The following is a 72,089-nucleotide window of genomic DNA, read 5'->3' on the forward strand; positions in this document are numbered from 1 at the left end:
GCCTTAGCACTGATGTAAGTTTTTAATAAAACAAGTATATTTGCATACTTTCATGCTTAGAGAATATGCATAGACAATACCAGAAAAAAATGGCCTTTTGAATATTGGCTAGTGATTTCAAATGCCCTGAGCTCATTAGTATAGTCTATATCTTGTCTGGGATTGATTGACCAATACAAATAGTAGAGAATAGGCAAAGTAAATACACTGTGATTAATTAGCAAATATATGTGGTGTTTCTGAAAAAAACCCTGACATTTTCATAGAAGACTTTGGGATTGTAAACATTATTAAACTGTGAGGCCTGCTTACGTGAGGGAATTTATTCTGAAATGAGATTATTTGATATAACTGTATTCTTTTAACTGGCACAAGTAGCCATATCCCAATGAACACTGGCTTTTACTGCATTGCAAAATATTACTTCCCTAAGAAATAGGTATAGGCTTTCCTCTAAAGAAGGTGCTGAGCAATGCGGACTAGTGCTCCTCTGCACAGCTGCTAGGCTGTTTTGTAGACTTGGTGCCATGGTGAGTGGTGAGAGATCTGGAGAAGCCAGCTTGTAGACACCATATTTTATACCTGGGAGTCAGACTCTTAAAACCCTCTGCTTATATCTATGGGTTATCTCCCAGAGGTAGCCAGCACCATTTTCACACTCTTAGCAGGTCACTATGCATAAAATCATCTTCTGTGTTGCTATGCTAGCGCAAACTGTGTTGCAGAGCTGGACTAACCAGTAGCATCTGTAGGCATTCAGGTTGACCAAAAGATCAGAGATATAAACTTGCACGTTTAACATCAGCTATGTGTTGATGGAGGGAGAGACAGGCCTACTGAAGCCAGGATGATGGTTGCATTTATACTTTTGCAGGCTGATTCTGAAAACATTCTCAATCCGTGTGAGGAAACAGCAAGAGATTGATCTGAAAAGGTTTAGAGGTACCAAGCAAAATATGCAGTGCTGTTATTTAGCGTAATGGTCTTTCTTACTGCTCTGGGAAGGGAGATGGCAGTCATGTCTTAAACCATGGCAGAATCCTTCCAGGGAACTCTTCTGTATCTAGAAATTTGTTTTATGATTCAGGATCATGCCTAAAATTTGCCATGTCATGTGGTCCTTTGCAACGAACTTTTGTAAAGTAAACAGTGTTTGTGCGTTGTAAACTGTTGCATGATTTGGTGTCTAATTCTGATTCTGTTGTGATAGGGCAGTGATGTAATACCTAATTTCACAGTAGTTTGCTGAGCTTGAAAAAGTGATTGTAGATGTACAAGACATCGGCAACGAACAGTACACAGTGAAATGCACATAAAGATAAGATGAAGAACTTTATGGTGATAGGAAGTTAAGATAGCACAAGTATTGCTACAGGAACTACAAAGGAGTGAATGTAGTGTCATTTAATTGATCTGGACATGGGATACAGTCATGACAGCTGTTTGATGATGATTGATTTCTTCATTAGGAGTGGTTGTAATTTGTTTTCACTCCCCTCTAAAAAGTATTCATGGTTAACAGCCTATGCAAGATGTCCTGAGCTCCAGATGGATGTTGACCAATGGCCACAGAAAGAGGTATGGCAAGCGACCCCACCTGTGGACAGGACACTGATAAAGCTAAGCACAGGAGTTCTGCAGGCCCAGAGCACAATTCCTCTATGGATACTCTTGCAGGCATACAGTAGGTCGTACATGGCCAGGGCACACTGGCTAATGGGTTGGGGACATTTTCAAACTTGGGGACATTGGGCCTGGGCTCTAGGGGTTATGTCTTAAATGGCACTGAGCAATCAGGCATTTCTTTGGAATAATCTTTCCCCAAATGACCAAGGTTGGATAATATGATGCCATGGCCAGTAACTGTAATCTCTGTAAGTTTCCAGCATTCACAGCCTGCTGATTGTCATCATTCCACCAACTGTGAAACACCTCCTGAACAAGGACCTATTGTAAAGATAGTGTGGTTGCTTATTAGTCAGCAAATAATGTCATTCTGAATTTTGAAAGCAATGGCTCTTCTTACCCTGCAGATGGATTCATCAAACAGTTCTAAGGAACTGCTTGTCTGCAAAGCATCGTGTTCTGCAAGACTGTGGCAAGTGATGTGCAGCTGGTTGTGGAGCTAACATCACCTACACAGTATTTGCAATTAAAACTGTGTGTTAAAGATGCATGGTCACCTACAGAAGTTCTGAAAGGTGATATGGGCCTGATGGATGACAGATTTGGAAATCAGTGATCAAAGATTGCCATACTCCTGAACCTCTGGGGGTTATAGAGGAGCAAAGATAAAATATAAATGAGTATTAATGTCTGGGGACAGCTTAATGATACAAGACAAAATTTAAATGATGTCATTAATTCCTAAGTATGGAACAACATTCTTTCTGAGAGAGATTGTTTTGATTATAATTGGACATGTTTAAAAAAAGAAGTCCATAAATGTCTTTCTTTGGCTGATGCAAAGTGCATATCTCAGTTTTATCCACTAGAAATAGTATAACACTTGAATGTCTTACTGTGAAGAAATATTGCCTGCACTTCCAGACAAGAGCTATGACTTAAGATCCTTACATGCCTCACATTATATCCAATAGTTTATTTCAAAGGAGAGCTGTAACTATGCATATATGCCCATCCTATTCTGCATTAGTATTAGTCGTAGGCTATAGTAACTTTAGTTATATTTAAATATCATTAGTGGTCTACAATGGGAATATTTTGTGAATATTTGTCAATATTTGTCCCAGAAATAAATATTGAAGAGGAATATCATAAGATTAAAAATTTGTGTGATAGTGTTCATTATTTGCTAGTTATTTCATCTCATGAACAGAACTTTTTAATTTGTATTCAATGTAAGACAAATTGTATTGTCTTTGTATTGACAATTGTATTGTATTTGTCTTTGAGTAGGCAAGCAAAAAGTTGATGTATCTCAGCTATATTATGAAGTACCTGTTTGTTTTTTCCAGTGTGAACAGCATGAGCTGTTACAACATTCTTTTGAGATTAGTTCTATTCTAGCAAGGTTCCTGTTCCTTTTCCAATAACTAATCATGCTCCCATCAAAGTATCAGTCCCTGAGGGAGAGTGAAGGAGGGGAGCAGCACATATGTTGTTTGGCAGGAGACAGAGAGGCTATTTTTTATTTATAATGAAAGTGATAGAACAACCTGGTTTAAATGTATGAAGCAGCAAAATGGAAAATTTCAACAGTTTTTTCAGCAAGGAAATTATTTTTTCCTACACATGTCTAGTTCAGTAGTATTTTCTGGTTCTCTATGATGATTCACAGTCCAGTGAAATCAGAAAAACACCTCAGAATGCAATTAAAAAATATGTTCTGATTATTACTGTAGTCTTATGAAGCCACAGAGCCTGAGCCTATGACCTGTATTTAGATCTCAGTACAGAAAAATTTTCAGTGTTGGCATTTGAAAAGGCCATGGCAATTAAATGAGATAGAAGCAAAATACTCTGCTGCCTGATATACTTCTCCAGAAGGTTTATATCCATAGGGATTTCAAGACAGAGATTAAAGACAAAGTCATCTTCAAATGAAGTATGGTAATGTCACCCTATCTCCTTGTTTGTGTTGGTCGTGATCCCAGATCATAGTTATTTTTCAAAATAGTACACAAGTCGATCATTTTCATACATTTTAAGGAGGCTTTGCGTTCCCCAGCAAACTATGTAACCACAATCTCTTTGTGACTAAAGGATTTACACTTGGTGCTAAAAAGAGTAGAGCTCCCCACAATTACCTATTTCCATGCTGCCCCTCACGCTTGAACCAGCCTGCAAAATACAGCTGGATGGTGCTAAACACCAGGCAATATGGAGCTGCTCATTGCATCAGATGTTGAAAGGTATCAGGGGAGTGGGTGTCAAGCAGGCTCTTGCTGCTGTCTGTCATTGCAGACAGGAGAAGGATATGTCACAAACCTTAAAAACAGAAAAAGCATGATGTGGTACATCATTATATAGTATGATGAGGTATTCTGCTGAATCCAGAGGACTAGAAATTGTGCTTTCCTCCTTCCCGGTGCAAATGGAGGTCTGGCTTTTTTTTTGTTTGCATTTTTTTTTTCCTCCATCCAAACTTATATTTGAGCTCAGGAGAGGGATTTTTTGATGTTGCTTTTGTTGAAAGGGAGCTGTATGAGGAGCATGGACCTCCTGATAAGTAAAGTAAAGCAGGGAATACTTACGGCCAAAGTAGAACTTCCTTGTCAGCTGGGATTTGGGGGTGGGAGGGAAGAATAATAGGAAAGCACAGATCAACTCCCTTTCAAAGTGAAAGTACTTGTTATAATCTGATCTAGTTAGTAAATAATGATACTGCATTACGAGAGGTCAGTGAAGCTGCTCAGGAGCACCCTGAATCTGGCTCTCAGAGCTATAGTGGTTTAGCAAAAATATATATACAGTAAAGCTCACCCAGGGAAAGAAGGCCAAGCTTCCTAATACATCTTCACTTAACCTTGGCTCTTTGCCCTTACCAGAGACTCTCAGGAGATGACTGCCCTGATCTTCAGTGTAGTTCAGTGTGTCTATTCTCCATGGAACCAGTAATTTTATCTTTTTTTGCACTGTAGTTACAAGTCATATCCCTACTCCTGACTACTGCCTTCTCCCTGAAAATATTTTCTCCTAGGCTCTTTTGTCAGGTTTCAAAATGCCTTTTTCCCTCCCTTTCTCTCATCCCTTCCCCCATATATCTTCATGGCTATAAAGCCTTTCTGAACCTTTCTTCAGAAATGTCTTATTTCCTACAGCCTCTACACTGTACTTTAGAGCAGTAGCATATCTGTTTATTACTGGGGCATTATAGTAAGGAAGGATTATCATTTATATTGGCTGTGTCAAGGACCTATTAGAATTCCCTGACTTTAAGCCTCTAGAGATTTCTAAACCTGCTGGTTATGTGACAGGAATGTTTTAAGGACTTTGGAAAGTGCAGAGTACAAACAAAACCAGGAATAGAATATGTAAACCAGGAAAAACAGAATCAAGTCACTCTTAGAGAGAAAAAAAAGGGAAAAAAAAGCAGATGCAGAGAGGTATGTTTAAAGAACAGAGTCTGTTAAGAGTTTGGATTAAATCAGTCTCAGCTCTGCAGGCATTTGCAATAGGCATTGGAAGCTCATATTCACAGCTGCAAGCTAAAACTAGATTCCCTCTGGTCAAAGTATAGTGAGAACAAATAGTTCTTATCCTATACTTTTAAAAGCCGAATGGTGCCAGACCTCTTCAGGCTTCCCTTAATGTGAAACAAATTCATGGTATATTTACTTTTCTAAAATGTTGTGACTCTACTGTGTTTTTAGCTCAGCTTCAACAGTTGCTCTGAACTAACTCTCCATTTCTGCTTCCTGATCTCTCTGGCATAATTATTCTGTGGCAGTCCCTGCAGTGAAGAAGCATGCCTTCACCTCCCTTGCTTAGCAGCACAATTGTTCAACCCTCTCCTCACAAGTCATCGTGAACTATGCAGAGATGAAGACATTGTGACAAAATGGTCATGATACGCTCTTACACTCAGGGGCACAGATTCAGCAGTGTGAAAGAGACCTCAGGGTATCGTCTTATTCACTGCATGGTCCTGAGGTAGAATCAACTATACACAAACCATCTCTAGAAAGATATTTATCTAAACTGTTCATAAAGGCACTCAGAGATGTCTCTTCACAACGACCTAACGTGATTTGTTCCAGTCCCTCACTGTGTAAGTGTGTCTTCTGTGTAAGAATGTTTTTTTCATTATAGATGTTAGGAATACAATCTTTGCAGCTGCTTTTTGCATATTTGAATATTTTCAGCAGGTTTTCCCTCAACCTTCCCTTCTCTAGGCTAGCCAACCCACTTGATTCATTTTGTTCTTGTAGGCTCTATTTTCATGCCCCCTGACTATTCTAATTTCTCTTCTCTGTACTTTCTGCAATTAGTGCACATCCTCTTGAAATGCAGAGCTCAAAACTGATCACACTGTTCCAGCTGAAGCTTTATTAAAGCTGAGTAAAGTGGAAGAATTGCTTCAAGTAGCTTATGATGCCTCACAGTATGGTTTTTACCTTTCTCATAACAACATGATGTTATTGAATTATGCTCTGCTGTGACCCACTATAACCCCCCTATCTCCCCCTGAAGAACTGCTGTCAAGGCTTGTATTTGTACAGCTGATTACTCTTTCCTGTCTGCTGCATTTTGTAGTTCTCCCTTCTTTTTACTTTAGGTGGTACCTTCACTTTGTCAGGATTGCTCTGAATACTAATCCTGTCTTCCAGTGTATATGCATTCCCTCCTGCTCTGTGTCAGGTGCAAATTCAGTAAGCATGCTCTCTATTCTGCCACCTAAGCCATTAGTGATAATATGAAGAGTGCCAACTGATGTATCCTCACATTTTGACAGTGTTTACTAACAGCTACTCTCAGAGAGTAGCTGCCTACTCACACAAGTTCCATCTACTCCACATTTCCTCGTCTTACTTATGGGAATATTGCTAGAGAAGCTATGTCAAAAGCCCCACTGTGACACCTATTGCTGTCCTCAGATGTTATGCTGGTGCAGAAGGATATTATACCTTGAATCTGGGTTCTCCGAGTTAAAATTGTGCTATGTGGGGTTTTTTTTGTACTGCATATTGATCTCTACCTGCTGCTTTTTCCACAGTAAGAGTGATAGCGAAATGAATAAATTATACTAATGGAACTGCTCATTTTTTGAGGGAAAAAAACAGCAGGTAGGATTCAATTTGCAGATTAAGACTGCAAAGGAGAAATCTACATATGCGGTAGGTGTCTAATCTCCTGTTATAATCCTCAGGCATCTAGCCAAGACAGTCAGTTAAGTCTAGAAGGCTACTCAGTCTGCCCAAAGTAAACACTATGTCTAGTCAGTTCAATTGCTCCTTAGACTCAGTTCTCTTGACAGATCTCCACTGAATGCAGTGGGAAGTTAGACACCTGGTTTAAATCTAGGTGTCTTGATCTGTGAGCCAAATTCTACCTACTAAGTTGCAGACTATCACACAGGATAGTATACAGTATTCAGTATTCAGAATATTTTAGCCATGTTTTGATGCACATTTTTAAGAGTTAAGAAAACCAGTGAGAAGGATAACAATTACAGTGCAAATAGGAGAAATGCTGCAACACTGGTATTTGTTATTACTAATCTCAGTAACCACTACTGTTAATGGGTAGTGACCTATCATGTGAAAGGGATATTGAATCTTTTTAACACTGACCTATAAGATCATCTAAAATTACTAATGCTGCTTATATTTATAATGATTAGACTTTATTCCTATGAAGAGGCAGAGAATCAGGGAGGAAAACAAAGTAATAAGAACAGAAGGAAAAGCAAACACCAGCAACATTTACAGTTACCACTTGTTTCCCTAAAATTGATTTCTATTTAAAATTTCTTACCATCTGTGATGAGGTAGGTTTGGATACTGGTATGAGAGATCACAAAACAGGGAAGAATTTGTGGTGCAGATTAGTTCCAACTGATGAAGTTTTGCCTGGAGAACAGCTCACCAAAAAAGTTGCTGTTTTATATATATTCACAATCTTCTATTATTTTTTCTTGCTCACAGGTAGAGAAAAAGACCAGGAATGAGGATTCATGAGAATCCAACTGAAATAAGGAGACACTAAATAAGAAAGAAGAGTAGCTCTGTGGGCTGAAAAATTATGAAGCCTATTTGGTTTAGTTTTGGTTTTGTTTTGTTTTAAAATGCTTCTCTCTCTTCAGGACTTTTCTGTGTCTATAATGTGGTTGCAACCTATTCTTCAGTGAAGGCACCACTTTAACTCTTCTCCTATACCTGTCACTTATTCTCACCTGTAAGTACTTAAATGACATTTGAGTATGAAGCTGACACTGGGTCACACAATTTGTTCTTCAAAAACCTTGGCCATTAACTGAATATCTGAACTTTGCCCCTGCTTTACTTGCCCCAGTTACACAAACATGGATGCCATAAGGTAGACTCTGTTGACTGAATATGTTTCAGGCTTGTGATATCAGCCGCCTTTGTCCCTGAACAAAGTCAACTTATGTTAAGTGCAAGAAGGAACAAGAGTTCGAAGTCATGATATTTCATATGAAATGACAACAGGGTTACAGTAATGCTGTTGCTAACACGTGTCACTGCCCTAGCAGCCAAGTCTGCAGAGGCTGCCTGCATACTGACCCCACAGCCTGGTCTCACTCTAACCACCCAAATTTCTAGTTCAGCCCAGTGGCAACAAACTAGGGACAATTGTTATGAACCATACCTTTCTATTTGCTGAGTGGATTCACCAAGGCATTTGGCACCTCTTTGATGTCCATCTAATTTCCTCAACATCCCACAGCTGGCAGCAGGATACCTTCAGTTTAAAGCTGTTTTTTTTAAAAAACTTTCTGTCCCAAACATCTGCTCATTCCAGGAGGCTGGGGAGTGTCAGAACATGGTGGGCAAGATCTGGGGTTACATCAGCCACTTCTGTGAGCATGCTGGCAGCTTCAGGATGTCATAAGAGAAGTGGAGTACAGTGATTTGGGCTTTTCATATTTTGCAGGGTTTTAGCACCATTCCTGGCCCTTTCTGCTATCCAGTGCTATCCCCTGGCGTTATCCAGGACACCCACATTCTTTATTCTCCTGAGCTGACACAGGTGCTGCTTGTGATGTCTGGAATCACCTTTACAGGGTGAAGTGAGCACAACTCCTACAAGCCTGGATTAGTTAGACAAAATTGTAAGCCCTCACATGACTTAATTGCAGGCCACCAATTCTTGGATTGCTGCTAGTATAAAGTTTTCTTTCACTCATTTTTGCCCATTTTCCAGCCTGCCAGATCTCACAAAGGGGATGGGGACAACTGGGAACCACAGGTTTGCATCTACTGAAAAGCAGTCTCCCTTGCTGAGCACAAAGCTTGCACATGAGACTGCTTTTTCATGCTTCCCCACTGCACCTCCTCACCTCCCAGTGCCTGTACTTAAAGGGACACAGCCAAATGCAGTGGCCCTTCTTCCCAGTCACATAGCCTCCACACACCCCACATCACACAGCCTTCTGCAGCCATGCAGCAAAACATGCCGGAGGCATCCCCTGTCCCACACTCCTGGGCAGCACGGTGTCTCACATGGGAACTGAAGACCCAAGGTATCCTTTGAAATTGGGATGAGCGGTGGGCCTGAAAAGAGCTTCCCTGGCCAAATGGACCTACACGAAGGGTCTCAGATATGCACCACACTCATCCTGCCAGGTGTGCGTGACGCCTTTGCTCCCTAATGCAGCGGATACACCGGCAATCTTCTGTCCCACATGTGCCGGTCTACAGAAACCCTATTCAAACAGCGCTCCGAAGAAACCCTATTTCGGGAATATTGTGGGGGACGTGCCCGTTAACCTAAGCTGGGAAAACGAGGAGGAGGGCTCTGCCTCGCGGACTCCTTCGCCGCCGGGGCTGCGGCGCGGCCGGCCTGAGCGCGGGGCGTGAGCTCCCCCCAAAGGCGCAGCCGGGCTCCGGCCCTCTCCGCGCAGGAGGCGGCGGAGCCGCGGGCTCAGCCCGCCGCAGCCTCCCGCTAGGCTCCACCCCAGCTCGGCGGCGTGTGGGAGCAGAGCCTGTAATGCCCTGTGCCTCCGCTGCGGCCAGGCATGTCGCTGACCTGGCATCATTTTGTATTTATGCCCTTTTATTTGATTGTATTCTTAATGTCTCAGCAGTTCAAGGTCATTCATGCAGCTATTTTGTCTGGCAGCGTTGGCACTGTGGTGGTTTAAATGCTCTTGTATATATGAATCTGTAAATGTAGATTTGTGTGTGCCTGTGTGTGTTTCTCTCATATCTTGTTATAAGACTATAATATAAACCATTTCCCACAAAGCTGTGTTTTATCCAAGTCATGCCTAGAATCACTAGCTTTTTTCAGTCCTAGAATAAACAGTCTCACCCCACCATGTGTGCGTGTATGTGTGTGCACATACACATCTACCTATCTATCTATCTGTCTATCTATCTATCTATCAATCATACAGTTTAAAGAAACAAAATTCACAAAGTAGTCATTAATGAGTTTCCAGCATCAGGAAACAAACTAGATTGCCCACATGCCCCAAATTCTACAGTGCCTGCAGATAGAAAGCCAGAATTAGAACATTATTAGGTCTGTGAAACAAGATGCAAGAGAGGAAAAAAGGTCTTCAGTTATAGAGGGAGAAGTACTTCCCTCTGAACCAGTCTTCAAACTGGAGAGGGTAAAGGGAGAGAGGTGGGCTACCAACTACCAGCTACCCACTGCAGAACAAGAGACAGAGAAACAACATGGGTGAAATTAGGAGGCACAGAAATGGGTTCTCCCAGTATAGGGACTCCTGTACTTCATTGTGAACTAAATATGGGAGACAGTAGTAGAATCCTTCCCTGAAGTTGTAATATTTGAACGTATATAATTCATACAAAACTAGAGTCAATTTTAAGTCTGCACAGGGGGAAGGGACATTAGCAACTGCATCTCAGAAGCACAATTGCTCCCATGTGCTAGAGGTGCAGGGTGTGTGGAAAAGAGCAGAGCAGGAAAAAGGGGTGATGGAAACTTAAATGACCATAAGTCTGAATTTTCCTCAGTTAATGACAGCTGACTTGTGAACACTGAAGACTGCCAACATCCTGAGGAGGTGCATCACAGAGCTGGATACTTCCTCCTTTCCCCCCTCCTTGTTTTCCCCATCACCCTCAGGTGCAAGGCTTTGCAGTGCTGGCCTGTGTCTGTTCCCACTGGAGCCACGGATGCTCCCATTTGGTGTGAATGAAAGTAGAGTTAAGCCAACGCTGACCACCTTTGAAAAAAATTCCACTCAGAATTCATTTAGTGCTGATTTAATTAAGTATTAATTATGGGATCTCTTTAGCTAAAGAAAATCCCTTACTGTCATTTCAGCAAAGTATAGAATATGGTGTCTTTGCTCTCCCAAGCATCTTCTGCTGTCTTTCGTCATCTGCTGAATTTTTTTCCCACATTACAGTCTGTAGGGAAGAATTAAATTTTTTAATATAATTCCAAAGATAAGGAGTGGCACAATTTCTAAACACTCTACAAGAATTTTATTGAAGTGCCAATAATGGTCTTTGTCAATATCCTAAAGGTATCAAAACAAGAGTCAGGAAAATCTGCAATTTCAAAAATATAAGGCCCATAAAAAGTCCACATGAAAGGTAAATGTAGATTTGTAGACATGTGGCTTCATATCAGATCAACCTGATACCTCTTATACAAAGAGTAAAAAAACTTTATGACTTTATGCCTTGAATATTTATTTGTTTCTAACAGATGACCCTTGATGCAGTCACAGAGAGCTGTATTTGAACAGTCAGCTGAGGGACTTAGGTGGACTTAGGTGCCTACTATGATATGTCACTTCAGAAAAATGACGAGTTATTCAGGCCACCTGCTTGCCAGCATTGCCAAATTTTGCCTGGCTGTGCAACTAGTGACAAGACATAGAGCTTTCCAAGAGCCATGGAGAAGGTCTAGGGGAGGTGTTTTCTCCTCTCCAGCTATCAGGCTCTCCAGGAGTGGCAGAAGGCTGTGAGGCTGAAGGGAGATGTCTCCAAAACAGGGTGTTGTTTTGTGCATTTATATATACACACGAATATAACAAAAAGATCAAGAGTTCCTACTTTTAATAGCACCAGACTCCTCCTTAATAAAGCCATGGGACTGTTTATCCTTATGAATGTTTGACTTCTGCAAAAATATATTTATTTCATTTTCAAGGAGCAAAGCAAGCAGTCAGCAAACCATTGCAGTACTTAATATCATTCGTGTGAATTTTGCCAATCTAATTTCTAGTATACTCAGACACTTGGGACATTCTCAACCCTCAGAGTTTCAGACAGAAGCCTCTCTGGCAGCAGAGGTTATCCCTGCCTTTGCTAGGGGACTACTCAGGTAGCTTGCATCTGCATAACATCGTTTGGCACACAGAAAACTGACGTCTAAAGAGGAGCTTAATTTTTTTGCAAGTGCCAGAGCAAGCTTAGCTTATTCATACTGCACTGCATTTGGTTATGAGTGCTTCAGTGACTGCACTACCTGCCTTTTGTGCAATGGCCCATGGGACAGCATACTCACCCCAAATGGTGGAGACTTTCAGACCTTCCCCCACTCAAGCAAGGGGTTTACCCCTGGCTTTTACAGTGCTGGGGATTGATGCTTTCAAAGTAGGGTACCTTCTGATTCTCCTCCTGAATCTCAGTCATTCTGGAGGCAGAATAAGGGTCAGCAAGACAAAGTCTCCAGTGCTTAGGGCAGAGAGCTGGGGGAGAGGAACCCCGTCACACCACTTATTGCTGCTCCCTGGATAAATCCTGTGTTTTATACAGTGATTGTCTACCCTATCCAACATCAGTGCTAACCTCAGCTAGTTTTTATATCTGGAAATGGAGCACCTTCTGGAAAGCCTTGCACAAATGGAAGATTATGAAGTCTTGAGATCCGTGTAGAGCTTGGAATAGCAATTGTGCATCTGAATGAAAACAGCTCTAAAGATTAGCACTTTAATTCTTCCAAAAAAAAAAAAAACAGATGTAGATTACTTATGAAAATATATAGAGATTACTTGGGAATACGATTAACTGGTTTTAATTTTTTGTTTTCATGGTATGTACTGTTGCCACTTGGGTTTGATAAGCACCTAAAGGAAGGATTAATTCTGACTCAGACAAATCATAGATGATCTTTGTCTTTTCATAGATATTATTCTGGTTTGTGAGATCCTTGAACTCTGATCTTTTGTACCTTGATATATGTAAAGCACCTTCTTCATAACTTAGAGCCCCAAAAGACCCTTTTCAGTGCATTAACCTGCTTACTAACATAGTTTGCAGACTAGCGATGCACATGACAAGTTATTTCCAATAGACACCAAATGCTTCATTATAAGGGTTTCCTTACAAACAAAGGATATCAGCAGAGCTCTGATGTTTCTGTCTGGTCTCCATCCATTCAAGGTCTCCATCTATTTAAGGTCTCCATCAGTCTAGCTGCAATGTAACAAGAACACCACTGCTGGGATGGGGAGCTTTCAAAAGTAAGCCAGGTTGGTCTCGGGAACATAATCAAGAGAAACGAGGACAGTGGGATGGTGAGAGTCAGAAGTCTCTATCACATCTTGCCTTGAGCAAACTAGAGAACAGTCACAGCTGAGCCAGTCTTTCTGTGGGTGAAGAAGGGGGCTGAAGGATGAGTCACAGTGGGAAAAAAAAGAAGAAAGATGTCCCATTGAGATCTCGGGGAGAGGCTGCTTTAGCAAAGAAAAAGCCCCACAACATTATCTGGACGACTAGCCTTCTCCCTCTAGGTTGTTCAGAAGCAACTCAATTTAAGAAGCACTTACAGAGTAGTCAGACTTGAAAAACAGAGATTAAGTACCCAAAGTGGTGTCAGGCAGCCTTTTTATTTCCACATGCCATTCAGATTCTTTCTCACCATGAGCCCAAACCTGCAGTCTTTATCCAAAGCCTCATTTTCTTTTGCTTCAGTATGTCTCCTGAATTTTAACACATAAGTAACACTGTGTGCTTCATGCAGCACTTAGTTGCCTAAAATATTGATATGTAAGTATCAAAGTATGGATTTAAGAACATCTGGACATTTTGATTTGGAGAACAGCTCCTCCTTTTTTTTAGATGTTAATATGCAGATTGCCTGACAAAGCCAAAACAAAAACTGAGGAGAATTCAAAAATGTAATTCATTGTTTAATGTCCAGTCTTAGCTATTTACAAGTATGTTTTGCTATGTCACTCTTAATTTCTATTGTATTCCTTCTGCGTATTTATTTGACTCAACAGTTATGTTAGATAATGTTGAATTCGCCTCAACATTTATGCCTGGCAACAGACTTTGAGATCACAAGGTGATGATTTCATTAGAGGAATCAAGCAAAAGTGGAAGGAATGTGGGGTGTGAGAGAAAAAAAAAAAGCTTTTGTTAAAACACAGATATCTTCTGTGAGACCCATTTTAGCAATTACAGCTCTTGCACTGTAATAGCAAAAGGATGTGGAAATAAATGCCAGCCAAGTTCTTCCCTCACTATAGATATTTTCTTTTTTTCTAAATTGGCTCAGGCCTGAAAGTTTCTCTTCAAGTTCCTCCTCTCTTCTCACCAAAAAGAGAGAAGAGCTGCACCGGAGCACTCTCATGGACAATGCTCATCAGCCTGTTCTTGGCCAGCCGACAGCCGCTTACTGCCTAGCAAGAGTGCCAAGGGGCATATCATCAGGCAAGCCTTGTGTCACGGCTCTGCGGCTGCCTCTGGAGCCTGGCAGCTTGCGCCAGCTAGGGAGCTGGCCCCACAGGCCCTGCGACAGCATGGCATGGGGGGAGTGACACTGAATATAGCAGCTACCCTTAAAACATTCCCAGTTCCTTAGATAACTGCATAGCATAGCTTGTGTGCAGTAGTCTCTATACCAAAGCTTAGAGGTCATGCATATTTGAGGTATAGTTATTTGGTTATCAAAGGTATTGTTGATGGTTCAGATAATGACCAGAATTTTCTATATATAATTAAAAGTAGGAGGTGGTGCTTTGGGCGATAATGGGATTTTTAGATGCTGAAGGTTGAAGGATAACAGAAAAGGGACACACATATGATCTTTCATATTAAGTAGTCTGGGGATAATGCCCAGCTCACACTCCCATCTCTCGCCCTTTGATGTTCAAACCATTCATCAGATATGAAAAGAATGACTGACAGTGATGAAACAATGAGTGATGTCTAATGAGCTCACTGGGGCTCTTCAGTCATGGTTTTGACATTTTAATCTTAGCTTCCTCAGCTTCTAACAATTTGATTCACCCTTTTCTGTTTGTCCGCAGCTCTGTGTTCTTCTTGAAAACTGGCCATCTTTGTAAGTCATTCTCCAAAAGGCAAAGACAGTCCATCCCATGTATTACAAATCTACTTCTAACCAGTGTCTGTGTGTGTATTTGACCCCTTTAGCTTTCTTTCTCTGAATGCCATCCTGCTCCAGGATTCAACTCACAAGGCCAGCTGTGTACATCATTCAACTGTCTTCAGCTCCCATATTCTTCATGAGGAAGCAGTGGCAAAGGAATTTGGCTTGGCCTGACTAGCCACAATAACTCCTGTGTAAACCACCGGGCTGCAGTCCTCCCTGGAAGACCTTGGGGACTCCTTGTGCACGCACAGGGGAATCCCTGCGATGTCCATGTGAGACACCAAGCTGCTATATATGGCAGTTGCTGCAGACAGGCTGGATGGCACAGAACAAATGGACCAACCGCTGGGCTTGGATGGGACTTCTAGTCCTCACCAGCCCCCCTCCAACAGTGCTCTGCTGTGGAGCTACTCCAGCCCATCCTACAGAATAACTGTGGGATTACACGTGCTGTTGTCACTGAGGATTAGAAACTGTGCTGAATACGAATTCCTACCCAGCAAAGATGCTCCCAACATCTGCATGACTTCTCTACAAAGAATGGCTTGTCCACATTTATGTGAATGACCTATTGCAAACTGACTGAATACACTGCCATGTAAGGAGACAAGAACTGTAGTATGTTGTGTTGTTTCCTTCTGGTCATAAAAGGCTGTTCTAAAACATCATGTCTAGGAGGAGGGCCAGAGTTTCTACACAAATAGCATTCCACATCTTCAGATCCTTTGTTATTTTAAAATCCTTTCACAACTATCAATCACTTTAATTCATTCAGCTCATCAGAGTATTTCTTTCTGTAATGGTCCTATAGGGGAAAGCAGCTCATGGTCTGCCTTGCTTCTCACAGAGAAGTGCTGGCTGCCCCATCCTGCAGGGCCCAGAAGCGCTGCCTCATTCCTTTCTGACAGCCTGGCTCTGGGCCAGCTTCCTACCAAGGTAATGTCTGGGCACACACTAACCCTGCCACAACGTCCTACACCCTTGTGTTCACACAAAAGGAACCCAGGCATATGGCCCAGACAAGAGTTATGGCAATCCCAGGCTGTATGATGAGTGGACTGGGACCCCAGGTAGCAGCAAATCATTAGGTTAATCCAAACACGGCCTTTGCGGTCCAGCAGATAATACTGTGATTGAAACCCTGCCTTAAACTTCCTATGGGAGAGTAGGCATGTCCGCTGATTTCCCAGTGTCTCAGATTCCCTATCTTTAAAAGGCAAAAATGATACTCACTTAACAGGCTGAGAGCTATAGATGAAAATAAGTTCTAGGTTTGATTATTATTTTGATGTTTCTGGTTCTGTACATCAATAGGTCTACCCAAGTTAAGAAAAGACTCCATTTAGTATATGTCATTTTAATCTTTGATTAGTTTCTAGTGCCTAAATAATGGCTTTTGTGACAGATGTAGTGTGTCACATTTCCAGGCTTTTAGAGAGGAATAATGAGTCCTGTGACCTTTCACTTTTCAAAAGTCACTCAGCCAATGGACTGTGATGTCGTCCACTGCAAATAAGCATTTCAGCTGGCTAGGGTAGGGTTATCCCAGTGTACATTACATATGCAGTTCACTTTCAATGATTTATTTGTAATTTCTTCTAAACCACCATTAAAGTTATCCAGCACTTGGCTGATAGATCAGTAACAGATAACCCTTACTGACAACACAGTTCATTTTGAAGGCCAATATAACTAAGAAACTTAGAATAAATTGATAGGTTAAGAGGTCATATGTGGGAACCAGTGTCCATCCTCTGTCCAAATGCCAACTTCCAGAGTGCAGTGCTGTCATCCAGCTGATCTTCCTCTCTTTTTCCTTGCTGGCCTTGGCCTTAAAGTAAAACCACCTCTCTGTAGTCAGAGCTGAGCCTGAAAAAAAAAGAAACTCACAAAAATATCCTTTCAGAAAAAAGAAAGATTTCTTAAAAACAAGTCCTCCTGCTTTTGCTTTTGTCACAGACAGCACTTCGGTACTGGCACCATCCAGAGCCCCAGGATATTTTATGCTCCAGCACTTAAATGCAATCCAGCTTGATTAGTCCTGCCCTTACTGTTATCGTACACTGGGATCGTTGCCCTCACCTAGGGTACTTCTTGGGAGCCTTCTCTGAAAGCAACATCCCTGTCCCTCCACTGTTGTGGCAGGTGCATCCCTAGGAGTTGCACTCTTCACAGTGGCAAGAGAGGATGTAGCGGTAAGTAGCAGTGAGCCTCATTCCACCTGAGCAACGCAACCGCATTGCTTTCAGCTTGGAGGTCTGAGGTCGGCAGCAGTGGCAGGTGGAACGGAAAGGCTGTTTCAGGACCGTGCTGAAAGAAACCATTGGCTCCGAGCGCGATGTCTGGCTGCAGCGTCCTTCACAGCGAGCCAGCAACACCATCTACGAATGAACAGAGACAGATTAGGAAACACGCCACCCTGGCTATGAGCATGCAGCTAACTGCAGATGTGTGCCTCCTTTCAGCGCGGCTGATCTTACTTCACTTATGGCATCTCCCCACCACGGTGTCAGTACCCAGCCCTGCATGGTAGGCTGGCCTCAGACACAGGTCTAGGGAGCTCAGAGGCAGTGCGGACTGGCAGGAGGCAATGGGGAGGCTCCTCCTGGAGTTGTAGACATCTTTATTGATAAGGAGTATGGGGCCTGATTTTCTGAAAGCTGACCTTGAGGCTCAAAGCAATTGCAGCCCTGTTTTCCAGACACAGTGACTGCAACTGTGACTTGCTGACCCCAGATACGTGGCAGTCAAGCCCTTAAATCATCAGCCAGACTGATACTTCTGTTGGATATTATCCAACGTTTTGAGTTTATATAGTAGTGACCAGCTGAACTGGTCCTTGGGGCCAGTGAATCCCTCAAATGCTTAGATATGTGAACATATAAAGTAGAAATACAAAGAAAATGCTCAGATTATTGCTTCTAAGGAAGTAAGTTTCTAGCTCCTTCTTTTTTAAATATCACCTTGAATACTTATTTGTAATTATATATAATTACACTTGTATAAAATGTGCCATGCATAGTATAAAGCAGTGAAAATGTAAATCAGTAAGAACTTGCCAAATATGAAAGTTCACCAGAGAGATTTTACAAAGATAGTACAGGCTGCATCATTCTTCTCCTCCTGAGTTCACCCAACGAGCTGTGACCAGAGTAAAATAACTTACACAACAGGAGGAACTAAGGAACTCCCATGGGGTATAATTTGCTTCCCTTCCCAACAATCTCATGTTGGGCAGTGGAGATGGCTAGAGTTTCCTTAGCTCTATAGAAAACATGGAAAGGAAACTCGTCAGACCATGTGGTTAGAAACACCTCTTAAGACCTTCTAGAGATGAGTGTTTAGCAGGCTTAAATAAAGTGTTATACACCTTCATGGGGAATGAAATATTGTTTAAGTTCAGATCAGCCAATTTTGCTTAACCAACACAAATTCTAAAAGCAACTTATTGTATCATCCAAACAAGGTAAAAATATCACAGAAGTGAGAAAGCAGAGAGTAAAAATGTGGTAACTCTGATCCTGTAAACAAAGAGTAAAATTACATGTTAACTGTCTTGCACACACATCTCATGGTCAACTACAAATATGATGGCAAATATTTTACAGCATTAAACGCTTCTGAGATTCTTTCACTACACATGCTTAACTGGCTGAAAATCACCAAGTCTTGCAGGTAGGTATACCAAATGTTTAATTTTCAGAAGCACTCTTCTTTAGGCAGAATCATGAAGAGATGAGAGAGACAGAGAGAGAGGATATTCTTGGTATCAAGTGGAAAATAACAGCATTGCCTATGTCCTTGGGAAAGGTACTGATTGCCCATAAAGAACAGTACTTTGTACAGTGCTTAAAAATGACTCATGCAAGTCATGCATGCTAAATGGATTGCTTGGAATTGTATTAGAATATTAGCAAATACACTTCCAGTTAACGTAGAGCACAAGGAAGATGTCTTCATGAGTTAATCATCAGGGTTTGGTACTATCTTCTTCCTCAGTTTAAGAGATGGCTTCCTGTGGCTCCCCAGTAAATTTGGCATCCTTCATGACTCATAGCATAAATTTATTGTCCCCTTCCTGTGATGCTGCCTATTCATAAGCCAATTTACTTCAGCTGTTAGTAGTAATGTGGTGAGAAGGGAATTTTGGTGTATAGTTCAGCCACATCCCAGCTTTTCAAGCATCAGCTATGTCAAGCTACTTTATACCAGCATGTTTAGTATGTACAAGAACACTGAAAGGGGCAATTATTTCAGTTACTAACACCCAGCTACTAACAGAAAAAGAGCCACTTGCATCCCCTGGATAAACAAAACTCTTTTCTCACAGTGGTAGACACGCAGTTGGTGAAGAGTTACATCAGTATCTAATTCTGTGTGTATGGAAAGTGAAAGATGGGATGTTAGGACATTTAAAATAGTTAGTTCCATTCACAGCATCTTGACAGCTTTCATTAGACCCCCAGCTTCGATGTGTTCACCAAACTGCTATACTCTTTTTCAAAGACTATTCCCAACTCTTTGGCTGGAGAGAAGGCTGAGGAGCAATCGAATAGCAGCTTGCAATGGCTCAAAGGGGAGTCACAAAGGCAGTGGAGCCAAACTTGGCTCAGCAGTGGCAGACAAGGGCAACAACCACAAGTTGCCATTTGGGGAGTTCAGATGACCTCCAGAAGTCCCTTCCAACCAATATTTCTATGATTCTGTGATTTCAGCCCAATGTGACATCATATTTTGCTGTGTGATGAAGGTGACATGTAATGGTTAATGCTTCTGGAGCTGGAACAATTAGTCACTTCTAGTACTCTTATCCTAAGACCCTTTGATGTCACACATCTGCTCCTGTGTCTGCAGGTACTGTCAAAAACACCTCCAGCCCCACTCCCCCCCAGAAAACAAGGAAGAGGATTGAGGGCTGCTGAAGAGTTGCAACAGTGTAATTAGAAGGCAAAATTATCTAATGTTCTTGTATTTATGCGTAGCAATAGACTTCTTACTAACAGCAAGCTTTCTTCTGCAAAACAGTCAATATTTTTTCAATACACAACTGAGTTTATAATTGCCTAGTAAGCCTTGTCTTTAAAAATGAGTTTCATTCTTTGAGGACTCAAATTATCTCAAATTGTGCTGGCTACTTATTTTTTTTGTAAGAGGACAGTTAGTATTAATCTCATGTAAAATTACACAGAGTTTTATGCCCTATTTTTAGATTAGAGTGTAAATTTTTACAAGTGGCATTGCACCACGGGTATCAAGTCAATCTTGCAGGATTAAAATATTCAGACTTCTTATTTGGATGGCTTTCTAAACTTCTGTACTAACCTGAAGTCCTCAGCGTAGCTTAACCTCCTTCTCATAAATCCAGAACACCACCAGCAGATTTTGGCAGGTGTGCAAATGAGCTGGAAATAGCATGTACTTTCAAAGCTTTGCTTTGCCATTTAATCAATCGCACCAGCTGTTTATTGCATCGTATACTATAGCAGAATAGAGATTATCGCCTAAATAATTAGTAATGATATGATGGCATAGCACAGTAATACAGTAAGTGTATATATAGTAAAAATGTGTGGGTATTTTATAACCTGATATCTATGCCTTGTAGCTCCCCTCCTCCCCCACACATATAAGCCTGTGCATGTCACCTTGTGATCCTATTCCCGGAAGTACAGTACAATGCAGTGTTGGAACAGTGGGGAATTCTTGCTCCCCAGTGCAGTGGTGTTTGACCAGATAAGAAAATATGTGTTCTTACTTGAAGACAGCAGTCTCATAGGTATCTGAATGGCCAGGAAAGAGAGCATTTCTTATAACAGGTGAGACTTAGACAACATTTGACTCTAATCACTCAAGCCATATTCCAGAAATTTAGAAGCTGTGAACTGGTTTGTTATTATTATTGTAGTCCTCTTTCTTGCACTCATCAGCAACTGGCAGGGGCCTGAAAGCAGATGTACTGAAATACATGAGAACAGACTTCCACAGAGTATTCATGGCCTGACTGCAAGCAGGAATTACAGAAAATCTCATGAGATAGCCCTGGCCTCTACTAGTATCTTCAAAACATTCACTAAATCTTTCTTCATATAGTATGTCTCTCTCTGGCCTGGATTCTTTATTTCTAGGCTGTCAATTGTAGCATTCTTCTGGCATATCTGGAGGAAATACTTGTGACAACCAATATCGTAATTCAGGAGGCTCTGACTGCAGAGGCAAGGCGATCCAGCACATCGAAGACCAGCAGGCCTCAGTGACAGAGGTCAGGCAGGGTCCAGCAGTGGTCAGGGAAGTCAATACCTTATGAGCTGACACAAATACTTCCTTTAAGTCAACAGAGAACACTTTTTCTGTAACAAATTTTCTTCTTTCTTCCCTCCTTGGTGTCTCTTTTATACATTCTGTTACTATAGTGGAATACATTTCCAAAGGCTTTTCATATTTGGAAACCTGTTTTCAACATCTGCTTGAGGTCACAAGCAAGAAGGATTTGAATGATTAAATTATATTTGGTGGATGTTTCCGAATGTAACAAACCTAGTTCCCATGTGGGTACAGTTGGCAGCCTCCACAGAGAAGTACGGTGGACATAATCCTTTTTTAACTGAGATGGATGGCAAATATAATATGGCTTGCAATTTCTGAAGCCACTTTTAATTTCTGTAATTCTATGCTGCACTAAAAGGGAAAATATACAGAGTGAAAAAGGATGGCTTTGTAGAACAAATGCATCATACCAAAAAAGGGCAAAGCCTCTGCCTGATATAAATTATCAGTCCAAGCTCCATAATGGAAACTCAGTGGAAACAAGAGGTACCACAGTTCCCATAGCTAATCCAACAGAACCTTCCCTTTTTTGATTTGTTTATGTTTTATCACAGTATATTTAGGAACAGACACTGTGGCTAATTTTCAGTAGCAAGTCTAATACTGGTCTTTTATATTTTATCATAGTGTATACTGGAACAGACACTGTGGCTAATTTTCATTAGCAAGTCTAATAGCAAATCTCTGTGTTTATATACTAAATCCAGAACAGAAGTCACACATCCAGCAGAATGTTTCAGATCCCTGAGATCTTAAAAAAGAGCTTGGTTTAACAAACAGAGAGAAGTTTTCTAGGAAATGTCAAAACTATTCCACATTGTACAGAAACTGTTTTCATTTTCATCACGAGAAAGTCCATTCAATTTACAGTATTATTTAAAAAACTGTTTTTGAAGCTGTTGTGGAATTTGGGAAGCCAAAAGATATGATAATTTTTTCGAACATGATTTTCATTAAATGCTTGATTTTAAAAATGTCATAGACATTTTTGCAGTTAAAGTTATAAATTTCCATGTCAACAGTTTCATTTTCTCAGAACTCTGTTTTGAAAGAATCTGTTTTTCATTAGAAAACCTTCCTTGTATTAATTTCCATCAGTTCCACTCCTAAAGGCCTGACTGCTTTTCTCCATTATTAGGGATGCTAAGAAATTAAGCTGTTGGTGGATTTCCATTCTTCCTTCCTTGCAGGTGGATGGGTGATGGCATGCAGGAGAGAAGAGGCCTGGACCCAGGAGCTCTTTGGCCCCAAGCCCGAGAGCACCTCCGTGCTCCCAGACTTGAATTGCCTTAGGGGCTGGGCTGGGATCAGTTGTGTTGAAAGGCTTTTGTCTGAGGCTGTCAGACTTTGCATTTCTCACAGCCCTAGTAAAATTGCCATTTGCTACTCATTTGCTGTTCTGCATGTTGAGGGCAGAGGGGGGACCTACCCAAAGCTAGAGACTGAAGGCCCTGCAGGGCCCAAACTGGACCACCTACCATCCTCGTGTACACAATGTACCACAGCTCCTCCTGCCCTTCCGCAGGGCAGGGAGCTGAGACCAAAGGCCAACTGAATGCAGCACCACCCTCCTCAACCAAACCATCATGATAGCAATAATGTTTCCATTGTAATAGGTGATCTTAACAGCACTGGGAGGAGAGGCCTGCTACCACCTGCCTGCAAATATGGGAAAACCACCCCCACGACCACAGTTTTCACTAATGCCTAGCAGTGGGGTCACCTGCAATAAAATCAATATTGCACAAAAACAGATGCATCTCTGCAGTTATGTATTTTAATGCTGGATGTTTCCCAGATGGCAAAAAGGTCTAATTTAGGCCAAAAGTGAGAACAAGGTCTCTCCTGAATTGCAGGTTATGTGTGCTTTTATTGTTTGAATTCAGAAGCAGTAGGGCAAAAACCTCCAACCTCACACCTTTGTGAACTCGGAGTGATTATGCAAAGCCAGGCAGGCAGTACTGGTGTGAAACTGGTGTATGGGAGACCAGAGTCTAGCTTTTCCTTGTGTTCATCATGCACAATCACTGCAGGAACCGTTCCCCAGCAGCCATCCTGGCAGCACAAGGGAGCCCAGAGCACTGAGGGGCTATTGTTTTCTGCTGATGCTTCTCTCTGTGCTTTATTTTAAATTTTATGTGCTACTACTGCCAGTCGTAGTACCTCATCCCTGTGCTGATCACATGAAGCAAAGAATTCACTCCGCCCACAAAGGCATTCGGGCAGAGAAAGAGGGGTCTTTGCTGCCATCGTTGTATCTGCTTTAACTGCACAGGCACCCTCTCCTCTAAAATGCTCCCTGACTAACTGCTGCTGGTTTTGGCTACTGGGCAACACTGCAGTCAGCCTTCCTGCCCTAAACTCCATCACACACCCATGGCCTGTAGCTCTCGTACATAATGCAAAGCTGGAAGAAGCGTTAGCATTTACTGGTGTTCTCTTTTGTTAATCTAGGGAACTGTGTGAATAAGGCAATTCACTTTCCAAGAGACAGAAGGATGGTTAAAGCAGAGACTATACTTTTGAATACTCACCGGGTTAACTCAGTCAGAACAAATTAGGACAAGAAAAAAAGGGACCAGCAGAGATTTTCCCCATTGTTTGTCTGCATTCTTTTTCTCCACACAATGAAATCAATGACTGTACGCTACATATCCAGGCTACTAAACCTTTTTGACACAAAATTTTTCAAGCTTGAAATCTCAAGTGAAAGGCATTTTTGTATTTCCTTCTGCTTCTAAGCCCTAAAGTAAACATCCTAAATGACATTCTGCATGAAAACAAAGACCTTGATACTAAACTGGAAAAAAATTAGCAATGTTTCTCATATTTTCATTATTGTTTTACAGCTTGATTCTTTACCTCAGTACATATCCAATGAAAAGCTTTAAATTTTTGCGCTCCAGATTAAAGACTCATTTGAAGGAGTGGGCTGACTGGGATGATCTAAACATCCAAACCAGCCCATCTCCTTGGTGCAGAGCAGCCGAGACTCAAACTTGCTCCTTTTAATCTTATGGTTTATTGCATGTTAGTTTTACATCACTGAGCTTGTTTCTCCTTTTGAAAAGGTGAAAAGATTCATGAGACTTTTTCTCTCCCTACATTTCTGACCCGTGCATCCAGATGTCTACATATCTATACATTTGTATTTTGGCAGCAAGGAATTTATGTAGAGATGATTAAACAACGTGGCTTTTTTTTTCCAAACTCTGCTGATGGTAGCATCCTCCTTACAGGGGATGAGAGGAGTCCTTACCTTTGAGCTACACTTGTACAGCGGGTGGCTGATAGAGTCGACATAGTGATGCCTCATACAGCGACTGGGGTCTGAGTCGATCATGAAGGCACTTTCTGTTTTACTGTCCGTGTCTCCCATTATTGCCAGAAGAGAGAGCATGGAAATTGAAGCTGCAAGTACATGATTTCCCATTGTTGAAGAACTTCTCAGTGATAACAGCAGAGGGAGGTAGAGTATTAAAAAAACTCTAAATATTGAGATCCAGTTTCTTTCCAGGATGGTGAAAAGTCTGGTTTAGGTCTTTTAGCTGTCATTCTTCTTTTTGAGTTAGAGTTTGTTGAGATTGTAATCCGTCAAAGAATCTCCTGCGTAGCTGGAGTAAAAATAACATAAATTACAATCCTGACCAAAAAGAACTCTGGAGAAAAACAGACATAAATAATAATAAGGCTTGTAGGATTTTTGCTAGCCAAAATACACTTTCTGAGTGAACATCATTCCCACAGTAGGTACAGTACATGGGATTAGGAAGGAGAGGTCAAGACCTTGTTGCTTTAACAACTGCTCTATCATTTTGCTAAGGAGAACATTTTAACTTTTAATATCACAAGAGCTGCAATACCAGTTTTTTTACTTGGTGATGTCCCTAATGGATTCCCATTAAACCAGTGATTTGTAACACATCAAAGATTTCTGCAAATTGAAAGAACTGTATATTCACTCCAAAATGTTGACAGGCACATTCACAGGGGCAAAGATAGACCGCCTCCTGCATTGAAGATGGGGATTTCTGGCCCAGGTAACAAATGGAGATGATGGAGGCAGTCTGATCCCAGGATCTAGGGACGGCATGTCCATCTCCCGCCACGGCTGCGCCGCAGGGGTGAGACATGTGCCCAGGGCAACGGGATGACGAGGGGCCAAGCAAAGGTGCACAAGCACTGCAGCCTCTCAGGAAATTCACTGAGCACCTACCTGCACTGTACAGGGGACTACCTAGGGCTCTTTCTCCCTTGCTTTCCCGAATACCAAACTCACACACAAAAAGATTGACATTTCTTTACTCGCTTACTCATCATGTTGCACTTCATGAGTTTCAGTCTCATCCCCATTAATTAAAGAGCAGGATCTGAAAAATACATTATATTCCATAATATCCAAGTACCTCCCAGCTATCAGTCGGGAAAATAATATATGCAGATGGAGTGACACAGATTGTCACTTAGTCATCTGGATTTCTGGCACACGGTGGACGCCGGGTGAGAACCCCCAGCAAACAGACACAGGGCCACCACTGAAACACTCTCTGGAGCTCTGTGTTGACATGGAAGGGAGGGCACTTCCCTGAGCTTCTTCATCCTACATCCTTGATTGTTCTTGCAAGCCAACAGTCTTAAATGGATTATTTAATTTTGCTTTTACTACAAACAGCTATAGCTTGAAAGACCTGTGAGTTATCCGTCTAAATATAACCTGACAAAGCAAAGAACAGTCATAAGTAAAGTTAAAAGTGGGAGGACTGTCAGAAGAAACTAATGATAAAACAAGTTTACTAGTCATGCAGAAATACTCTTCCAGAGCGTCTTGCCTATTTAAAGAGATGATGTGTGTCTTTATTGCCTTATACAAGCCTCTTTCAAAAATGTTTTCTGATTTGCTGGCGATATTTTAGCAAGACTGATACTCATCTCCAAAACAGCCTGAAATTACGAGGCCTCCCCACCAGAGAGCTTAATGATTTGTAGATTGCTTTATAGCTTGCTCAAACACTTTTGTAACATGAATACATAGCAGTGATAAACAGTTCCAGAGTTCATCCAAGCTGGGAGTCTGGATTTGTCAGGCTGAAGTGACATACAAAGTTTCACACTGGGAAGAAATGTAATTAGGGATGCTCTGTGTATCAGACATTTTTAAAAGCCTTTTTTAGATTTAAAACTATTGTCCATGTGCTTCAATAGAAAAAGAAAAATGGTGTGAATGTGTATTTAACGGACAATATTTTTTTTCCCTGAGTCTGGGCTATGACCTGGATATATTTCCCTAAGCAGATGTTTTTCAGTGGATATGGCTTTGAAAAAATACAACGTGTTTTCAGTAGAAGGAGCTTAAACAGCACTAAATATTTAGGATCGCAGATCCATTTGTTTACTCTCATTGATCTCAATAAATATTCCTTGAAACAAGATAAGACAGAAATCTCTAGCTCATAGGAACTGGGACAGAGTCCTTCATAGAGCAGAAATCCATCATTTTATTTCATGAAGATGATGCCCAAGCATTAGTTAACAGAGGAAGCAATGCACTTTTAAAAATATTTTTAACCTTTTACCCACATTCCCATTCTTTATAAAGAGGCTGACCAGAACACTGTGCTTGGCAAGGACTCTCTCCAACATAGTTAACCAGTATTACACACCCAGTAATTCCCTCTCCATCCAAATAAATGTACATGATATGTGATGTTCCCATCTCATTTGACTTTATATCTAAGCATCCTGATTTCCTACTCTATTTCTCCCAGTTTAATTTTTTGTTTCTAAATCTTCACATGGTTTTGACCAGAATGATTTAAATGGAATAGAGTGAAAGAAATGTGGAGTCCTGGCTCATTTTTTAAAGGCTTATCTTCCTAGTTTTCTTCAGCAAATAATTAGATAACACATGTGAAAACACTATGAAAAGGCTGGAAGAAAACAGGGAAAAAGCCAAAAAAGGAAAGCAGCTGTACCTTCTTTTGGATAAGTACAGCACAAAATCTGTACAAAAAGTATCAACAGCCTCATGATCTTTTAAAATAGCTCTGATACTTCCATGGCAAAGAAAGCAGTACAATAAATGTAGTGGCCCTTGGTAACAAAACTCCAAAAGAAAAGAATACTGTTATTACATGTTTGTTAGCAAAGAGACCATAGAGGTAAATGTGGCCCACCTTTCATGAAAAAGTTGTGTTCAGTTGTTGATAGACATATTGGCAAAACGAATGTGTAGGTATTGGAAGCAGGACTGCAGACAACACTGTGATATTTGCAGATGCCAGTTATCTTCTGAAATAGCTGTGTGAGTGCACATACATTTTTCAAATAAAAATATACATACACCATATATAATTGAGCTGTTTGAAAAAAAAGTCTCACAGGGTCATTTAAATATTTTTAAATTAGCATGGATTTGGAGCAGAAAGAAAAATCTTTTTTTTTTTTTAATTTTAATCGGGATCAAAAGTCTAAATACTTTCACTCAGGTTCTTCATCATGATTAAGTATATTGACATGACATTTTCCATTTCCAGCTGATACACTACAGTGGCATTTCATTTAAAATTAACATTTAATTTTTTAAGCTTGTATTCCTTCTGAAATACTGTCTGAAATTATAAAATCCTATATAGTACATGATACCAGGAGTAATATCTGTACCTTCCAGTCTGTCCTGCTGACCAAAAGAAGAAGCAAGTAAACCTGCAATCATTAATCATCATAGTTGCACTTAGGATGACGTTTTGTGTTTCAATTGATTTGGAAAATACAATTCTTTGTCGAAATCAAAACTTTCACGTAGAAAAATTATATTTCAATTAAGTCATTTTTTCCCACTATTTCTTTTCATGTGAAAAATTGTGGCTAACAGTCAATCTGCCAAGGTAACAAAAAAAGAGCTAAAATGCTTCCTCTTTACAGCATACCATAAAGGATACTAAGGTGACTTCATATTCTTAGGCTTAAAATTGGCTAAAAGATATTTGGCCTAATAATGGATGAAAACCACTACTTCCCATTGTTACAGAATTCACTGACATGGCTATTATATGTTATTAATATACTTCCAATGCACTTTCCATATAATTAATTTTCATGAATTCATATGGACATAGCATGATTAAAGCTGTTATATCTGTTACCTAAACTGCAGAGAAAAATAGAAGAGATGTTAGAGAAAGACCGTATGAACATGTAATCGACAGCTGTATTGCACTTAAACACAGGGGCAGAGTTAGGGTTATTTTTCCAATTTTATATAGTCATTAACTGCTTTGTGAATGCTGAAATAAAGATTTCTTATCATACTTGATATAATTTAGATAGAGGTGGAAGTTAAGATTTTGCTTCTCTTTCAGGACAGAAGAGAAATTCCATCATCTGGAATTATTTAGCCACTCTGTGAGAACATAAACAGAAATTCCCTTTTGCTATGTATCTTGGAAAAAATATAGACCTGAGGAATTCTCCTATAGTCTACTGGATCTGCACAGCTTTTATGCTGGAAGATAGAAAGGGAACAATGGAAAAGCTCATTTATGGTGTACTTCTACTTAGCTGTTCCCAGTCCACAAGCCCTGAAAAATTAGGCATGCACGTATGTTCAGCTTGGCTTTCATTTGCTGTGCATTTTCCATGTTTGAGAGTCCTGCTTGACAATGCTGGTGCAATTCAATTCACTCAATATCTTTTATGTTTCAGAAGCTGCCAAAATCCAATTGGAGCAGCAGCGTGTATATATAACTAAGCCTGGCCTTGCATGTTGTGCATATTTAGTAAACACAATTACTTGGATCCTACTATGTGGTTCCTTCATTCTGAATTTGTTATGTAAACAGAAAAGTTACAACACTGATCAGAGTTTCTCCAAACTCCAGCTGTAAAAAAAGTGTCAATAACCTTACATATATGTATGTAATTGATCTTTATGAAAATCAAATGGACTGACTTCTCAAGAACTTCATCATATCTCTAAAAGTATAGGCCAGAAAGTTTCAAATTTGAAGAATTTTTACTCTCCTAAAATCTGGACTGGAATGCAAAATGACAGTGTTGGTCAAAATATACTATCAGGTTACATCACAGTTCATTCTGGCAGATTTAAACTCTTTACTTCCATGCAAAGGCCCACAAAAGGGGGCTGGGAGGCCAGGGAGGTGCTGGAAGCCCCAAGCCCCATGGCAATGGGCACAGGGGAGTGCCCCCACTTCCAGCTGCTGCCACTGACTGGCTGCGGTGCTGGCATGGCCCACAGCAACTCCAACACCCTGATCTCTGGGTAACAAACCAGAGCTTTCAGGGACCTCAGGGAACCATCATTTCTGCTCCTGAAATGAGTTATCAAGGCCTCAGCTCTGCACTAGGCTGCAGGGTCCTGTGTGCAAAGCCCATGCTTGGCCACTGCTGCGAGAAGCCAGTGGCAGCAGGAGTGCCCTTTCACTAGTGCTATCCTTCCAGCAGCTGTATCTTGAAGGCATACATTAGCCTGTGTGTGCACAGCCCTAGTTTTGCTCTAAGGCTACATCTCCACTGGGAAATTAAATTCACCTGGAGTGGCTATCTGGCCCCGCAGCCAGGTGGCATGGAGTAACCTGCTCCCAGACTACTAGCTGCCCTCCACAGCGCCATATGGCTTCCAACGCGTGCAAACTTCCACACCGTGCTGGGGAGCTGCTTGGGAAGCACTATTTGCTGTGGGACAAACTCATACTAGTGCCCATCTGAGCAATTTAACAGAAGAAATGACAATGTATCAGTGTGTAGGAACATTTCTTGGCACAGATTACTTAGTAGAAGAGACAACCTAAAATGCTGTGCTTGATCCTGCTTTCAGATAAATTAACTGAGAAACTTTATCAACTTCAGTGGATGTTTTAGTTCTGTAAATAAATGTGATGATTGTCTTTCCTTTAGTTATTTTACCACAACCATTTCTGTTCCAGCAATGAACTGTGCAGCCTCCTATATTTGCATTCAAAATCCTTGCCCCAAACTGCAGTCCCATTTCAAAACACTTGACGAAGTTACTAAACATCCATATGGTAACCAGAAAGTAACAGGTGAACATGGAGAACTTGAGTGTGTTTATAAAATGTCTCCATGCACATTTTAAACAGGTTAATTCCCCTCCCAAGACAGAGCAAATACCAAACTAAATATTTTGAGTGTGATCCTTGCAGGTCTAAATAAGTGAAATGCTTCCCTGAGGCCTTGTTGTGCTAAATGAGCGTTTGCCCTGTTGACATACAGCTGCGCTGAAGCTTGTCCCCTTTGACATCAACAGGAATTTTATCACCTGTTGTATGGGATGCATCTGGGCCCATCCACCCATTACATACCAGTTTGTGGGGCAGCATGTGCCTGGTGGGTGTTGGGGGCAGGACAGGGAGAGGCTGTTTTTGTTCTCACTGACACCTTCAGCGCTGTGCTGAGGGTGTGTAAGTAACTCGCATCCTGCTGTGGTCCCCTTGGGCAATTGGCTCACCACATAGCATTGAATTGGGTCTGGTTGTGCCCATTGCCATTGCCCCCAGCTGCCTCCCCCTCTCCCTGCCCTGAAACCTGTGCTGTCACTCCCTGCCGCCCCATGCCTGGCAGCACCACAGTCCACGCCATCACTAGGCCACCCAGCTTCAGTTTGAAGGTCACCCGTCACCATCCCAAGGGCAGCGCTCCGCCTGCCAAGCTGGTTTGGGTCAGTGGCATTGCCCCAAGCAGTCGCAGCAAAGGCAGAGGGCCTGGGGGGCTGCAGCAGGATGGGGTAACCACTCTCACATGGGTGAGCAAGCCCAAAGGGACACCAGGGACTGAGTTTCTTCCACGCTGACCCACTGCGTGGATTTTCACACCCACAGCATAAAAGCAGTATGAAGCTGTAAAGGGCAAGAGAAAAAGGCCAGATGGCTCACTCCAAGCCAGATTTAGCAACAACTGCTGGGCAACAGGAGAGGGGAATAAAATAGGCAGAAGAAAGGAAAACAGACCCAAAGGAAGGGGCTTAAGCCTCTTCCTCTGAGTGTCCACAGAAAGGAGGCACATCTTCTGGTCCTACTGAGGCCGCACTGTCATAGAGCTTGCCAGTCGGCAACTGCAGAAGGTTGCCCCTTAAAAACCAAAATGAGAAAATGGGCACCACCTCTGAATAATCAGAAATGCCAGACGCCGTGATGGTCGTTCAGAGAAACTCATACGCATCATTTACTGCTCTGAGATCTTTCTAATGTTTTAATGTTTCAGGAGATAAATACTTGAGCCTGCAAGCAGACTGAAAAAATAGGAAGACAATGATATGCAAAGCGAAACATAAACAGTAATTGCAGCAAATGTAATACAAGTCTCCACTGCTGGCTGCACACTTGGAAGCAGGCATGGGACTAGCTCCCTTTACTTTAACGTGGTTGCTCATGTAAGGCCGTGAATCTCACAAGACTGAGACCCAGTGTGCAAAGTGGAACATATTAAGCTGAACAGCACTTGAGCTGGCTGAGCTTTGCTCTCCTTTTGAAGTTTCCAAGAATATTTCCTATCCTTCAGGTAGCAAAGAGAAGGAGGGAAAGCTAACAGTATCTTTCTGCTATGCTGTTGAAATAATAAACTGTAGTGGGTACTGTAAGCTGGCACTCTGCCAGCAGACAGGCACAGATGAAAATGGAGAAAAGTTTTTAATACACTCACAAAGAATAACTATTGGTGGACAAAAAAGTGGCTGTATTTTTATTCTTTCCTTTTCCTGCTGCCAGGAAATTTTAAATAGATCCATTAGAGGCATGTATAGGATCTCGCTCAAATGAGCTCAGGAGCTGGTAGAGATTTGTGATGAACCCTCAAGCCATTTAATGGAGAGATGATGCAAACTTTGGAGTCTTTCTTTATTTTTGTGTTTTACTGAGTATCAGAATAGTCCTGATCTTGAGTGTGGGACACGAATTGAGAGGAATACAGTTTTACACTTCTTCATCCAGAAGGTGCTGGATGGCATCACCCCTCGGTGAAGGATCACATGCAGAGCCAAGCAGTTTAAGTAATAATGTTTCTCCCCTCTCTCAGGCATCAAATCAACAAGGTGGTAGCTGCTAGGTAAAGTGCAAATATTCCCAGGCAAGCATTAGCTATAGGATTTGCTTCAGTAATTACCTCTACTTTAGTCTTATGACCCAACATAAGACAAAATGACTCTTGGCCAAATTACAAGTTGCTGAGAGGTCTAGGGCATTAGAGCATGTGTCCTGTACCTGCTGAAGTGCCTTACAAACAGGTGGGCATTTTTTATTCTCTACCTCTTATTAGATTGTATGCCTGATAGTTGGAGGTTGCTTTAATGTATTTCCTAGAGAACACAAGTACTGTAGTTATCATTGGCTGTAGGACTAGGAATGAGTCTCTTACTCTTTAATATTAGGCAAAGACATCCCTCCCACCAGTACCAGCAGAGTGCTATGCAGGCTGGTGAGAGCGCATGACTGAAGGGGATGTTGCCTAGGGGTGAAATCTTCTCTTGCTTTATGCACGCAAAATTCAGACCAGTGTCCATACACTTCTGCCTCTGATAATTAGGGACCTGAACATTTGGCTCATGATAATAATTTTGTATCTTCTAACAAGGGGAACAGTGTTCCCCTAGGTCTCACTCTCTTTGAGCTGTGCTGCTATGACAGTAATGCGATTGTCACTGCCATGGTATGCTTAACCTTTGCCAAACCAGAGCTGAGGCATTAACTCAGATCCTAAACTCACATGTCTTAAAGGGCAACATAACCTGTGCTGCCTCCTCACTGCCATAGTGACACAGTTTGCAGCTCAGTAATAATAAGCATGAAAATGTGACAAGCATAAACCATAACAATGATTGATGCAAATAGAAAAATAGCAAAGAGTAGTTGAAAAATAATGATGCAGTGGAATTCCTCAGAGCTGTGTCTCCATGGCATCAGCAGCCAAATACTGTGAAAGCGGAAGAAGGACTACACTCATCTGTGGTAGAAAGGATCTCTGCGCTACACAATGAAATTCCAGTTAATAGGACAAGCACTGATGGTGTCTGGAAGTGGTAGTGCCACTGCTACCCGGATAATAGTCTGAATTAGATTATGTGAAAAAAGAAAGAATATATAGATTGCCAGCTGCTCAAAGGCTTACTACAACCTTGCTTTTATTGTTCTGCTAAGTTAGAGGTGGGGCATCAGAGGGATTCCAAACATACCACTACTGAGAAATTTTAATATGTTCCACACTGAGACATATAAAAAGGAAATAACAGCTGATCATAGTCAGCACAGACTACAGCATCTCTTCATATGCATACACAAAACCATGGGCAAAGTGGGGTGATCTTGGCCAAAAAGACTCCAGCAAATGACCTAATCTGACAGTGGCCACACTTTTCTCTTGCCGTGGAGCTGAGTTTTAGTGAAAGGGCTGTTAAGTGGGCAGTAATGAAAGACAGCAGAGAAAAGGTGAACTGGACATGGCTACTCACCCCATCCCGAGATACCAGAACTTGGAGAAGGGCAGGGGAGCTGAGAGGCTGCACATTTAACACTGATGAAAAGAAACACATGTTTACACAACCGACAATGATCCAATGGAACAAGATATCACAGAGGGCAAAAGTTGAAAGGACTGGCTACATATGTGAGGGTTACAATAGTAAGGGGGTTATTTTTAAGAGTTTTTGGAAAGGTTATAAACTCTAAAGACTCTGAGAGTTTAATTGACGGGGTTAGGGAAAAATCCTTCATGAGAGCAAGTTACCCCATAACTTCCTACCACAAGGTCTCTATATCTTGATGTGGCCACTTCCAGCCATGCTCAGAGGTGGGTTTCTCAAATGACATGGGACTGTGGCGTGTTCTTATGTAGCAAAACTTTTCTAAAACCTATAGAGACAGATCTCCCCTGATAACTGGCAAGGCATTAGAGGCAGAAGAATTTGTAATATTTGTAATATGACAATCTGTAATATTTATAATTGAAATAACAATTGTAGCATTTGAAAAAAGTGGTATTTTTTTTCTTTTTCTTTCAGTTAAATAAACAATCCACCAGACTTTTTGCAAAAACAAATGTCTTGGTGGCTTTATCCTGGCTCTGCACTCTAGGCATTCAGCTCCCTCCTAGGTCCAAGTACAACCCAGAGCACTTCCTAGTTCATCTGAGAGCGGACAAGTTAGGGAGGGAATATGGTGGGACCCAGGGGAAACAGGGAACAAAGTTGACCCTGCGAGCACTCCCTGTCCAATGGTTCACTGAGGACACTGATGTGATGTGCCATGGAGGTGCCTCACTTCCCTCCCTTCTGGGCATAAGGTATTGCAGTCCTGGCAACTAAAGCTGGCTTCATAAGTAGGGACTGTTCTGGTGGGGCAGATGGCTATTGCAGAGCCGCACTTAAAGAGCTCACTGGAGCTCTCTAAGCAAACAGTGTACAGGGCTGTCTCTACCACAAGTTGATATCCTGCTCTGAAAGCAGGAATCTCCAGCATACCTACATCTATTTAAAAATGGGTGCTACACAAAAGCAGGGAACCTGCAATGGGGCACCTTCAAGCAGTGATCTGAGCTTATATTTAGAATAATCAGCTACAGCCCCTAATTACATCTTTTAACTAAAGCAAATTACTTTTTATCTTGTAAACTTGAAGCAATATCTTCTATTCCATCCTTGCTTTCTTTTAACAGGAAAATCTTAAAGCATCTTTTTATAATATTTGTATTGCAAATAAGATTTTATTATTCCAGCAAGAGTATGTCAATGTATAAATCACACTGGGAACCCCTGATTGAAGCTGGTAAGTAATTACTCACCAAATAGTTCTATTTAAGTCAAGGGAATTATTCATGTGCATAACTGCTCACAGATATGGGTAAGGTCTCACAGCCTGGGCGAAAATAAGCATCATTAGCAATTCAAAAAAAAAAAAAAAAAAAGATGTCCTAAAAAGTAGATATGCTTCTGAGGAAAGACAAATAACAGCCCTGCGATTATTATATTGACATTTATTGACCCCACCAGGCATCTGGGCTGTTTCCATTAGGAAATAATTTTACAGTGCAGAACTGGTTTGAAATGAATTTGTACTCATTGCTGTTTTAAAATAATCATTTGATTGTTTTATTTCCAATATGCAGTGTTCCCGCCTCTTAGCCATTAGAACAGAGTTACAAAGCCTTAGAAACTGTTAAAAACACTTAGCACTTATAAAACATTTTTGCTTCTTCAAAGAGCTGCGGAAACTGTAACAAGTTACTTGTCATGCAGTCTCTCTGAGGTAAAAACAAATAAGATGTGCTGTAGGGAGACTGTGGGAGAAGTTTAAATCAACTTGAAGGGTAGGATAAGAAATCTGTCTGCCAGTGTCACAAGAGTCAGTCCATAAGAGAGTTAGTCCTGCAAATTCAGATTTTCCACATGAAAATTATCCCCCCAACACACATTCTGTAGGAGTCTGCTCTACTGATACCAGATCATTTAATTAACATAATGCAAGCATAACTAAGGCTACTCTTCACACGGTTCATCTTTGTTACTCTGATTTTTGCTACTGAACTCACTAATTTAAACTTGTATAGGATGAATTTACTCACCTGACTCTTGTTGGGGAGATGGGGCTTTCTTCCTCAGCTGGGTTCTCTCGGGCCTGTGTCCGTTCCACTGAATTGCATTTACACTATACTCTGATACGTTATCACTTGGTTCATAACAGTGAAACTCTTCTTTGTCCCGGTGACACACAGAATAGTTACGCTTGTGCCTCTTACACTGATACACAGAGAAATGTCCTCCTGGCAAAGAAGGATTTCAGGACACTGAAAGACTCCCTCTCTCCTTCAGCAGACGGTCTGGGGTCTTGCGCAGCATCCCTCCGCGTGAGCTACCGAATGCATATCCACACTGCATTATGTGTAGCACTTAAGGGGTAGGCTGCCTGCTAAATATACCCCTCAGTGTTACAGCAAAGGCGAACACTGTGGCTTTCCTCATAGTTTTTAACCAATCAAGGACATACATTAAATCTGTCCTAATCCACAGTGCTGTCCAGTCCATAGTAAAGCTTCCCAGAAGTTTGGATAAATAAAAATGTGCAAATTAAAAGTGCTCCTCTCCTGTGAAGCATGACACACAAAGCTAGAAATAAATATTGCCTATTGTTTCAAATTATTCTAAGCACTCCAGCAGATGACTGGCAAGAGAGCAGCATACTCTACATATAAGTAGTAATAAAAGTAAACAGTTCAGTTTTAAACTAGCAGGCTTGCCTGTGTTCATAGAGCCCTATTGTAGTGGGACAAAGACAGTCCTGGAGACACTCATGTTCTTTCTATGAATTCAGGACAGAATCCAGTACTTCCATTCACTCCGAAGCCACAGAAATAGAATCAGAGCAAAGTTGCAAACATAAGCTCAGCACATTCACAAAAATAGGTGTTTAACCACATTATTTAAAGCCACACTGCACTACCTATTTGTTTTCACACAGGCATCCTTCAGATGGAATATATAATTAAAGATATAAGCATAAGAGGGAGACAGGTACTAGAACTGGGTCGATTCTACATTAACACATTTTAATCTAAAAAATGATACACAGAGAACATGCGTTTGTCAGATAAAGAGACTAAGTGCTCAGTTTAAGCCCATGTAATACTCAAAATCTGGAGAAATCTCTTTTTTATGTGCTTACCTTTGGAAAATGCACTGCTCCTTCCTTCCCTTAAACTCTTCAGAGAGCTAAAAAGAGGTCCTGTTACTTCCAAATGCTTTTGTTCTTCTGTCCTTCTGTCACATGGCTTGCCTTTTATATTTGCAACACACAAAAGTTAGGGCTGTTGTTTAAGAGAGAGAGAGAGAGGGAAAGGGAGAGGGAGAGAGAGGGAGAGAGAATGTCAAATGGAAAAGTGCCATTGCAGTCATATATCAATCAGGGCAGCGGCAGCAGCAGCTCGCTGGCAAATGGGAATTCCACAGAAATGTGAAGCTCTTGTTATCTGAGAAATCACAAAACGCCACCAGCCAAGCTCCCCTCCTGCAGGGACTTCTTATTATTGGCAAGCCAGGAAATAGAAGGAAATGTAGGCTTTTTTTGTTGTTGTTATTGTTTCAGATCTGGAGATATATATGCTATGGCATATATAAGCCAGTGGAATATATGTCCTGAATAAAATTGCTTTCTAAATAAATGCACTGTGTGCAAGATAAAGCAATCCACTGAGAAGCAAGGTAATTAGAGCTAAGTGAATAATATGAAAGTAATAATTTTAAAAATGTGATATATGTTTGGACTGGGAAAATTTCCATAGAGAATCTGCCTTTTCCCTGGACTTATTTGTTAACCTATTTTCTCAGACAAATTTTTCTTAGTATTTTTTTAAGTGTGATTGATCTCAGACATCCTAAATTCAAGTTGTGCTTCTTTATTACAATTGGTCACCTGAATCACCTGATGTTCCCCAGCTCCCCAGTTGGGCAAGCATTTTCCATATAGATACTTCTGTGTGCAAATCTAAAATTCAGATGATTCAAATAATCTGTCTTGAAATTCTGAAATTTCTCTCAAATAAATATTCATATACTCACAGAAGCCAGGTTATTTAAGATTTCAAATAAATATTATCTTTTTGCTTTAACCACCTTCCTCTGAAGAATGACAAGTTTGAAAATGATTATCATTCAATCCATTTATATATATAATCTTTTACACAAAATGCAAATCACTGAGAGGCTAAAGACAGAGTCCATCCACTGGAAAAAAGCTACATATAACAAGTGCATCACAAATGTATTTGGTTATGCACAGTTCTGGATCCACAAAACCATTTTCGTTCCTTCTAGAGTGGCAACTCATTGCATTTCACTTTAGACTGCCCCCTAGTAATCCTGCCGCGTTACATGAGCATAGCAATCTGCCAGGAAGAACAGCCCTCATCTAGTTAATCAAAAAATAGGCTACGTAGCTGGTCATTCACAAGCTGGATCTGTTCACAAGCATTGGCCAGCAGATGGACAGAGTCCTGTGTCAATTGTGTTTGAACTCTGAAGGAAAGTTGGTATTTGATGGATGATGTTATTAGCTAAATGTGGTATAAGATCAAAGAACAGATGGAAATTATGCCTTAAAAATAGAATAATCTAAAAGGGGAATGACTTGTACATGACTAAGCATCATGAAAACAATAAAGGAGACATTCTTTGGCTTGCTTCACTGTAGAGCCAGATTTGGCTGGTGGGATAAACAAATCATCCACTTAGGACCGAGATTCTCGGGATGTGAGTTTTACTTCACATTTTTTCCTCATATTCAGTGTTTACATTGTTTTGCCTTTTAAGTCAGCCCAGCATTTCTCTCACCTATCATGCATGCACCAGCATCACAGCAGTTGCCCGGGGTGGGTGACAGCCCAGCTCACTGGCACCTTTGCCTCGTGCACCTTCATTGTAACTGTGGGCTCAAATGTCACTGATGCTCTGGCACTTACCTTACTTAAATAGATAGGCCACATATATCTCTTGCTGTTTTGACTAGCAATATTTTTTAATTTAGCCAAGACCAGCTTTTAAAACTAAAGTTACCAGCACTTTTGTCACTGTGCTGGCATATAAGAACAATGTTTTTCCATGGGAAAGAAAGTGACTCGCAGGCTCTGATTGTTTGCACTAAGGACCTGCAATGTGGAAGACAAAAGACTGGCTAAGTAGCTCCTGGATGAAAGCCACCAGGAAACAGTAGATGTCCTACTCACAGTCCTTACTGAAAATGATGTTTCTTAAATTCCTTACTGGTGCAGCTTAGGTCTGTAACCTTTGTGTCAGCTACAGGAGAGCATATCTATATTAGTTGTTAGGTGCTAAGGACACTTTAAATACTGAATAATTAACAATAATGCCTCAAACAGTGGTATTTTTTAGAAGTAGTGCTCAGCTATTTTCTGCCACAGCTATGAAGTACTGATACAGGAAAATCTGGGCCTGCAGATATTGGAATTAAAAAAAAAAAAAATTAAGTTACTTTCAATTTTTCATCTTCAGCTTAAAGTCCATGTTTGGTAGTGAGTGGCAGTGTATGAACAGATAACTGACCTAGTTACTTATAAACTGACACTGTCATTTGTGGTCTCCTGAATGAACTTACACATGATTGCAGGCACAAAAGTAGAAGTATAAAATGTAGTCCCCCTCTTTTAAAACTATGGCCCATGACTTTTTCATAGCAGTTCATAAATCTTCATCATCTGTCAAACACTGTGATTTAATCCTGACTGTAAAACCAGAAGTTTTAAAGAAACAAATAAAAACAAAAGCACAGGAGCTCAGAACTAGGTTTTCAAAGATGTTTGGATATCTGCGATGACAACTGACATTAGATAAAATTTCCAGATCTAAGGTATCCAGCTCCCATCAATTTTAACCTGAACTCCCATTAGATGGCACTTATCTCACTTAGCTGTAGTTCCTTAGAAACTAAGTTTAGGCTTCCCCCATAGCAAATGGAGAGACATTCCATCCCAAATTAATTTCAATTCAAGCCAGTTTAAGGTAAGCATCAATAATAATCTTTCTCCCTGTGAACAACCAAAGATGATTTGCATCATTTGGACTAAATACCTATTTTTTAGCTACTTAAACTGGGCAAGATAATTTCCGGCCTCAAGGACTCAAGCTGTAATTTTGAAGACGTGGAGATCCACCTCTGTATGGAGTTCTACCAGCCTTCCTGGCTCCATCCCCATGACATGTATTTCAAACCTGCAGCAGTTCGTGTGCTTCCATATTCTATTGCTGCATGTCCTACAAGACAAGCGTTTATCCTCAGAAAAGCATTATACTACCATTAGCCAAAGTTCACAGGATTGAAATCTTTGCCCCGTTGGCATCATTAAGAGTTGCGTTGCTACTTCAATGGAGCAGGATTTTACCTCTTCATCATGCACTTGTCTTGAAACACATTCAGAATTCTGCAGCAAAAAAAGATCTTTTGTTTTCATTTGAAGTAGTTTCCAGTGTTGCCATTTCATACTCTTATCCTGGGCAATTTTTGCTTTCTGGGACAGTGGATAACAGACCTCCATATCATCAAACATACTGTTAGAACAGGCACTGCTTGGTATCTCTGCTGGTTGCCTCTGCAAAGACCACAAGCAGAATACATATGCAGAGACAATTTCTAAGTGTAGATATATATTCATGCACAGATATAAACTTGTGTACTATTGCTGCAAGCATTTGGAGTGAGTAGATAGATAGGGATATGGCTCATGGTAGGACAAAGTCTTGTTCCATTATTGAATTGATAAAAGATTATTTATATTAGGAGCTAGGCTGTATGCTTTGCATAGTTGGAATGTAGGGGGAACTGAAAGTATTGCAGTGATGAGGAAGGGTCTATAGTAACAAGGGACATTATCCGTATATGATGTATATATACTTTGTACAGAAAGCCGATACCCAGAATTCTTAGAGGAACTATTTTCTGTCATTTTAATAATCCAGATAAACATTAGATAAATAATAATCTCAATAAATAAAATCACACACATACATCAGTCCTGGATCAGCTGGCACAAATGTCTTGATGCCTTTCATATCTTCTGTTAGTCAGTTGTGTATTCTCCTAGATTCATTGCGCAAGGATATTTAAATACCTAAATGGGCCTCTTCTTTCAATGTTTATATAAAACCATGAATGTGTGTTGGTAAGACACAGTATCTAGAATTGTTAATTCAGTTCTTTACACATATGCCATTATTTAGGGAATTAAGCTGTGTAGCAAGGCTACTTTTATCTAGGAAATAAGGCTGCTATGGAGAAGACTCTGTGAAAATTGGGTCTGAATTATTTGCTCATTTATTTTACCACAGAGGTCAGAAAGACATATTGCCTGTGGACTATCCTTACATTTTTGAGATTCACTTGAAAATGAGGTTGCATCATTACCAGGACCTGTTTCTCCCCTTGTTCCTTCATCAAGAACTGGGAGCCAGTCACATGACTCCCACACCATATGCTGACTACAGGGTGCCAATGACAATTGGACTATCAGTACTTAAAACAAATAAGCTCAAGCCTCACTAGGAAAAAAATAAACTAAGGAAAGATCCTGGATGAACAGTGGCTTGAACATGGCTCTGGCAGAACAGAGGATGGTAATTAGGATGGGAAAGTTAGAATGAGCAATCTGGGTGCATCTGAGTCTACCCTCCAAATGAAAGTCTCTGCCTGCCATTAACCAAACTCAGGCTCCCCAGCACTCATCACAGAGTCTTGATAAACAGGTTGCATAGCAGTGAAGAAGCCTAGGTTCCTACTCATTTATAATCCTATGTATGTCCCTCATTTTTACTGACTCATATTTTGCCACTACAATACTGACAACTCTTCTGCACACCTCCTGTAATATTTCACCTTGCCTCTGTAGCATCCTTTGTTCCCTCCCAGAAAATTTTCAACTTCTTTTTAAAGCTCCTACAAGACTTCTGGAGGAGCAAGGGGCAGTGTGCACTCATTGGCTAGCAAACACATGTTCATCATCCAGTGCACTGCAGCTCCTCACATGCTGAGATTGCTGAACTGTGTATGCTGGAGCTTCCTTCTGTGGGACAACAATAGGATGTGTCACTCTTTCCTAACGACCACCTAAGGATCCTTGCATGACCAAGGACTTGTCTAGAACTTATTTTTTTCTGAGACCTCTGCCTCTCTATTAAAGTTTGGTTGAAATTGTCCAGCTGGTTGAAAAGCCAATGGGAGAGATTAACATGAGGGCAGACAGACAGAAAGGCAACCCAGCCCTATGATAAAATCACAAATAAGAGAGAAAGATGTCTTTTTCTTAACTTCAGATTGCTAAAAGATGGTTTTGCTTTCTCCCAGAAGAAACTGTAGCCACCAAAATCCCTGTCTCCAACACCCCTGGGGTGAATTGCTGCACCGCTCTGGATCCCCAGGGCTAAGGGTAAAGCAAGCATGAACAGCACCATAGGACTGCTGCAAGCATGTCATCCTGCCCCTTCAAGTACCTCCCAGATCATTTCATCAATCATTTTGAGGTTTTGGTGCTAAAGCTTTGCTCCTTAATCCTTACTCATGAGCCAAATTTTAGGGCAACACAATGACAAAATGCTGGCCAACATTTCCACTGCTCTCTGATCACCAGTGCCACCTCTTTTATCTAATGGAAAAAGAAGAAAACTACTTTGTTTCCATGAATCTCAGCAGGATGGACTGACAGTTCTGCAGATGCCTGGGGGATGTATCTGCCCTACCTGAAGTTAGATACCTCAGTCTCAGCTAGTCACCTTAGGCTCCCTGTATGGTCAACAGAGACTACAAATAGGTACTGCCCAAAGGGCTGTTCACTTGCTAACTATAATGAGGTGGAATTGCCTTTTGGCAGTATCTGTTTCTCTTTGCTGGTAACAAAGGGAGCCATATTAACTCCTACCTTTTGCAGGAAGGAGTTGTAATCATGCATACCCCCCATGCTCCCTCTATGGAGGTTGAGGCCACTGGATATATCCTATATATGGTGTCTCTGGCAATTTCTCCTGTGCTTCTCCAGCATGCATATACATACCTCTTCACATGGGCAATGTAGACTGCACCTCGGGCACCACAGTTAGTCTCTCTACCCGCCCCTTTCAAAACATAAACAATAGTATTACCATTGTGTTCCCTGTCTTCTGCGTTCCTCAAGAGGTCAGAGTTTGACAGAAAGTCCTAAACAACTTCCGGTGGTATAAATGTAAGTTTGGCCTGAGTACGAACTGCAGGGTAACATTTCACAATATCATTTAAAGTAGCTTCCCTCAACACAGGTCAGATTCTGAGGGCTTCCTTGTAGCTTGCATATTACTGAGGGTCAAACAGAAGGCTTCACATCCATGATGGTTTGCACAAGAGAGAGAAAACCAACTAAGATGGCAGGAGTATCTCCACTTACTTGAAAAGAGCATGATTGCCTTCCTTAGGAATATGATTCAGTGTTTCTGTAATGACAAAAACCTGACTATAAATTCACTTATAGCAGCAAAAATGACCTAGCAAGATACAGCCAGATTCTTATAATGGCAACCCTATTTTGTTACAGTTTCCTTCCAACACTCACGTGATGTGATTTTATTGTAGTAAAAAAATCAATAAGCAAAGTGGAGGAGACATTTTTCCGTGTTATTTGCTATGAACAATTAAATCAATTAATTTGTTCACCACTTGGTTTTGTGTCGACACCCCTTGTACAAAACCTTACATTCAATATTGAATGAAAATCAGCCTCAGCAGAACAATTTGAGACAAAATTTCAGGGCAGCTTGCTCTACGTGAAGTCACTGAAATGAAATGCTATTTAAAGCAGGAAATTGGTGATTCATAATTGACATTAACTCCAGTTACCCTCCAATGTGCACGCCGTACTTCATGTGAAATTACGATATGCAAAGAAAGGCCCTTCCCTTGAGCAAGTTCAAGTTAATGTTTAGGAAACCAATTAAGTTATTATTGGGACAAAAGTCATTAAGGTGGAGTGGTCAGATGCTCAGACTGTGCCCTCTCTTGCAAAACGTCTGCAGCTTAATACCTCTTTTCAAGTAACTCTTCAGGCATATGGTCATTTTGGTCTATTTGCTGAAATCCTGGCTTCACAAATGTCCCCATCAAAACTCCCACTGATTTAAACAGGGCCAGGAGTCAGTCCTTTTTTTGGCTCTCCTTGTGGGCAGCTTCCTAATTGCACTGAACCTTATGCTAGTCGTTAGTCTTACACATAGAAGTCCCTTTGAACTCAAATGAACTCCTTGAGCCACAACAGTTGTTGGGAACAGAGCCCCAAGGACATCTCATGTACACAGCTGCATGCGAGCTCCAGGTTCAACACAATACATGCCTGCACTGGCAGATGCCAAAATTGCAGAAGGCAGATTGCTGCAATTCAGACCATAGAAGGAGACAGCCTGGGGGCCAGATCCTCGCCTAACGTGAGACAGCAACGCTCCACCGAATTCAGTGCTATCTGTGACCCTGCACTAGGTGCAAATGTGGTCCACTGCCTCCTGGTACTTGATAGCTGGACGCTCTAACTTCTGGCCTCTGCAGCAAAGGTGAAGCTCACTGCACTTCTTTAGAGTATTGCAGTTTACTCAGTCAAAATGAATATGTGAACCTAATTACTCTGCCATACTATAAGCCTAGAATGAGGAATTAAATAGATCTTGTTATGGATTTTGACATGAATGAAGTTTTGGCATCTTACAAAGTTTTTATGAGTTTTTTTTTTAATAAAGACAAGAACATCTTTCTTTCTGATATAGAATATGTCTCAAACTGCAGGTGTAAATCAGAGGCAGACTTCAGGCACAGAAAGAATAAAGGCTCATGCAGTAATAAATTTAAACACCTTTGAACTTGAGAAAGGCACTTTAAAACAATGCCACATTATTACTTCTAAAAAGGTGCAATTTGGATTCTCCTCTAAAAGGAAATGTGCTGTGCAGGCCCTATGCTATGAGGAATTCTGCATACTACAAGAATTGCCAGCTATCCTCAGATGCTGGTCAGGACCCCTTGGGCCCTGCTTCCAGGGTGTGAGCTAACTGGACATGGATGCTTAGGGTGCTGAAGGGTGACAAGTCACAGAAACCAAGGGGTCCACAGTCCATCTTGGACTGTGAATGAATAAGAGTATGGAGGGGCTTTTTGGGTAGCAGAGACAGCAACACCTTGGGAGCCTTGGGAGCAAAATGAACTAAGAAAATGTTCTATGTGTGAGAGTGGAGGAGTCAAAAGGCCTGACCGAGTTTAAGCACCGGAGCTGTAGAGGGCATCTGAAAAGGGTATGTATTGCTCTCTGCTGAGGGGAGTGCAGTACAGATGAGAGATGTTGCCAGCAAAAGGAAGGACAGGCAGGAGAGTATTCCTGACAATAGCTGGTCCTAGAGCACTTTGTGTTTCCTAATTATTTTCAATTCTGCCAGGCAAAGAAGCCATTATAGAAAATGAGAGTACTGTATTCACCTAAAAGCTAAAAAAGATAAATGACAGATTTTCAAACAAAGGGTACAAAAAAGAAAGTTTGCAGCTGCCCTCATGTGACAGAGCTAAAGTTATGACTTTAAGAGCAAACCACCTCCCTGACAAGAGGTTCACTTGCTACCTGTGACAAAACCTGAGACGTTACTGCAGGAAGAAGAATTAACTCTGGAGAAAGCAACTAGAATTTGCTAAGTGAAGGATCTCAACCAGAACAGACTGAAGCTAATGGGAGGATGTGCAGACACTCCAACACACCTCAGAAAAGAGCCATGAAGTGGAAAGACAAGCCGAGCTCGGCACTGGAATGCACTGAAAGAGCACATCTGTTGCACATGTTGTGGCAAGGCATAGCTATGATCAGAATTTGGGAAAAGATGCAAGAATCACAACAGATGACATTGTGAAAGAATAAACATCAACCTATGGTGCACAGCATGGGTGAGGAGTATGGTGACAGCACCATTAGAGGAAAGGGAATTATTCACAGGCACAGTGAAAAATGTTGTGGCATAAGATAAATGGACAATCATGCTGTGGGCAAATGGCAATAATCAGTTTTCAGCTGGACAGAACTACAGAGGCTGATATGGTGTCTGACAGGGTTATGAGCCCTAAAAGAAAAGCTATAGGCAGCATAAGGCAAGAAAACAAATGGCTCCAAAGGGCTATTTCCCATATATATAGTGTCAGAGATTTTAAAGAGGGAAATGACTTTTAGGAGATGGTTGATACCACACACTACACCTGACACACGAGGCAGAGTTCTTGGGCAGGAGCCCTTCCTGAAACAGAGCATTCATTCAACATCCTCATTTCAGAGATGTCATTGCCTCACTCTGCCATCCAGGCAGTGATCAAAACTGGAGGTATTTCTCAGGAAAATAAACCCCTCAAGAAAATCTACCATTTGACTTATTGAGCTTCCTGGTCTTCATACACAGTTTTGTTGTCTAAAGGGAAGAAAATCTCCAGATCAGAGCTCAGGAAATGGCTCAAACTCCCAGGGCTCCAGCTAAGTCAACAACAACTGCAAAATCCATGCAGCAAGGTGTGCAGGCAGATCCACATAAGGTTGAAATCATTATCGATACATGTAACTCAACAGACAAGGAGAGGATGCAAAGTTTCCTTGAACTGGTGAACAGTATAGGGAATCTACCTGCATAACCAGCAAGCTGACAAGGCTTTTGGACAGCTGTATCCAGTGCTCGTGATGTGCAAATTTTAATAAAGAATTTGTGAAAGAGAAGCAACTCTTCAAGGAATCCTTAAAGAATCCTTGACCCTGCCCTGCTAAGCTGTTGAAACTAAGTTTCAGTGTCACTGAATAGGAAAAAAGCCTTCCGGTTTAAAAAGCCTTATCTTTATCTTTACTTGCAGGTGGGCGGAACAAGAGAACACCAGCAGCCTTGGAAAAGGGTCCACATGAGCATGTCCTGTCACTCTCAATGCAGGTGGGTGAGAGGAAGGAGCCAGCAGTAACGGCAGGGTTCAGTAACTGCAGTCATACCAGGCACAAGTGTGGCGGTTCCTGTTCACTCTCTGGAGCACTTAGTAAACGTCTAAGAGGGCAAAGTCTCAAGTCAGGCAGGGTACATGTCACAGAGAGCAAATAAGAAAGCAAATCTGGATGTTCTTGGCTAGAGCATGAACTGTGACTGCTGAGGCTGTCACCCCCACAGAAAGCAGTTCAAGCTGCTGGTCTAGGATGAGGCACCTGGTTTTTCCCACTCCCTAGCAATCATTAAAAGGAAGGCTTGCAGTCCTAAAAGGAGATTTTAGAAGGTTAAAGGACTCAGAAAGGTCTGTAAGAGTATGGATGTCTTGCTAACTAGGAGAGATTCAGACAGCAAGCTCAAGCACAGTTCCCTCATGGTTCATGCTGCATAATCGCAGAATCACAGAATGGTTGAGGTTGGAAGGGACCTCTGGAGATCATCTAGTCCAACCCCCCTGCTCAAGCAGGGTCACCTAGAGCACATTGTACAGGATCGCATCCAGGCAGGTTTTGAATATCTCCAGGGATATAACTGATAGTCCACTCCCTGACTGTTTTGGGACATCCCAGCTAGCTCTCTCCAGACAAACCTGACAGAGATGGGGCTAGGACTCACCAGTGTTGCTGTGAGCCTGTGGCCTTGGAGCTAGGACTCAGCAGCATCAACACAGATGTGGACTGAGGAATTGAAAAGCCCTGGAGATGGGACATAAAGATTTGATTTTTGCTGACTGTTGTACCTTACATAACATCAGAACATCTGACAAAGAGCACAGCCTCATGGGCATGAGTCAGACTAGTGTGCCCTGAGGTATAGGTTTAGACATGTAACTGGCCATCCTTGTAAATCCCTACCCAGACTGTTGCAGCAGGCCAAGTCTGTTGAGCTCCAGAGCATGGGACAGCCAGAGGATTCACTAACAAAACTGGTGCAGATACCTCAGTCAAACAAGCATCTTCACATGACAGTGAAAGGCTCTTCAGAGACTAAGTGAGCACCACTAATTAGGAAATTGCTTGTATGCCTTTAACTTCTGTGTTGTTTATTGCTCCTTATGATTACTGTGTTTAACCTAATAGGAAAGATACAGGAAAATTGACTTTTAGGAGATTTTTAAGAGACCTAGCTGAAATTAATGCCTGTGAATTACAGAGTTTCTTGGTAGGCAATGCTGATCACTTATAACTCAACCCCTGCATGAATGAATGAGTGAATGAGTGAATAAATGAATGACACAGATCTTTGTCATGTTGCTTGGCCACAACTGGTTTTGGAGCTGCACATCACACACACAGAGCTGTGACTGCTGACAGCTCTGCACTATGGACTGGAGTCATCAGAACTGGTCCAAAGCTAACAAAAGGTCCTGTTGTTCACCCCCTCCTCAACTGTGCCTTCAAAGTTCCCTTGGCTGAACTGAGAAGCTGGCCCTGTGCAGCTAAAACCTATGTAAGGCCATGTTTGTGTTGCAGACTTCTTCCAGGCTGTAATATCTGTTTGCAGTGACTGTAAGAGATGCTTTTGAATTTGACTGTCTCATCTTGCTAAGCTCACCCCTACCATTTCAGAGGACCACTCAAGAAAATAAGACAGCAAGGCTGTAGCCCTAGCTTGCAAAAAAATGAGGGTCAGATTCACAGTTAACCCTGCTTGCGCTAATTCCATCAGTGAGACTTACTTAAATTTACACCAGCTGTACATTTGCTCTTCTGGTTATATGGTGATACCATCTAAGTTGGCATTTTCAATACATATTGACTTAATAAATCTAATAAATGGGATGGAGCAGCTCCATTGTTTCAATGCTTAAAATGTAGCACTGCAGGATGCTGATTCCTTATGGTAAACCTGGGAAAGAATCATAATGGTGCTCTAGGTTTTCTAAAAATCTCCAGAGTTTACAGACCTGATGCTTGTCATTAATTTTCCTATTGTTCAGCACAGAAAAGGGATGGCCAGTCTGTAAGAACTGTTACCATTTTGGTTCTTTTGTTGTTTTTCTGGCTTAAAACAGAAAGTCTTCAAAATTAAACTCCAAAGGGAGATACAGTTAAAACCACTAAAACTGATTGTTTTAGTGATGTGGAAGTGCTCTGTACAATACAATGTGATAGAGTTGCAGCAACCACAGAGCAGACTGACATGTGCCATGAAAACACTTTGAACTGTGCATATGATTACTGCACCTCTGCCTCTGTTGTCATCCCTACATTCACTGTGGGTGACTGAGCTGCCCTTCCCTGGATTTGTCATCTGCAAATAGTTATGCAAACTCACCTTTCTAGTGTATCCAAGACGTGGGTAAATGCTGCAGGGCCCATATTGGAAGTAGGCAAAGTGCCTTCCACTATCTGGAAATACAGGAGCTGTAGCACAGACAAGGCACTGGTACCATGTCTGCTGAAGCTACTTACAGCATGGTTAGGTAACATGGTAGGAGAAACATCTGTTCTCCTTTCCATTTCCAAATCATTCCCCTGCTGATACCAGGGGTGAATTACACCCTTTAGATCTCCCACAGGTGTGAAAAGGCAAGAATTCACTCATGGTGTCAGTGCCTGCAGGCAGGAGGGCTTTGCCACCGTGACACAGCAACAGGAACACCAGCCCTGCCAGCGGAGAGCTCTGACCTGCGAGTGGGGCTGGGCTGGGAGGCTGCTCCAGGAAGGGTCTCCACAAGTTTGTCTGCTGCCAGCCAGTATTGCAGACAGGCCATCAGCTTTGGCTGATGTGGTATGGCCATTCTTAAGGTTTTATGATTCAATATAGCATGGTATGATATAGTGTCACACAGTGTGACACAATAATTGGCTGAATTAAGTGAAGCAAATTATGAGGTCCAAACAAAATGGCTTTGCTTCTTCAAAACAAAACTCTTCAAAATTATTAAAATGAAGCCTACTGACAAAGAAAGGCAATAGCATAGTTTGTTTTGTTTGGGGATTTAGGGTTCTTTTTTTTTTTTTTTCCCTGAGATTGCTACATTTTCACAGAACATTTGATTTGCATTTACACTGTACTTTTCTGGAGAAATGATGCTGCTGGAAAACAGAAATGATCTCTTCTGGAATTTTATAATAGCAAAATTACAAGTCAGATTCTCCGTAGCTGTAAATCAGATCCATTTATTTCAGTGGCCTACAGGGTTTGAGAGGCCAGCTCTATCTTTCCAGTTTATAAGGGACTGAAGCACATCTTTGTTCAGCACAACAGTCTCAAACTCCTCATCCCACTCAAGTAGTGACACCTTTATATAAACAGTTTCCTTAGCTACCATTGCCAGTTCTGATTCTCCTGGTGAAGGCAGCCACCTTTCTAAACTGCTGAAATCATTTATCATCATGACATTTTGGTGCACAAGACTAGAAGAAAGTTTGCTAGGCATCCTCCTGTGCAGGGAGGCATGCTTTGATCCCAAAGTATTTCAGCCACAGAATGGTAAGAAAAAATACCATTTGCTTTTAAGTTCATAAGACTACATAAAGTTTAACCTGTGTAGATTACCCTGTTGTGCAACATAGGAGCATCACAGGAGAGAAACAAAAAACTATTTGGAACAGTTTTTCAGCAGCCCAGTGAAATGGGCTCAGCTTTCCAGGGCTGCAGTGGCAGGGACAGGGCAGTCCCAGGGCCCCTGCCCAGCCACCCTCTCTCAAAGTGCCTGGAGACCACTGATCCAGCAGTCACTTGACCCTGATGTAACCCCTCATGGTACTCACAGTATCACTGCATTCTTTTATAAAAACAGTACTTACACAAGCAGTGTTTTGCAGGCACATATTTATTGCAATGGCTTGGGGTATTCCCTTGTCATCCATGCTGCATTCCTCAAGTTGTTTGGCTTTATAGGCAGGCTTAGGGGGTGAAGGTTCCTGATAAATAACAAGTCCTTACTTGGCCTCACACCTGCTGTACCAAGGTAAGACATAGCAAGGGCTATGCGTCCGTGGGATGCCTTCAGCATCCAGACACCCTGCCGGGCACCAAACACCAGGGATCAGGAGGAAACTGCCTTCGGGGCAGACTTACAGGTTCTCACACTTTTGAGACACCACACCATTTACACAGGTCTCCAAAGGTGGGTGTAAAAATTTTCTAAAATTTTTCTAAATTTTGGGGCTGCATTTTTTTCTTTTTTTTTTTAATCTTGGTCCTTGTCTACTACCACATCTCTCCTTTTCTCCAAACAAGCTATAGCCTTTAGATCAATCACAGAGATGGGGTACATTTTATTTTCTTCCTTTGTGGTGTAACTGCAGAGGCTGTACACAGACCAATACAATGTACAGCTCTCTTTTAGATTAAAGCACAGTGCCGGTAACTATTAACAAGGGTCACTTAACCCTGCAAAGCCTACTTTTTGTTTTCCACACTGAGGATATGTTTTGATCCTTCTTTTGATGGGGAAAACCAACTTATTGGTTGTTTTTTTCTTATTTTTTAAATATGTTTAAATGTCATCTTATGTTTGCCCCCATAAATTAAATTATCCAAATACTGTTCTGCAAATTTGCTCTCAAGAAAAAAATTCTAAGCCAGTATATTTCTTCTGCCCTCATTTCTTAACTTTTTATTCAAATTTGAAATTTGTTGTTAAAGCTTCCTGGAACAAGAACAAAAATGATTCAACTTGTTGCTGGTTTGGAGAACTGTTTGGTGGGAAAAGCGGGGAGAGAATAAGAGCAAATGGGAAAAAAAGCAAAATTTATATTTACTGAATCTCTAACTTTCAAGTGTACAACCTACAATTGGTATTGCCACCTTAACCTGACATTTCCACATTTTCTTTTGACATTTGAAGATTAAGTAAATCATGTTTACGTGAGATAGTACCAGCAGACACTAGACTCTGGTCTCTCCCCACCTCTTCAGAACTTGTCTCCAAAGTGATGCCATGGCAACAGCGTCATGGAGATGGCAGGGAATATACATCTGTACAGGAGACCACAGTTATTAGCTAATCTCCTGATTTAAGGGAACATCAAAATAATCTCAAATTCTGCTTCCCTTTTATATTGAGTGGTTGCTATAGGTTTGCATGCATGTGCAAACCTACCTGGCAGATATTTGGTTGTTATCTCTAGATCTGTATTTTAATTCCTTTTTAAAATTTAGTAAGGATATAATTAAGAATAGCATTTAATGGCTGATGTTTGTTTTATAAAGCAAACATGAAGCCCTTGACTGTATCAAGTCCTTAGTACTTTGCTGAGGTGTGATTTGAAAAAAAACTAAAAGTCTACTTAAAGGTACTTCACTTTCTAAAGGCTTCCTGAAGTGTATGACTTACAAAAGTAGCAGATTGATATTTACTTCTATTTATCATTTACCTTTTGATCCTGCTTCCTGTGGCTACAAATCCTTTTCAGCAAGTTGACTTGACAGTACACCTGAGAAAAACATCAAGGTTTTCTTTTCATAAGAATTCCTAGCCTATATGGCAAATGAAAATGGATATAGGCCAGACTTAGAAGAATGGAGGAAGAAGAAGAAAGAGAGAGAGGGAAGCAGGGGAGAAAAAGGCAAGGCAAGGCAAGGAAAGGAAAGGAAAGAAGGGAAGGGAGAAAGAGGGGAGGGGAGAGCAGAGCAGAGGAGAAGGAAGGAAGGAGGAGGGAGGAGGGCAGGAAGAAAGAAGGAGAAGGGCAGGAGTAATGGAAAGAAAGAAAGAAAAGAATGAAAGAAAATGAAGAAAAAATGCAAGCTTTTTTATGACTTTGATTTAACATCCATTCTGAGCCAAACCTGTTTTTCCGAATATGTTTCCTTGGGGGCTTATAATGAGACTACTCCAGAGAAAACAGCATGATCTGACACAGCATAAACTATTTAGCAGCCTACTGAAAATACAAATAGCTCATGATGACAGGAGTATCAAACTGTAACTGCCTGGAACATGAGATTATAAAATGTGAGATTATAAAATCTCATGATCCAGACTGAAATTCAATATATTTGTTGAAGTTGTCAGCAGATGTACACAGACTACTAGAAAATTCTCAGAGCATTCCACACAGTTGCTAACAGTGGCTTTTGGACAAGACAAGAAGCTGCAAGCTTAAAATTAAAGTAAACAACAAAAAAAAGCTTGTGATATCAGTCCAAAGCATTCCAAAAAATGGAAAATATAATGGGAAGAAGTAGTGAAAAGCCCTAAAGGGATGAACAAAGGCAGCTGTAGCCCTGTTACACTGATGTCTCGAAGGCAAAAGGTATGTTACCCTTACACACAGGTCTCATAAGTTACTTTGTTTTACAGCAATGCCCTTGCAAAGCCTGTAGTACCTAGGGATTACAGTATTTAAAGTGATTTGCTATCATAAACACTCAGATTAGGTAATCTTATACACACCAAGCTAAACATCAAAAAGAGAACTAGCCAGCCTAGCAGGCTAGCCACTAGTGTTAGCAAAAATAAATAATAGGGGGCCCTTGCTCACTAAAGCATCCCTATTCAGGAAAGCAGTTAAACAAATGTTTAGACTGAGCACGTGACTTAAGTATTTACTTAAGCGATTTAGTACATTGAGACCAGATTACTGAAACTCAGCTGCTATTCATCCCACCACACAAAGGCTTCCTCCATACCAAAGATATGAAAGCAAATAAGATAAAAGGAAAGATGAAATAAGAAAAGACGTGCTACTTACCTGTGCTATGTGTTTTGTCTTTTTTATGGAGCCATTTGTAACCATTCCTAAGCATGGTTTGTATTAAGGCTGGATCGCAAATGGCACCTACCATGCAGCTGTTTACATCTGGCTCCCAGGTGTTTGACTGGTGTTTGCCAGGAGCAGACGAATGCCTCAGAGGAAAGTTTCAGAGCTGAGATGTAGAGCCAGGGAGGAGGAAAAGGAGCAGAGTTGTTACTGTTCCCTACCTCTATTACCTCCACATTAAGCCTCCTGCTCTGAAATGTAAATCATGTTGGACAGAAATACTGGATGGGAAGCTCTCCCAATTTTCTTCTAAGGTGGTAAGTGCAATAGTGAATACACTCAGTAGGAATACAGGCCAAGTCAGCAGAAAAGAAAAGAGCATTAGCATTATTTCAACTCCAGCTAAAGCCTTTAGCAACAAAAATTCAAGGGATAGCATTTGGCTGCACTGGCATTGCAGGGTTAGTCGTCCTGGTGGGGTGTTCAGCCCCAGCAGTCAGGAGTGTGAGCATGAGACAAGAAATTTGTCAAACCTGCCCTGGAGTGTGGCAGTGTGTTTTGTGCACACACCAAAGAGTCCTCCACATGGCAGCTCCAGATAGCACTGGTGCTTCCTTCTCTAGGCATGTGACTGCTCTCCTTTTGCTCCATATTCTGCAGGGTCTATTTTTTAAGTGTATGGTGCTCTTCTCCAGGTTCCTGCTACAGTTGCAATGAGGAAACAGAAGGAGCCTCCCAATGAATCCAGCATGCATTAAAGACTGTTTGGTACAATGAAGAGCTCAGTGCTTTAATTCCCCCCAGGCTGAGCAGCCAGCCCTGTTTTTGAAAGCTCATTCACCCTCATCTGCTCCCAAGTGAAAAATCTAGATCTGACATAAGACAAACCTATTCAAACCTATCCGGAAAGACAGTCTTTTGCCCACCTCATCATGCATCATATGAGTAGTTGGGGTCAGTGAAAAATATGAGCTGCAAGGAAGATTCCCCACCATATCTTGCCTGCATTCTCCTGCCTGTCACAACAGGAGAGATGGAAAAGCTATGAGCTAGGAGGATCCAGGATGCAAGACATGAGGAAAAACAAGAATTCACCCCCTATACTGCATGTCAGCAAGTTTGGTACTACCAGTCTGGTACATTGAGAGCCAAGTATGCTGGGGCTTTGGCAGAGGAGTTTCGTTAGAGATGAACAATGCAACAGACAGATCTAACAGAGAGATCTTTGTTAATGTGACTGGCCAGTACTACAGGATAAGGCCTTCTTTCCAGACTAGTTGCCTGGAGTACTGAAGGAGGACAATCAGCTTTCCTAGTCAGGATAATATGATTGAAAAATCTCATGTATTCCCTTAGCTCCCTGTCTATGCAGTTCCTCAGCTTTGCAGCACCTTCTTCCTCTGTAAGACAATTAGAGTAAAAAGAAGGGCAAATGTAGGAGTCACAGCAAAATGGCTGAACACTCAGCTCTTTGCATGCATACACACGTACTGTGTAGAGCCTGGAGCTTGGCTCCTGGAAGAGGCCAGCTAGCTGCCTGGCTGCAGAGTCTGGGAAGTCCTGCAGCTCACAAAGGTTGCTTTGACACAGCAAGTCTGAATTCAGTGCTTTTGCTCTGCAGAGCCAACAACCTTGGCAGATCTACCGCTTCCAGCTTGCCTGAAGAATTATCACAGGGCAGATAAACTATCCTCAGCCTTTCCTTAAACAAAAAGCTGGGGAATTTCTCCAAGGGTTGTGTAACATAAAGCACCCCAAATTAGCGCCACTCATGCTATCACAGACGTGCACCAACTTCACAGCACCTTCCCCAGTGACAGCATCACAGCCTAGTTTAAGAACTTACAAAATAAAATGTGGTCATAAATTCCCAACCCAAGCATACCAACAAACTCACCTACTTCATCTCTGACCATAACCAATTTTTTTTCCAAAAATTGATATTTCTTCAGGCCAAAGGCACCTAGATGGCCCCAAAACACACCAACTTCTTCATAAGCCACATCACAGAAGGTTTTTTTTTTTTTTTTTTTTTTTTTTAAGATAACTATGTCACCAAGCCTATGCTTTAGCTAACATTCAGAAATCACATCCTCACCATCTGGATTGGAAACCTGTACTTTGTTAATAATTCCCATCGCAAATTCAGCAATCACCAATGCCATCAAGCTGGCTTTGAAATATTCTTACACCTGCATCAGTTTCAGAGACTATCCTCACAACTGACACACTAAAATCTACTATGCACAAAAATGCCTGCAGTTCAACACATCTAGACCTGGCAACCATTCAAAACATATTAAAATGCTCTGCCTTACAGCACACTCTCAGAAGCCATTAGTCACTTGGAGGAGAGAATTCATGACACTAACTTCACTAGTATAAAGCCACTTTTTGCCCATCTGAGAAGCTATTCTTACCTTTCATTGAATGAGCAACCAAAGGCTTACTTCAATGCAAAGAAAAAAAAATAATCAACTGACTCTACCCCTCCATTCTCACATACTGCACCGTAATGGAATCCACATGGAAAATCATCAAGCAGCTACAACCAACTTTAGAAGACCATATGTTTTGAAAGAAATTTTGCCCAGCATCTAACTTTCTAACTTTCAAATAATCCCCAACCTCACAAAATGCATAATCAGAAACAAATCAAACTGAATTCAACCTTGACAAATGAACAGCAACAAAAGGAAAAAAATCTGGAGGCCCATCTCCACACCCACTGCAATGACTGCCCTCCAAACAGCACCCACTGCAATCCGGGGAGCCTTCACATGCTCGCCATGAAATGTGACACACTCTATACCGTACACTAAAGGACTTATGGAAACTATGCAGTTGAACAACTCTTATGTATTGGAGTGAACTCTGCTGGACAATTAATAAAGGGCCATAGCATCCAGTTACCACATGGAGAATATTTTTCACTAAATATTCCCTCTGACCTCTCAAGAGGGTCATCGTGAAGGGAGACTTCCAATATAACTTCAAAAGCCAAGCCTGAAAAGGGAAATGCTTGACTCTGCCAGAATAAAAAAAAAAATCATGGCCTCAACAAAGATATTGTTTCTAAGGCATACGTCAATCTTCCCTTTGTCTGGATGAATCATGTTAGTTCCACAAAGACTGCCTACCAACCTCCCTCTCCCTCACTTTGCTTTGAAGAAATAAACAGGTTATTGCCTCCCTCCTTACTAAAACCCTCTCTTGACTCCACAGGCTCTAACTATCCTTTCTTTCTCAAGCTGTTCAGTCAGTTAACATAACTGGGTTGAACAAAGAGCTATTGTTTCCGACTTGCACTTGGTCTGGAAGATGCTGCTTCTTTCTGAGTCCTGAAGAGAGATTTCTGTGCCCACCAGTTTATCTGTTCAGGTTTTTTCCCAGCTATACCAGCTGGCCTAAAGAAAGATATCATTTCTGTCTGTGAACTTGTCAAAATGCATTTTATTGTACTAACCTTCACATACTTTGAGCCTTTCACACCATGATAGAGTATTCAGGACTGCTGTGGGAAGAATTTGCCATGCATGTGCCACACAGATGCTCTGCTGGACCACGGGGTGTAGAGTTCAGGCACTTCATGTGTCCTGGACCTCCAGGCCTGTATTCAGTGCAAAAAGACAGATGTGTTTAAAAATACCAGAATTGAAAGCAAATTGTGATTCAGAGAACTGCAGTGAAGTCCCTGCTCCCAGCCCTTGGTTCAAAGGGAAGTAGCCAGTGTCAGTTCTTGCCTCCTCCCATGGTTTGGCTACGCTGGCAGGGCCTCGGAAGAACACTGCGGTTTGGCTCACTGCTGAGATTAGAGACCACCCAGTTGCATGGGCAGGGGCGCAGCATGTGAACAGCAGTTGCTCTCCCCACCATGCCCAGTCCCAGTTGGATGATTCCCATGCAATGCTCTGTTCTCTGCACTCGAAGTACCAGTCACAGCCCTGAGCCTATGTTATGAATATGATAATCCTGCATATTTGAGGGTATATGCCCCTTAGGGATGGTCTCAGCTGCGGTAATAGCTTTCCTGCAAATATATGAGAGATGCGGTGCTCTAGTTAATTTCAGGAATGTGCCTTTACCAGAGATTAAGGAAAATAAATGTTATCTGTTTTTATATCTGTTTTCATGTTTGCATATGCATGCCTGCCTCTAGCCCTGTCCAATGCTTAGACCTGCCAACTGCTCCTAGCTATTAATGAGCGTCTCAGTTTTACAGGGTCACTCTTCACTTTCCAAGAGCCTTTTCTTCAGAGGATATCTACATCTGTCTGTTCACATTACCTCCCTAAACTCACAAATACCATATATAGAGTTATAATTCCCTACAGAGGCACTTCAGAGACCATCCTTGCACTGTGAAGAAGGAATGGAAAAAAAAAAAGTCATATTTAAGGGAAAATATAATGTATTATAAACTCCTGCAAGGCTTTCTTGGATGTGCTAGTTAGCTGAGAGTGCCCAATACCTTTCTGAAGCACTTAAGTGAACAGTCCTCTTAAACCTTTCATTCACATTTTCTTTGAGCTGGCCTGAGCAAGCATTGCTTTTCCAAGTCATTTCTGCTTCATTTCTAAGCTCCTGCCTCACTATCTGGGCCAAAAGTTCCACTAACTCTCACAGATGCTGCCACTGGTGTCAGCAGAATGGTGCTGCTTGCAGAATTTGGCCTGTGATTTTTAGTGAGCCCAACGGTGTTCATTTTTAATGAACTATGTTCCTCCTCTTCCCTCACCCCAAACCTGCAGCTGTACCATTCCCTGGGCTTTAGCACCTGAGAAACCTCTTGTAAGTCCTAAGGGCAGACAGCGACTCTGGTGCTTGGTGGGGACAGGTAGCCACCAGGTCTCGCCTCTGCGCAGCGACAGAGACCGTGGCTTCCTCTCCGGTGCGTTTTGGCATACTGCCAGGGAAGCATGGGGGGGGGGAACCCCTCCCTGTAAGGGGTCTTCCTCTTCAGTTTTGTCAGCAGCAAATACTGAACAGGTGGTGCTACCTGCAACAGATTTCTCCTTACAGCCAAGAGCAAAGGTAGGCTTGAAAAAGACAGCAGCATCCAATATCATGGAGGAGAGCAAGCTTTTAACTATCCTGTGTTAAAGTCCTTCCACATGCACAACTGTTTTTGGTTAACTGGGTCCCTGACCCTCTCGGTTTATGTCAACAGAGAATTTGGCCCAGAAAGTGCACACTACTGGAAAAATCACAGGCAGCTCTTAAATAAAGCCAGCGATAGGTTACACACCTTGGGCATTTCCCAGACAGATTAAGAGGCAGCTCCCATGCAGCCACTGAAAGCTTCAGCATGGCTGCATCATGTAGGCAGGTAGACAATTTTGCAAACCACAGCACGTAGCTCTGAAAAAGTTCCCCAAATGCTTTTCTCACAGGAGGGGTTAGATGGCGCCTGGGGCAGGACATTATTGATGATGTTGGATGAAACTCTCTGCCATTGCTTCCAATGGAAAAGGGAGGCAAGGGGACACAAATTATTTCAGTTTCCAGGATGGAGTAGCAGCTATAGTTGACTACTGCCCAGACAACTTACTCATGCAAAAAAAAGAGATTGTCATCTTTTGAATATTTATAAACCCATGTGTCAGGATCCAGATGAGAGCTAAGTTTGGAGACCTGCAAATATGAGGTCTAACAAGTGTGCAAAAGCATTTGTTTGCCCCATTACTAAGCTAGGGGTTATGATAGCAGCCCAAGCAGTGGTGCTTCAAGGTAAATTATTAAAAAAAACGGCCCTGAACCTCTCCTTTTCACCTGCAGTTTGGCACTTTTGAATGAGTCGCGGATGCAAATAAGAATGCTTGAATTCTCTGTAGCTGCCTTGCATATGAAACCCAGGTACAAGAGCAGTCCTCAGAAGGGCTCACTGTGGTTGCAGAGGCTGAGCAGCCCTTAGCATGAGAACAGTGTTTGCTCCCATTTTGTTCCACTGTCTCAACCAGACTGTCTTCATTTCTGGATACCATGTGTCAAGATCAGTGTGGAGGAGAGGAGGAAAACCTTCCTCGCAAACAAGTTTGCTTAATGAGCTCTAAGTAAAAGATTTGTACCTGCTAGGGCTGCAAGGGGGAAAAAAGATGTCACCCAGTGGATCTCGACAGCTGTCACCATACAAGCTGCAAGCCAACAGAGCCATGAGAAACATTTCCTGAACAGCAGTGGCAGGCTCAGCCAGCCAGCGCATTGCCAGGCCAGGCACACTTGCTGCTATTCGACTGGTGAGCTCAGAAAAGAAAGGATCCCAGTCTCTGACAAACAAGCCGTGGGCAGGTCGCCAGCCTTCCAGTTTCTGAACACAGAGAAGGGTTAAAGGCTGCTCCTTGGAGAAAGACGGGACCCAGAAGTGTGAGTCAGTAGCTGACAGTGAAAAGATTTAACCCTTCCAGGGCTGCTCTTACAGAGAATTGCGAGCACGGGGAGTGTGCCCAGGCAAATACCAAAACTCACCAGAGTGGCAAATTCTGGTCTGCACAAGCCAATAAAGACTACTATTTTTCAGTCTTCACCAATAAAGGCCTTATGCAGTAAATCCACAGCAGACAGAGATGTTAGTAGAGTGCCATCAACTTAAAATTTGCAGTTTGGTGCCAAATCAAAGATGCAACAGAAATGCACTATTCTCAGACATACAGATAAAGGCTCTTACCAGGTTGGACATGATAGTGTTACACTGACTATATATTTTTTGAAACAGTATGGTCTGTACTCCCCAGCAGTGTTTTTTAACATTCTTTAATCCAAAAGCTATGCATCGTCTTGAAAAAAAAAAAATCGAGAGCCAGCTTGTGTAGTCCTGCCAGTTTGCTTTTCCTTTGCAGCCAAATGCAAGTGGTGCTAAACTTTGAATGTTCATTTTTAAGTCTGTTTTCCCTCACTAGTTAGTTTGTTTCTCAGATGTGTATGAGTGTTCTTTGATTTATTTATTTCTTTAATCTATTCACAGACCACTCATCTGCTGCCTTACAGTCCACCACAATGTGTATACCATAGACTGAAAAACACTTTCCTTTACCTTCCTGGAGCCTTACTATTACAAAATGCTATTAAGACACCTTTAACTGCTTCATTAAGGAGAATATAAAGGTAACAGTAAAAACACAGAGGTGAAAAAAGATTATTATCTATTTCAGAGAAAATGCGAAAGAAACTTGTTCTCAAATAACATACACTTTGTAGAAAACCTTTTACCTGTGCAAAGGGATTGTTGCAGTCTCAGAAGATTGCACTGAACATAGAGGTAAGGGAAGAATTGCCTAAGAAAAAAGGAAACAATCTCACCAGTCAGTTTTCTGGGTCCTGTTAAGGGACATGATCTTCTCACACACTCACTAGGAAGTAATTTGGATAAGAGTCAACATTTGATCCCTTGTTACATCCTACAATTTATCTAATTCCATCATGCTTGCCCAGGTTTCTGACCTTCAGCTCTGCCGTTCCGTTATGCGCTCACACCATCTTTTCACACTGCAAAAGGTCTGCTCTGGGGTAGTCCATCCATTATGGATGATATATTCTTTCCTGCACTGTGCTTAAGAGCCTCGGCACTCACTACTCAGGAAAGCTCTCTGCATGACCCCATGCCCTCTGTGACTACCCATTAAAGCACTTATCTTTCATGTGAAATTATAAAGTTATGTGGCCCCCAAAAAGTAGGTAGTGTCATCTGTTTTGGAGCTGTGAAACTTAAAGCATCAGTTGAGGTAGCAGGAAAAAAACTTAGACTTCCAGTTTGGAAGCCCATGCAGAGAAGTTTGGTCCAGAGATGTTCATGCTCCACTTTTCTCTTAAGAAAAGTAGATGATTCTGTTTTGAGTGTTGCCAACACAGCAAATTTGAGAAGAATTAAATAACAATGTGTTGTTTCATCCCCTTTTTTATGTAGTTGATAGAATAAAATTTCAAATTACTATAGCAACAGGCTCAAACAATACTCTGGAACTTGTCAGTATTTATCCCATGATCTAATAGCATGGGTACTCTGCAGGGCTAAGGCATTATGTCAGAACTTTATACTTTTAGCATATGGTCCCTGGGAAATTTTCTCTTGCACTTTGTACTATTCACTACAGTTAAGTGCACCAACAGTGAGATTCATAAAGAAAAGCATTAGTTACCTGTGGGTAAATCCCAAAGCCTAGGTATAGATTTAAAATTTATGGAAATAAAATTATAGGCATAAAAACAAGGTTGCAAAGATCCAGATGAGTGTTAACGAGTGTGAAGGCCTGCAAGAGTAATATGTTATTTTACTATTTTTCTAACATATGTTTATCTTTAAAGAAGGAGGCTGTAAAAGGTATCACTCAGGGATTTAGGTCAGGTGGGTAGGTGCAAGTAGCACTGGATTAGGTGGCTGGGGGACCAGAGTAAGATCAAGGAAATTACGTCATTCCCAAGTTCTAAAAACTCAGCAGTGAATGTCAAGGGAACTGGGGATCATTCCACCAGAAGACATTTTAATAGAGCTGAAAGGGAAGATGTTGCACAACATTTTTTAAATTTTGGAGGACTTAATTCCCTGTGACACTTGCCCAAAAAATGGAAACAGCAGTTCTGCTGCTCAGCACAAGCATAATTGCCTTCCAGATTAACGTACGGAGATCTTGCTATCATGAGACAAATTCAGCTCCCAGAATTACACAGAAGATTTTGACCTCATTGATTTGTAGCAGACTTTGTTCCTATGACGGCACTTTCTCTGTGTGTTAGAAAGCAGCAAAATGCTTTTTAGGAACACACGGTTAGTTGGAAACTGACAAGTACAGATCCACAGGTCTACCTACAGGACCAATTACTTATTATATATTGCTAGTGCTCCTTTAGCCATTTTAAATCCCAGTGATAGTGCACATGGTAAATCAGATGCAAATGAATTTTGAGATGTGGGCTTAACTAACTGAGGGCAGAGCCTGGTACCTGGCTTTGGAAAGGAAGAAAAAGACCACCTGGGGAATTATAGATCATCCAACTGAAATTTAACGTCCTGAAGAATACTCAACCAAATTATTAAACAATCAATCTGTAACTCTCAGAGGATAATAAGGTGAAAGGAAACAGCCAACAGGGATTTGTCAAGAACAAATTATGTCAAACTAACCTAATTTCATTCTCTGACAGGGTTACAGGCCTGGTGGAGAGGGGTGTGCAGTAGATGTGATATATCTTGGCTTTAATAAGATTTCTGACAGGGTGAGGCTGGAGAGGCCTGAAAAGCACTTTCCAGGACGAAAACAGAATTCAAAATAGTCCTGAAGAAAAGAAAAACTGATCTGAAATCAATAGGATGAAATTCAGTAAGACAGATGCAAAGTGCTACATTTAGGAAGGAAAACTTAATGCGTAGCTGCAAAACAAGAAATAGCTGGCTAGAAAGACAGCCCTGCTGTGCAAATAGATCTGGGGGTCAGAGGGAATGAGGGACTCAGTATGAATCGACAATGTGATACTGTTGAAAAAAAAGGCAAATGTCATTCTGGGACATATTAACAAATGCTGTAAACAATTACTCTGCTCTGCTCAGCATCGACAAGGCCTTAGTGGCCGTGCGGCAGCCGGTTCTTGGCACCAGCCTTTGCAGAGATGCAGAGGGACTGGAGAGTGTAGCAAAGGGGAGCAAGAAGAGCTGCAAGTTTAAATGCGTGATTAATGAGGAAAAGCTGAAGAGATAGATTTGTTTAGGCTGGAAAAAGAGTCCACCATAAACGCCTCTTGGAACAATATTAAATGCTGAAATTCACAAACTTGCTGGCGCGGGGAGGCTACGTGGGGGACCTGCGAGAGATCTGTAGCACCGAAGTGCTGAGCTGGTGCACAGCCCTTGGGAGCCAGCAGGCCACCGAATTCAGGCAGGGGTGATGCAGACACACCTGGGCTTGCTTCAAAGTGGCCTCCCGGGCTACCTTCCTGCCCCAGATGTTTATGACTTTACCTTTCCACCCTCTTCTTAACTGAAATCCAGATACTTCAGCGCTACTAGTTTCCATTAAACTGGTGCCTTGAGCTTGTGCTGGTGAAAGGAACAAAAGGGACTGAGCCCTGTGCTGTACATTTCGACATATGATTTTCTTACGTAATGCAAAGGGAATAAGGTTGTTCTGAAAATGGGCCTCAGCTGCGCAGCATGGGAAGGACAGGACACCGTTGTCAGTCTGTCCACACAAAGCACGCCGGGGGGCTAAGTAGGCATGGAGGAAACATATTCTACCACAAAAAACAAGACTATAGCAAACCATTTCTGTCTATGGAGCAAAGAAAGTCTGCAGATGGGTTAGCTCCACAAAAAGAATTAATCCAGTCAGTTGAGAAAGATGTGCATGTGGTGGTGGTTGGGGGTGGGGGGGCAGGGGGGAAGGTTATTGCTGTTGCTCAAGACTCTCCTGGTATGAACAGAAGACAGTTTGGAGGGTGAGGATGGTCTGCCTTTCCCCTTCACCAGTTGATTTTGGTAGGGTCTGGGGTTACCTCTGCTGATTTCCATTCATTTCAGGGGGATAAAGAGGGCACATATTTGTGGCACTTGCCAGAATCGTGCCTCCTTCTCTTTGGGAAACCAAAATTCCATTTACTTTTCCTGTGCTTCGTAAGACATGCCTCTCCACCTGGGTCTGTTGCGAAAAATGGCCGTGTGACCATGAAGTTTGTTCATTATGTCCCTAGTGATGAAAAGGGCACAGTATAATAGGCCTGGGTGCTGTACTGCACATGCTGACATGTCCAGGGATTTTCCTCCCTGTGTGCTGTGTCTTGGCTGCTTTCCCACAGTCCTCCACTTGTCCCTCACTCTCTGGTTGACTGCTGGCCAGTGGATCACTGCAACTGGGACTACTGCTAACTTTCTAATCCCATCGGGTTGCTGGGATTTTGGTGGGATCTGCAGGCAGCAACACAATGTGAGTAAGTAACAGGAGCAGAGCTCCTGAGGAACCGAACTGCAGGAGCGTAGACTCGCCTGGAACTGAAAAGGACTTCTTTTTAATTAGTTTCTGGGTTTTTCATCAAATTGCTGTTTCTAACCCCATTTTCTGAGCAACTTTCCTCTGAACGGGATCATGTCACAGGATAACCCTGCCGTCTGACGCTGGCCCAGCCTGAGGCAGGTGTGAACCTTTCCCCTCTACATTACACAGCAAATACAAGAATCCTTAGGACTTCCTATGAGGCTCCCATGGCCAAACAGTAAATCTGCAGAACCAAAGATGTGATCTTACCAGGGTAGAAATGTCCTTCCCACCACTGGACATGATTTACTGCAAGTGCCTTCTACATTTTTAAGTTATACAAAGCATCATATTTTACCAATAACACATCCTTCTGGGACTGTGCATCTCTTCGGATTTCTTTAAAGGGATTCATGGAGGAGGGAAGAGAGAAGCTGTATCCTCATTTAACTGGAAGACACTCCCTCACCCTTAACTTTTTCTTCATAGAGAAGAAATAGAATATGCTACCAGGGTTTCTCAGAATGGAAAAGAAGCGTGTGATAGTGCTTTTAACGCCTGCTGCTTTTCCATGCCCTCTTCTGTGTTTGTTTCCTGGGGCTGTACACAATCTCCAGCCAAGAAAAAATTTTGAATAATCCTCTAAAAATCCTCTTCCACTGTGTGCACGGAGTTTGTCCTATGGGACAAAATCAAGAAACAAAAAGCACTGTTGGCCTCCTTGACTAAGGAATACTCTCTAGCTTGAGCACTTGTATCCATGGATGACACAGATCAAAAGAGAAAGCAGACAAGCATCTTGGCTATTCTAATTAACACAAATGCTGACTCTCATAAAGTCCTTATCTCCATTGACCGAGGTGCAACGTAAAACTCCCGGGAGGGTAGAGGGGGTTGTTTCTGCACAGCTCCTTTGACTGTCCTGGCAACGCTATTGTATTCATATTCTGGGTTACAAAACACTGTGCTTGCTCCAGGCTTAGTGGGTTTGCATTGTTGTTGCATTACAACTATTGGACTTCACAGTATACTATACAGAGGAAACACACAGGGGCCCACTCTTCCACCAGGCAACAACTGAGGATCTCACCCTGGGAAGTGTATTAATATGCCAGAAAGAAATATGAAGCTGACAAATATATTCCTTCCCCATTACATGAGTCTTCTGTGCCAGTATTGGCTCCCAAATGAAAGACTGTCACAGATAAGAACACACTGGCTTTTCAACAGTCATATACTTGGCAGATTAAAAAAAAAAAAAAAGAAATGCTACAAAGGTCAACATATATTTTACCACAGGTCTTTACAGAGCAAATAACTTAGAATGTGCTATGAAGTAAAATATTGATATGCAAAGTAACACATAATGTGCATTTTCAATAGTTTTCTGCAGTACCTCCAGATTGGATAGTAAAAGTCTGTTGCAACACATATTTCAGAGAAGGTTCCATTCAGAGATCAAGATTCCCCAGCATTAAAAATGCTAGTTGATTGCATCATTCAAGAACTTGTTATCTTGGGGTCTACAAACTATTTCATGCCATGTAGGTGTAGTAGGTACCACAATTTACGTAGCATCATTGGGACATTAAGTCAATACTTTAGAGAAAAACCTTTCTATTTCTTGAATACTCCAAAGAGAGAGTGGAGCCCATTATCTTCTTTCTTAATTCAGTAGAATATTATTCTAAAAGGATGAAAGACTTCTTCGGTAAGACTGAGAGTTCGTGATTATTTCATAACAATTGCAGGCCAATAATGAATCACACATATACAAATTAGAAGCAGGTAACACATCATGGTTTTTGGCTTGAAAGAAGGTTATCATTTTTGGCCGTAATGTTCTCCTGAAAAATGCTGACATAAATTGATTAGAAGAGTGCTAATTTATGTCCAAAATTGTCTAATTGGACCAGTCAGAAAAATAAGACCTTAAAAAACCCTGACAAAGTAAAAAAAAAAAAAAAAAGAATTAATTTTCATATTTTTAAGATGAAATGCTTTGCTTTTGTGATTGAACAGAGGGTTTCAGCATTCACTTAAATATTTGAAGTATTTGATTTCAGGCATAAAAGGCCATTTTTTTTCAGTTTCAAATGATTTCACTCTTCTGTGAAGCAAAACACTTTGAAAATTCTCATTTTCGGGCAACCTGAAACGAACTGTGTTTTGGTTCTTTCAGTGCTGCTAATGACCTCAAAAAAATAGAAACCCTTATTAGCCAAGCTCTATTTGCAGGTCCCATGCTCCATTTTAATCCTTCAAAGCTTCTCTGTGTTTTCTGACAATTATGGGTATTTCAGGCAGAACATATGTGTATGTTTATCTGTAAAATAAAATCTGGCACAAAGCTTTAGTATGATGGCAAAGGCTTTTTGATTTGTGAGACTGAAAAACTGCTTTGGTTCATTTTGCTTCTTCGGTATCTGATTGAAACATGGTGAAGACTAACTTAAAGACAACTTAAGAAGGACATTTTATTTTAACTCAGGATTATAGTTGCTTTAGCAAATGACATATGATCAACATTTAAAGACACCTTTTCAGCTGCTGTCTAAAATTAAAAAAAAAAAATCAAATCTCATCCTTGTTCTTGAAGTCTTACTGATGTTACATATTTTTTATTTGCCATTTCTTTCACCTGCCTTAAGGGTGTCAGAAGGTTTGTGTCTTTAATGGTTACTTTTATTTATAGCTTTGTGTGGTCATTGAATTATGGGGGTGCTAACAGAAACCAAAACCCAAACTGCCAGTTGCCATAATGGGAGACACTGTTAGTTAATATTGGGAGACCTGCTCAACAGAGGAGAAATCCTGGCTCAGAGAAGAGCAAAGTGTCTCACTCAGCATCTCTTCCCTACCCAGCAGCCCTGTGGTCACCCTCTGGTTTTTATCATGTCGCCACTTTCCTAGTGACTACAGATGCATCTTCCAGAAAAGTAAAATCCAGGGAGATTTTGTTCTTCTTCACCCCCCCGAGGTGCACAAGCATCGAGTCTGTGCTGAGGCTGGGGGCCCCAAGCAGTTTGTTAGCGCAGGTCGAAAACGGGCCAGGGCTTTGGACTCCTTCCCAGTACACCCGCGAGCTTTGGCAGGAGGTATGTAAGGATCAGCTAAAGTTTGTCTTTGCATCTACAGCCGAGGGCAACAGCAGCATGTGTGTGTCCAGTACAGCCACACACACTGGTACTGCAGCACTGCAGCTCCACTCTGCAGCCCCCCTTGGTCACCCACGTCTGAGCTGGTACACCAGAGGAAAAAAAGAAACAACCCGACTTTGTCGTCGGGCATTGTAAAGATTGCCACACCAGAAGACACCCCTTACAAACCAAAGCAGGGACTATGTTAAAAGTAGAGGCCAGGAGGAGGAATTTTTGCAAAAGGGGAAGGATGAAAGAGAAACTGGACATGATTACTTCTCACCTAACCCTTAACCCCTCAGGGCCATGTACTGTGCACAGTATTTCGTATGCGGTTAGAGAAGGATTCAAAAATGGAAGGCTAAGGATATACAGCTTTAATTACTATGTCTACAAGGAGTCTGTCTGTATAGGGAGTCCACCCCACCCAGACAACTTTCCCAGGAACGCAGGTTCATTCATTCATGCATCTATTTCACTAAAATATAAAAGAGAGCACTGAAAAACATGGTATCTTCTAAATGGTGATCCTCACATGGAAACTATTTCACGTGTGTGTCAGATATTCCCAAACACACCTCACGTTCCCTGAAATAACCAGCTGACGTGAAGGAGCAGTTTAAAATATGATGGCTGAACAAGAAAACCTTATATGCCTTTCTTTCCCTATCTTTCTACAAATCTTTTCACAGAAATTATTTACTATAATACACTTCAAACTCCTACTGTATGTATACATGTTTTGGACAAGCATTTTGCTTTCTCTTTGTTGTGGCTTCAACAGCTGTAGGGGAAGCAAGAGTGTATTTTCTTTGAATCCATGTCTTCCTCCAATTTGAGCCCGAGTTTTAGAGAGCTTTAACTCCTGTATTTGTGTTCCAAATATTTCTGCCATGACAACATAAACTGCCATATGACAGTGTAGGCTCCCAAGCAATATATCATTGTCTAAAAGTGGCTCCGAGTTTACTATCTTTCAGATTCAGAATCCATTTCAGCTACTAATGAAGTCAACAGAAGATGTATTGGGTGCAAAATATGCTTAATTTGTGCTAAAAAGTAGGTGAGTTTAATCCTTTTTTTATGGAAGTCTGTCGGAAAGCTCTTACTGTCTTCTTAAAGGCCAAGCTTCCACTCGCTGTGGTTTTCCTAATTAGCAGATATGTGGCTTCGCTCAGACAGAAATCTTCTGCCCTTACTAATTCCCCTCATACAAGAAGTTCTCTAAACGTCCTCAAAGGGCTTATCACATATATGGAATTTCTTTACTATTTCTTTTGATGAGACCCAAACTCAAATATATTCCATTTTACTGCCTCAGGATTGTGCTGGCTGCTCAGGGACAGCAGGAGGAAAAGCCATATTGCCATCCAGCTCAGCAAGCACAACTTTGAACTGACATAAGAAGCACATAGTGACTTCTTGTAGCAGAACTACACATTATCACATAGCCGAATGAATGCATAAGATGGAAAAGTTGTTCTTGATTAAAAACAAATATCAAACATGGCAAGAAAATGAGTAAGAATAAACAGATTAAGTGTGATATGTCTGAAGGCTTCCCACAGTATAAAAGCATATGTGGGAGGCATGAGCCTAAAATTAAACTGCTAAGAGTGCAAGCTAAGGTTTTTAAAAGAGGCACCTGACACAATCAGAGGAGGAAAGTCTGAGTAATTGGCTCATTTAGGGAGGCTCTCACTACTTTCCCATGATCTGCACCTTCTTTGCTCTGCTGTGTTCATCCAAACAGGAAAATACCATTCAAGGGTAGGACCAGACAAGCTGACTTACAGGGCCCTCCAGCCCCGCTTGTCTGAAAGAGTCCCCGTGCTGAGCTGAATCAGAGAAACGTCTGCGGGTGGCCCCAGCTAAGTCACAGCCCATCCAGTGTGCTCCCGAGCCCACACAGATTGGAGCCAGTACGAACACCAAAGTAAAATAAACCTATTAGCAGGCTCTCTTTGCTTTGCTTCTCCAGCCAGAGCCCTGCACCAGAAGACAAGGCACAGAAATGGGAGAAATATGCTATTTTCAAAACAGGCAACAGATTTTTTCCACCTATCGCAGAGTAATTGTAACAAGCAATATCATGGGACCTTCCTCTCCAACAATGTGCTACTGATTGGCGCCTTTGTTGTAGTCATTGCTGACTATAATCTTGATGCCCTCACAAGTAGAAAGGCAGAGTGGAACATATTTAAGCAACATGAATCTTGTATTGATTTCATTTATTCTACCAAATGGCTGTTATTTGAGGTTGCCACTTGTTTGCTTTGTGATGCTGCATGCTTGGCTTCTGTAATGAGCATGCACTTCCAATTGAAATACAATTTTTTGTCACTTTTTTGTCTGCTGCAAGGTCCAGCTAGCATCCTTGGGGTTCTCATTGTCCTTCAGCACTTGCATGCAACTCATTTGGTGTCATATCAGCAGATTTGCCCACTGCCCATCCTCCACTAAGCACAGGCTGGCCAAACTTTCTATTCCCAGCTCTGCCATGTCCCCAAGCCCACATTCCCTCATGTGTCCTTGGGGGCTCAGCGCTCACGAACGGATGTGAGAGAGCTTATAGTTACTGGGAATCCAGCGTCTCCCAAGGCTTTACGACAAAGCACTTGTACTGCCAGTGAAGCCACTCAAACCACATGTTTTCCAGTAACCACATAATCAAGCAATCATTCAACCAGACCAAACTCAATAGATGTTTGTTACTTTAGCTTTTGAGCTGCTCAGCTCCACTGGTTTCTTTCTGATTTGCCTGTTTTATATAACCAGTCAACACCATCTCTTCTTTTCTTCACTGTGGAAGTAATAAACCAGATCCAGTCAAGGTGTGTTTATGTGTGACTGGGAAATCCTGAAGCTTCAGGCTTTCACCTTAGCCTTTCCCCTTTCCACCTCGTTTCATGGCCCAGACCCCTGCAAAGGGAGCCCCGCACAGCAGAGTGGGGGCTTTTACACTCCCTTTGGGCACGTGCAAGTATTTAGGCTGCAAACACTCCTGTGCCTCTCGCTTGTTGCTATGAAGAGTTCCTGTGACCACAGAAAAAACTCCTGCTGAAGCCGAGCAGGACCTGTGCATAAATCCTTTTTGAAAAACAAAAGTCCACTGAGTGAAAATCAGTAGGGAGACCACTCCTGAGGGGTAGTAGTGCTCCCAGGATATGAACACAGACAATTGCAAATGAAGCTAAGGTATCGGCTGGCTCCTTCCATGAAGCCCTCTCACGGGGCTTTACCAGTTGTATAACTTTTATTCTTTTTTTTTTTGGCAACTCTGTCTATTTATTCTTGCAGTGCACTTAGCCCATGCCTTGCTGCTGTTTTAATAGCCCCAGGGACCAAGCTGTGCCTTTGCCCCAGTGTTAAGTGGCACTTGGTATGGCCACTGGAAACGCACACAGCGCCTTGGCCCACACTCCACTCTGAGATCTCACAGTTCAGCTCTGGTAAGCAAATAAAATAAATGGTTTTGTCATTTGAAGCTATTGGCCGACCCATGTCAGGAACAAAATTGATAAATGATTGGGAAGGGGAGCTTTTCCTGTTCTCCCTCTATGGAGAAGCTGCCTTCATCCAACTCTGCACTGCTCTAAGATGAAGTAATTTTGGTGCTCTGTGTTTTAACTATTTGATATAACAAACTCAAGTTCCCCAGTGATCTGAAGGCAAAGCTGCTTTTAACTCTTTGCTGTTGTGATGGATTCATTTTTGCTGTAATCCTTGCTCTGGGTGCAAGCATGTGGATCAGCAAGACACACATGCTCCTCCTTTAAGAGACAAGTTTTGTAAATGAGAATCCCTTCAGGTATGAAGTGGTCTGGAGCAGTGAGAAATTATCAGCCCAGAGATGCTGTAGAAGGGCAAGAGGTGAAATTCAGCCTTTGACAGTAACATTTCCGTGCAGCGCCTGCACGCCTTTAAATGGAGGAATACAATTATTATAAAGGATAGCTAAAAAGCCAAGTGGAAAAGGGGCTAGGTTTTGCATTGTTGCTCACAGGTTTTCAGTTGAGTGCACTATACACAGGGTCTGAAACACCATGTGCACCCGCATTCCCTTCCAGGGATTACAAGAGCGTCAAACCTGAGGGTTCACTTGAAGGTTAGTAGCACAGCCAGGAGACAATCTTCTTCTCAAGAGTGCCCAGAGAACAAAGTAGTGTAGATGCAGTTTTACATACTAAGAAGTAAAACCCTTACGACATTTTGTTCATCTCTTTATATATATAATATATATCTTTAATATTTATAATAATAATATATAACTCTATGTGTGTTAGTATATATATATTTATAAGCATGAATAAATATTATACTTATATTTCTATTTAATATATTATATATTTAATATATTGTATATTTATTGTATATATTTATATTCATAATATTTATAAATACATATGTATACATATTTTATTTTTATATATATATATATTTTTTTTTAATAAGGCAGAGAAAATCTTGCCTTCAAAAGCACCAGGTAGTCATAAAATAGATGAGTTGACAGGTGTTTCCG

The 72,089-nt window shown here is 41.6% G+C and overlaps 1 protein-coding gene across 1 annotated transcript; it reads right to left on the bottom strand.

Moving 5' to 3' along the window:
• Positions 1-16,362: 16,362 nt before the first annotated feature.
• NDP (norrin cystine knot growth factor NDP) lies at positions 16,363-24,772 on the bottom strand. Its single transcript, XM_013941639.2, has 2 exons — positions 24,560-24,772; positions 16,363-17,357 (listed from the first exon to the last, which is right to left on the bottom strand). The coding sequence occupies exons 1-2, from the start codon at positions 24,731-24,733 to the stop codon at positions 17,130-17,132; spliced, it is 402 nt and encodes a 133-aa protein (XP_013797093.1). The 5' UTR covers positions 24,734-24,772; the 3' UTR covers positions 16,363-17,129.
• Positions 24,773-72,089: the final 47,317 nt, after the last annotated feature.

This window comes from Apteryx mantelli, chromosome 1, assembly GCF_036417845.1.
Source record: "Apteryx mantelli isolate bAptMan1 chromosome 1, bAptMan1.hap1, whole genome shotgun sequence".
Classification (NCBI taxonomy): domain Eukaryota; kingdom Metazoa; phylum Chordata; class Aves; order Apterygiformes; family Apterygidae; genus Apteryx; species Apteryx mantelli.

Excerpts from the sequence above, each read along its gene's own strand:
- NDP (XM_013941639.2), bottom strand. The coding sequence starts at position 24,733 with ATGGGAAATCATGTACTTGCAGCTTCAATTTCCATGCTCTCTCTTCTG. Across the intron at positions 17,358-24,559 it reads TGTACAAGTGTAGCTCAAAG|ATGGTGTTGCTGGCTCGCTG; the intron begins GTAAGGACTCCT and ends GTTCATTCGTAG.